We start from the raw sequence: 72,089 nt of genomic DNA, 5'->3' as shown, positions 1-72,089 counted from the left end.
TGGCATATTGGCAAGTTTACGCATCTCATCAGACGCTTTTAATTTAGATTTTACTGATCTTTTTTTTTTTTTTTTTTACATGCTATCTACTATGACATTGGGCATTGGCCTTGGCAGACGACGTTGATGGCATTTCATCGTGTCGGCCATGACTAGTGGCAGCAGCTTCAGCACGAGGTGGAAATGTATCTTAATCTTTCCCTATTTTACCCTCCACATTTTTGCTCATTTTGTAATTGTGGAATTATATGCCAGTACTATATCAATAGCAATGGCCTGCTGTACCATACTGCTATATATTATATACTGGTGGTCAGCAAAATTCTGCCCTGTCCTCCTACTATATATACTGCACACAACTAAAATGCACCACAGGTATGGATGGATAGTATACTTGACGACACAGAGATAGGTAGAGCAGTGGTCTACTGTACCGTACTGCTATATAATACTGGTGGACACTGGTCAGCAAAACTCTGCACTGTCCTCCTATACTACAATGCATCACAGATATGGAGCGTTTTTCAGGCAGAGAATGTAGATATTTTCAGTACACCGAGCACAGATATTTGTAGCACACTGAACACAGAAACTGAGAGGACGCTGCACGTCCTCTCCGTATCATCTCCAATGCACGAGTGAAAATGGCGGCGACGCGTGGCTCCTTTATATAGAATATGAATCTCACGAGAATCCGACAGCGGGATGATGACTTTCGGGCGTGCTCTGGTTAACCGAGCAAGGCGGGAGGATCCAAGTCTGCCTTGGAACCGTGTAAAATGGGTGAAGTTCGGGGGGGGTTCGGATTCTGAGAAACCGAACCCTCTCATCACTAGTTAGTAGTTACACAAGTGTTGTTACGGTCATTTTTTCAGCGTGTTGCTGTAAATTGTTCATGCCTGTTGGCATGTGTTATGTTGAATGCCATGTTGTGCAGCATGGTTAAGGTGTGAGCTGGTATGAATTTCACCGTTAAATTAAAAGTAAATCGTTTTCTCTAAATGTCTGTCTCCCTGGGCACAATTCCTATACTGAGGTCTGGAGGAGGGGCATAGACGGAGGAGCCAGTTCACACTCTGAAAAGTCTTAACGTGCCCATGGCTCCTGCGGAACAGTTTATACCCCATGGTACTGAAGTGGACCCCAGCATCCTTTACAGACTAGGAGAAAAATATTTACCGGTAGGTATTAAAATCCTGTTTTCGACTGCATCTGTGAGAGAAATCGAAGGATTGTATGCACGTTTAAGGTACCATGGGACGCACGGGCACGCTGGTGTAATCTCGCGTCTCATGATAGTAAGTGCTGCACTTAATATTTGCACCCACCCATCACGTGATGACCATGCGATCTATTGCATGGTAATCACTTTGTCAGTTCAGGTGTGATTTCGTCGCACCTGAACTGCTGGTGCGATGTTGCGGGGGATCGCATAACTTTATGGGCACCATTAGTCCTGGGCTGGTATGTAATTGGAATCCCTACTGCCGCACCGTATTACCACTCGTGGTGGTCCATGCCACCACCCAAGGGGGAATAAGAGTGTGGTTAGCGAAGCACGCCACTGTGCCTGATGCGTGGTGTGTGCAGCGATACCGCAAGGGGACTTGCTGCGTTCTCAGTTGGAATTCCGGCGTTGGTCTCCTGACCGCCAGTATTCTGGCACCAACCCTTTGTAACTGGTATACCAAGTAGTTTAATTGTTCCCTGAACCAAATTGCATTCAGGTTAAGTAAACCATGAAAGACCCCTTTCCCACTTCATCAGTAACCTTGTTTATTGCTTGATCTATCTGGCTTGTGGTTTGTTATGATACCCCTTTGTGTCTGCCACAAAAATCTGGGTTACTGCACATAAATCCACGTTGATGTGCAGTCTGAAAAGGGCCAGTTGAAATAATCATGGTTGATCGACATGGTATCTCAAGTCTGGTAGCTACCAGGGTTGAACACTAATTCAACCTGTCTTGCATTGAGGAGTGAACGGGTAAGCCAGGTGGGTGTGGTTCGTTTTATCGACAGTGCCTAGGTCGACAATGTTTAGGTCGACCACTATTGGTCGACAGTCACTAGGTCGACAGGGTTTCTAGGTCGACATGTGCTAGGTCGACAGTTCTAAAGGTCGACATGAGTTTTTTTTTGGGGGGGGGTTTGTGTCGTTTTCTTCGTAAAGTGACCGGGATCCCAAATTAGCGCACCGCGTCCCCTTGCATGGCTCGCTTCGCTCGCCATGCTTCGGGCATGGTGCCTTCGCTCCGCTGCCACTTCACTCGGCACACTTTACCGTTCCAATCGTAGTCGACATGGATCGTTAAGTATGAAAAAATGAAAAAACAATAAAAAAAACTCATGTCGACCTAGCACATGTCGACCTAGAAACCCTGTCGACCTTCCATCCATGTCGACCTAGTGACTGTCGACCAATAGTGGTCGACCCAGGCACTGTCGATCTTCATACCGGATCCCAAGCCAGGTCTATGCAACGTGTTACAATTTTACGCTATAAGAAGAGGTGGCACTTTGAGATCATCTCCAAGTGCCACCTACGCACGCGTCACTGTTGAAGTCACCACCCCGGCATATTGTTGTGTAAAAGGGTCAGTTAAAAATAACCCAACTCCAATGACCTGTGAATCCCAGCCTGTTATCAACCAGATTTGGACCTGGGGAAGTGTGCTGTGTAAGCGTCATGACCTGAGTTATGCTTTAAAAGATGCTGATTGTCTGTATATGCAGAGGACTGCCTCAAGGGAGTGTCCTAGTGACATGCAGGGCAGAAACGGGCTCGGTGTAAATGGGGCCAACCTGGGAATAACCTAGGTTCAGGGTGCAGGGTAAACGTTCTTGGGTCATGGTTGTAACAGTCTCTGAAAGCCCAGGTTGGACCTGGCTTTTTTGTGGGAAAAGTGTTATACGCGTTTGCTGTTTTTAAATGGCAGATTAGTATGCCAGGTAAGTAATTGTGAACCTTTAGCCATTTGCATTTGCTCATGTAAGTTGGTAAACTCTTGCATTTAGGTTAAATGTGGCAGGGATTGAAGTGTGTTCTGAAATCACTTTTACTGGTGCTACCCATGTTTTCTCTTGCAGGGTACACAGGTTGTCCACAGGATAAACAGTGGGATATGATGTAGCAACAGCGGATTGGCACCATTGATCAAAGTTTTCGGCCTCCCAGAATGCACCAGGCCAGTCCCCCTATATCCCCACCTCCTTTCTCAGGCAATTCAGTTTGTTTGGAGCGGCAGGAGGCAGACCATGGTCATTGGGCTACTGGTTTTATAGCAGCCCTAAGCTTTTTATTTTTATAGTATTTTTTTTTTTTTTCCTGGAGTGATCTTTCTAAAACGTCCTATGCGTACCATTTAGAGTCGCTCCAACAACTCTCTGCTGGGTCACAACAATGCTGTTTTTTGGTGGGCATCTGTGTAGGATATACTAGCAGGTACTGCAGACATTACCCGGCTATGGCCGGAGCACGGGGAGAAGGTAAGGCATGGGTTCCGCTTAGGAGGGAAAACACGAGACACAGCAGCACTGCTTTGGGATGGATAACTACCTCAGGGATCGTAGGCTCCAGGGTGATAGGCCCTACACACTGGCCGAACTGCCCGACGGCGGATACGGGTGACCGGGGGGCAGTGAAGTTTCTTCACTCCCCCCGTCACCCGGCTGCATTGAAGTGCAGGCAAATATGGACGAGATTGTCCTTATTGGCCTGCATGTACAGCGATGGGGCATCAGCGATGAACAAGCGCGTGGCCGTTCATCGCTGGTGCCTCCACACTGCACGATATGAACGTTATCTCGTTCATTAATGAACGAGATTGTAAATATTGTGCAGTCATGTTGGCCAGTGTGTAGGGCCCTTTAGTCTGAGACTGGGATTCCTGGTGTTGATGTCCGCAGTGGGGAGTAAGACGCTCTCCTGGTTGTCCCTCCCCGGTTCGCGACCAGTTTCCTCAGTTTCCATCTGTGAGGCTGTGTATCTGAAAAGACCCAGTCGCAGCATAGTCCGCTGTATGACTAGTGCGTCGGTGTACACTTGGGCATTTGTGTTCACTGTAGGTTCACATGGCCGTTGTGTACACTAATAGCGTCTGGATCCACTCCAGGGACGTGCGGTGAGCTAAATGGCGGAGGGGGCACTGGCTAGCACCAGAGACAGATTCACACAAAATACATGAGCCAAAGCGTACATCTGGGCATTATACACAGGTGCAGCAGTATACACTCCTGGAAATTTTGAGGATTTTCATAAGAGATGAGTGTAAAAGATAGGCAGGTGAGGCCACTCAGCGTTAATGTATTGATCGATCCTGGAAGCAGGTTAAGTCTCCCTGTATCCCACTCTCCTGAACTATAGTAGGTGATATAGCACTAAGGGGGTCGTTCTGAGTTGATCGTCGCTGTGCTAAATTTAGCACAGCTATGATCATGTTCCCAGACATGCAGGGGGACGCACAGCACAGGGCTTGCCCGCCCCACCCCCTCCCTCGCACAAGTCCAAAAGCATCTCACAGTGGCGATGCTTTTGTACTTGTTGAGAAACTCCCGGCCAGTGCAGCTCCTGCGGTTGAACGGGAGTTGCTCGTCGCTGCCCATGGTCACAGCTGCTACATGTTACGTCACGCAACCGCTGCGGCCCGCCACCTGCACGGTCCGGCCACGCCTCCAAAACGCAATTGTAGAATATACCTGTTGTATATGTGTTAATGCACTTTGTATTGGGTAGGGTTTGGCAATAGGATTAATTAAAAAATTTATATTTGAAATCTGGCACTTTGAATATTGATAAGGGTTTATCAACAGCTGCTATAGATGTGCCACAACCACATTCCCTTACCACCACTCGTTCCTAATGAGGGGTCCCATGTACTTCTGCTCTCATGGGCAGCGCCCAAATGAAACTGTATTTAGAGCAGTGTGCCTATTTGCTACAATAAAGATTTGCAGCACTACTATATTTTATTGTGTATACCTTGTTAGTCACCATATTAGTGAGAACACTTGCAGAGACTGAACGCAGAATATTTTATTTCCATTTCAGCACTACAGAGAGTGGTACCTCTATGAACAGTCTGCATTATGCTAGTGAGTGCTACGTCTACTACTCCCCTGATACTCACAAAAGTTTAGATGATGTTTAAAGCTGTCCATGTTAGGCAGTGGTTATGTTTGTCATTTAACGTAAGTAGGATTTATTGCTGATCTGTTCAGCACTTTTCAGTATAAGTGAAATGCCTTAAACATATAAAATGTTTCCAAAATTACAAAAATGTTATTCTATATTTAAATTTGTTTTTAAAATAAAAATTATTTATTGCAAATTTGTATTGTTTTTATTTTAATATATATTGATTTTTTAAATGCAATTTACTGTTCAGGTTCAAATACAGCAGAATAAAAACTGTTTTAATTTGGCATAATAGAGGAAATTTTGAAAGGAATGAATGGGGAAGACAAAAGCTGCACCCTAAGGATACTGAAATATATATTCTATAAAACATTGGTATACTTATAACCAACCATGGGGGTTATTCGGATCGGGTGGGAAATTTGCGGCGTCTGCATTGCGCACGTGCGACGTCACTGGACAACGATGCTGCCAACAAGAAATGTGATCGCACCAGCGATAGCAATAAGACGGTCAAGTGGGAGGCGTTACGGGGAGGATACTCACCGGTTTCCAGGCGTGGTAAGTCCAACACAGGTGTTTGGAGGGTGGATGTCTGACGTCAGGACTGGGACCTTCATCGATGGATCCGTCGCACAGGGTCTTGTTTTGATAGAAACATTTTTAGCATAGCAGTGCTGCACAAGTGTTCACAGCACTGCTATGCTATAATACAGTCCCCCATAGGCGACGTCAGGTTGATCGCACGAGCAGCAAAAAGTTGCTACATGCGATCAACTCGCAATGACACCCCCCCCCCCATCCCCCCATGTGCCTTGGTGTTCATGTCCACCATGCTGTGTGCATTACGGGCTTAATGAGTGTTCTGTGCCGACCAGCTAACATGCCCTGACCTCACCCGAGGTTCATTATCACTTAACAAGTTTAATTTTATTTTCATTTTGCCTATGTAATCATATAATTCTGAAACAAATGCCTGATAACATTTTTAGATCTAAACTGCAGTCATTGTACAATACCTAACTTAAATAACTCACTAATATGCCACACACGCCCGGTGAAAGCTTGTCCATCCATATTTCTCATACATATAGTATAGGCGCATTCTTTTGAGGACTCTGTTACTGCGATGGTTCAAGATACTTTACTTAGCCCATATTGGGTCAAACTAATAGAACATATATCCTAAACACAAGTTTTGCTCTGCCATCACCATCATATAGGGTATCCGGTTGATAGACAGTGTCTAGTTAGACAGTCAATAGATAGACACCATGGGGGGGAATTCAAATGTTTGAAAAATCGGTTGGTTGTCTTTTTCCACCCTATATATTAGATATGAAAAAACAGACACCCAACTGACTTTTCAAACATTATGAATTCTCCCCCATATGTGAGACAGTACAAAAGGTTGACATGAAAGTGGTCGACAAAAAAAAGATAGACAATTTTTTTTTTGTTTAATGTAACATGTATTTGGACTATTTCATACCTTCTCTATCCATGTTGGCATAGAGTTGGTTATAAACCTTGTGGCAAGTGAGGCGAGGGTAAGTCTACAATTGGAGTCCCAGTTGACAAAATTATCCACAAAAATGCAAAAAACAGGGTGTCTATTTTTTAGTGGTCAACCATTTTCATGTTGAAATTTTGACCATGTCGACGTAATGTCTGTCTAACATATGGTGTCTGGCTATTGACTGTCTAACTAGATACTGTCTATCAAACTGCAACCATCATATAGACCCTATCCCTATGTCGTCAACTAAATTTTAAAGGAAAAATGTATTAATGAACCTTGTAGATGAAAATAGTTTTACATTGTGGCTGATTATTATTCCAGTATTGGTGTTTCCTGAAACTTGAAAATTATTCCTAGTTTGGAATATTGGTCCTCAATTGTGAAGTCCACAGGCTTGTCAGATTATACTTTGTAAATTGAAAATGATAAAATACATCCATCATTTTGAATTATTTATGGACTGCTATTGTCCTAGGAAGATAACTAGCTTCAAGCAGAATATTTTTTCATGTGAAATAACATTATTTACGTAACGCACGTATTTTAAACAGACCTTAAATTATAAAAATTCACATCAGTCTCTGCCCCAGGGGAGTTTACAATATTTATACCCTCTCGTCTGTATACAAGTACTAGGACAGACTACAACTCTGTCCTCAGGTCCCCAAACCGTTCATGTTTTCACGTTCTAAACAAAGAAGAATATAATAATAGTTGGCTCCACCTGTTGATCTTTTAAAATGTCAGTGAGCGATGAGTATACCTAAGTTCATGATAGTTCATCTCTAAAATGTGCTCGGTTTGTGGTCCTGTGGACAGAGTCTGAAAACCATTAATAAATATCTATTATTAACTAACTTCAGAGTACATATGTAATTTGAAAAAATAAGATGACCAATATATCATAAAAAATATTTTTATTCATAGAAGCGGACCAATTAGAAGAAAGAAATAAAAGTAACAGCAAAGGGGAAATAAGCGCAACGGAATATGCTGCGCTATATAAGAAACTGTAAATAAATAGCTTGATTGTACTGCATAGGTATTCAACCTGTGGCCCTCCAGCTTTTGTGAAACTACACGTTTCAACATGCCTTAATATCAAAACTGTGGCATGGGGTGCTGGGATGTGTTGTTCCACAGCATCTGGAGGGGCACAGGTTGGAAATTTGGACTGATTGGGGACCCTCGGTGTATAGGGGGTCAAAGGTCATGACCTCTGGATGCTTCAGAACACTGGTCCAGGTTTTGGGGGGTCCTGATCCACTTTGGAGCTTAGACCCCAATGGGGCACAGGTAGCCCCAGTGATTCTTTACCCCAATACGAAGTTTCTAGTCTCTGGGGTCAAAAATGAGGGTGTTAGGCCCTGGGGGACACTACCCCCCCACCGCTTCTGGGCCATGCACCCCAAAATTTTGAAACTTGGTGGGTTGATAGAGAAGAGACTCTTCTGTATGCCTGCCAAATTTGGGGTCACTGGCAGCCCAGGAATGAAAGTTATAGCTCCAGAAGTGGACCCCACTTGACTTTTCCGCCTGCGGGAGAGCCCCGGGTAAGTCAATGGGAAAACACCGCTGGCTGGAAGTCATGGATCTCTGGTTCCCGTGGAGCTATTTAAACCCAATTTGAAACCCAATTTGTTACAGTAGTAGCAGAGTATCCCCTCTATATTTGGGCTAAATTTGGGGTCATTGGGTTAAACAGAACCGGAGATATAGACCGGTAAATCCTCCAACTTTTACCGGGGCTCTCCCGGGTAAGACAATAGCCAAGTACCGCTGTCTGGAAGTCATGGATCTCCGGTTCCTGTGGAGCCATTGACCCCAAATTTGGTACAGTAGTAGCTGCATATCACCTCTATATGTGGTCCAAACTTGGGGTCATTGGATCCAACAGAACATGAGATATTGTGACCCAAATTTGAAACTTTTGGCCCCGTTCAAAGAACCAGAGATGAGCTGCAACCAGCGCCGTTGTCATTAAAGTACTCTAAAAAAAAAAAGGGCTCCAGAAAGAAAAAAATATATGGCCCCCACTGGTGGAAGTGATGTTTTGGATCCAGGGTGTATGGAAGGGTTCCTGGGTTCAAAGAGGCCCTCCTGTCCTGGTGGGTGCCGTTTTGGTGAATTCCAGGTCTGGAACCAGAATATTTGTGGCCATAAGTCGGTGCTTTGGGAACTTGTACCGAAACAAGACTTAGTGCAATGAAATCAGCGCATCAACAACTTCCAGGCGGTGGATGGTGGGCTTTGAATCCGGGGAGGGGGGCCAGTCGGGGTGGGCTTAATAGTCCATATTTTTTTGGAGGGGGGCTGGTTCCCTTCCACCACTTATGGAGCTTGATCCTGGGAACATCACCAATTTTGGGCTGTTTTGGAGGTATGGAGCTAGGTCAACCGTCCAGTCACCCGTGATGACTTTACCCAGTCTGAGCCTGGGTAAGCAAGTGACCAAGTACCGGTGCCTGGAAGTCATGGATCTCCGGTTCCCGAAAAGCCAAATTTATGGGACTTGTTAGACTGTTAGCAGAGTATCCCCTCTATATCTGGGCCAAATTTGGGTTCATTGGGTCCAACAGAACCGGAGATATTGACCAACCAATCGTCAGAGCCTGGGTAAGCAAGTGACCAAGTACCGGTGGCTGGAAGTCATGGATCTCCAGTTCCAGAAAAGCCAAATTTATGAGATTTGGTACACTAGTATCCCCTCTATCACTGGGCCAAATTTGGGGTGATTCGGTCCAACAGAACCAGAGATATACCCCTTTAAACTTACCGCCACACTCTTTTTCCCATGGATTTCAGTTGGGGAAATTATTGTATGGATTGAGCTCAGTTTCTGGAATCAAACACCGGTTCCCGGGTAGGTAGAAACTTGGTTCCCTTACCGTTGGAAATCTGAATATCTGAATATCTCAGCTTTCAGGAGAACTTGAAACCAAGTTTATCGTTGCCCGGGATCCTAAGTTATGCCCGGTTGAGCAGTCAAAATACTGCCTCAATGGGAGCGTTTTGGCCGGGTTTGAGCAGGTATATCTCCGGTTCCAAGAACGGTATAAAAAAACAGATATAAGGAGGTGGAACGTGGCTTTCATGGGTCATGTTTGAATGGTGGTTCTCCGTCTTTGATCCAGAATAACTCTGGTTCTGGACGGGCTAGAAACTAGGTTTCAACGGTTCCTGAATCCTCAGGATCAACTCTTTCCAACGAGCGCATAATTTTGGGGTGCAAGGGGGAGCAACTTGGAAGTCAGGCTGAAAAAGTGTGGACTTTGGATGGGGGTTGACTTTGAACGGTCATATCTCCAGTTCCTGAGTAGATACATTAAAACTTCTGGTACCCCCTGATAGCTCCCCTTTAATTTATGAGAACCTAGCCGGGCATGTGAGTCTAAAGGCGGTTGAGATATCAGGGTTCAGGCAGAAATTAACGGGTCCCATTATAGTCTATAGGAATTTGGGTGAACTTTGGCCGGTTGTATCTCCGGTTCCCAGGGGTCAATAAACTATCTGAGATATATGTTTTGTAGGTCTGGATCTCCTCTCTGGGCAAGTACCAGCTCCATGAGAAAACAGAGCTACACAGGTTGAAAACCAGTGCCCCGATCTGCTGGACCGAATCACCCCAAATTTGGCACAAATATAGAGGGGATACTCATCTACTAGTGTACCAAATTTGGAATAAATAGCTCCACAGGAACCGGAGATCCATGACTACCAGCCACCGGTACTTGGTCTTTGGGCTTATCCGATGAGTGTCGGGTACATGTTTTTGAGTTTGACGGTCTATATCTAAATCTATGTATATATATCTTATAGAGGTTATATACCTCTACTAGTGTACCAAATTGGGTGTAAATAGCTCCACAGGAACCGGAGATCCATAACTTCCAGTCAGCGGTACTTCGCCATTTCTTTACCCGGGAGAGCCCAGGTAAAGATTTTTTTTACTTTGTCGGTCTATATCTCTGGTTCTCCAATACCGAATCACCCCATATTTGGGCCAAATATGCAGGTGATACCCCTCTACTAGTCTACCAAATTGGGTGTAAATAGTTCCACAGGAACAGGAGAACCATGAGTTCCAGTAAGCGGTACTTGGCCATTAGCTTACCCGGGAGTGCACGGGTACAGGTTCATGACTTTGCCGGTCTATATCTCCGGTTCCCCTGTACCGAATCACCCCAAAATTGGGACAAATATAGAGAAGATACTCATCTACTAGTGGGTGTAAATAGCTCCACAGGAACCGGAGACCCATTACTTCCAGCCAGCGGTGTTCTCCCACAAGAGATCACATGGGGTCCACTTATGGAGCTTTATCTTCTGTTGCTGGGGTGCCAGTGACCCCAAATTTGGCAGGCATACAGAAGAGTATCTTCTCTATCACCCCTCCAAGTTTCAAAATGTTGGGGTGCATGGTCCGGAAGAGGTGGGGGGGCAGTGTCCCCCGAAGCCCAGCACCCCCGTTTTTGACCCCAAAGACTAGAAATTTCGTATTGGGGTACAGAATCGCTGGGGCTACCTGTGCGCTATTGGGATCTAAGCTCCAAAGTGGATTGGGATCCCCCAAAACTAGGATCACAGTGTTTGGAAGTGCCCAGAGGTCAGGGGCCATGACCTTTGACCCCGACCCTTATGTAGAAAATGTAGCTCAGAATCTCCTCTCCAAAATGTATATCTCGGATTTTTGATGAAAAATCAGGGGGCCGTGAAATCGGACCCCAAATCTGACCCCCCTAAAAAAAAGTCATACAGATTAGCTAGCCCCCCAAGTATGCTAACATTTTTGGGATAGGCTCGTAGGAAAGAGAAGAGTCTCCTGAACAAAACATATATTTCGGAATTTGTATAGACCCCTTAGATCGGGAGATATCGGGGTTCGATTGAACCCCAACTCGCCCATTGACTTTGAATGGGGGCTAGGGGCCACCGGTTAAACGGTCAATATCTCCGGTTCATGTGAACCGATTGACCCCAAATTTTGACCACATGGACAGGGGTGTCTGGGCTATCGTTGGTGAATCGGTACACAGGAACCAGAGATATTCACCGGTGATTCCGAAACTCCCAACTGGGGCTTGGGGTCACCCGGTTGGGGCGACTATATCTCTGGTTCCGCTGGGCCCAAAGACCAGTTCCTGGGTTCATCCCAAAGACTGGCGTATAGCGGAAGTAGTGCCTATATTCAAAAAGGGAAGTAAAGCTGAACCAGGTAATTATAGACCAGTTAGTCTTACATCTATAGTGGGGAAAGTATTGGAAGGTATTCTAAGAGATAGTATTCAGAAGTTCCTTGAAGTCAATAAGGTCATTAAAAGGAATCAACATGGGTTTATGAAGGACAGATCCTGTCAAACCAACTTACTTGGCTTTTATGAAACAGTAAGCGCAAACCTAGATCAGGGTAAAGAGGTAGATGTAATCTTTTTAGATTTTGCCAAAGCATTCGACACTGTACCACACGTGAGACTTCTCTACAAGCTACAAGAATCAGGGCTAGGAAGCACAATATGCACTTGGGTCAAAAACTGGTTAGATAATAGGGAGCAGCGCGTTGTGGTTAATGGATCTTTTTCAGCTTGGACTGAAGTACTAAGTGGTGTGCCGCAAGGCTCAGTATTAGGACCGCTATTGTTCAATATTTTCATTAATGACCTAACAGAAGGTCTAGAGAACGGGTCCTCAAACTGGATCCTCAGGGTCCCACACAGTGCATGTTTTGCAGGTAACCCAGCAAGTGCACAGGTGTATTAATTACTCACAGACACATTTTAAAAGGTCCACAGGTGAAGCTAATTATTTCACTTGTGATTCTGTGTGGAGACCTGCAAAACATGCACTGTGTGCGTCCCTGAGGACCGAGTTTGAGAATCCCTGGTCTAGAGAACATGGTGTAAATTTTTGCAGATGATACCAAATTTTGTAAAGTTATAAATGCGGAGGGGTATGCTGAGTCGCTTCAGAATTACTTAGTTAAATTAGAAGGTTGGGCAGCGAAATTGAGAATGCGCTTCAATACAGACATGTGCAAAGTAATGCACTGTGGTAACAAGAACAAAAATAACACCTACCTTCTAAATGGGGTAAAATTAGGGGATTCTGTATTGGAAAAGGACTTAGGTGTCCTCATAGATAGCAAACTAAGCAGTAGTACCCAAAGTAGGACTGCAGCAAAGAAGGCTAATAAGATATTCGCACGCATAAAATGGGGAATTGATGCTAGGGACAAGAGTATTATACTCCCGTTATATAAATCACTTGTGAGGCCACACCTTGAATCCTGTGTACAATTCTGGGCACCTTACTACAAAAAGGATATCCTGAAGCTAGAAAAGGTTCAAAGGCGGGCGACCAAACTAATTAAGGGTATGGAGATGCTGGAATACGAGGAAAGGCTTGCAAGGCTAGGCATGTTTACACTGGAAAAGAGGAGATTAAGAGGGGACATGATCAACATTTACAAATATATAAGGGGACAATATACAGATCTTGCGCAGGACCTGTTTTTGGTTAGATCAACACAGAGAACTCGTGGACACTCACTCAGGTTAGAGGAGAGGAGATTCCGCACAATACGACGTAAAGGCTTTTTTACGGTAAGGACGATACGTGTTTGGAATTCCCTGCCTGAGGGAGTTGTAATGGCCGACTTAGTCAACACCTTTAAGAATGGGTTAGATAAATTCTTAATGGATAAGGATATCCAGGATTATGGGGCATAGTCACGCATTATGGTTATTATAAAAAAGAGGGGTAAAACGTAACGGCAGTCATCAACTTCAGTCAAAATTTTATACAAAATAATTGTGCATAGGAGACCACAAATAGGTTGAACTCGATGGACAATTGTCATTTTTCAACCTTAGATACTATGTTATTATGTTACCACCCAAAGACCTTCCGGAGGAATCCCGGTTGGGGGAGGACTCCTCAGTCTTGACAGTGACATGTCCTGCAGGATTACTGACGTTCCTGACTGAGGAGGAAGTTGACGTTGAGGGAGTTGGTGGTATAGCTTGCAGGAGCTTGGTTACAGGAGGAATGTTATGCACACCAGTGCCTGCAGGAAAGTACTGGTGTCAGGACTGTTATGCACTCCAGTGCCTGCAGGAATGTACTGGTGTTTGAACTGTTATGCAAAACAAATGGACTCACAGACAGACTGGGGAATATGACATAAAGTACACAGAAGGTGATAGGGTAACAAAATACACACAAAGTGAACAGAGAAGCCCAGAGGCTAAGGAACTGGGTATCTCCCTTGTATTAGAACTGCTCAGATGGGAAAAGCAAGATGTTGTGTTTTAATACGTAGAGAACCCGAAATGCTGTTGCTAAGGGCAACAGCAAAACCCTAAAGGGTTACCAACGGGTGTGGCAGTAAACTCCTTGGTCAGAGATGGAATGATAGACACAAGGAGAGTCTCCACAATCCTAATTCTCACTTGCAGTGCACAGGTTCAGCTTACTGCCACTAAACTGACCCCTGACACCTAGCACAGTGAGACAGGATTAGACAGGCAAGTTTTCGAATACAGACGCAAACTTGCTAAGTTCACAGAGTAGTAACAGAACCCCAGCAAGCTAAACGACTGACTCCAGTCTTACTGCTAGGTCTGGAGTGTAATACCAAATCCCCAGGCCTATTTGCAGTAAGCAACAAACAAATACAAAGCTACACAGTACTGGCTAACTTTCAGAAACTGACTAACCAACAAAGATTCAGCAGCATCTGCTTACCCTGAAAAGAGGCCTTATAAAGCAGGTGCTGTCCATGCCCCACTCAGACCTCACAGACTGTGAGCACAAAAACCAGCACCGGATCCCCTGCCATGCACAGAGCCTATAACCACTGCACAGCAAAAGACCCGAACCGGAGTATCAGCTGCGCTCAGGTTACTCCGCTAGCACTTGTCTCACGGTTGCCATGACGACGTGGCAGCACAGGGCAGGAGACCCTAACAAGGAAGAAGGGATTTAGGTGTCAGTGGACGGCTTACACTCTTAACCAAAGTTTCACAACTTGACACTAACTTCTGATGAATGCGCAGCAGGTGACGTATAAGGGAGGATGTTAGTAGGTGGTTAACATCCTTACCCCTACTTATTACGGATTGACAGAGGCAAGAGATGGCTTGACACCTGTTGTCCGGATTTGTGTAGAAATAATTCCACACCGAAGAGGTGGCTTTTTTGGTAGTTTGCCCAGGCATCACAATGGGCTTCTTCATCCCACGGACAACAGGTGTCTCCCCCGGTGCCTGACTTAAACAAACCAAATCACCATCAGAATCTTAATCGTCAACTTCCTCCTCAGCGCCAGCAACACACATATCCTCATCCTGGTGTAATTCAACAGTGACATCTTCAATTTGAATATCAGGTACTGGACTGTGGGTGCTCCTTCCAGCACTTGCAGGGGGCGTGCAAATGGTGGAAGGAGCCACCTCTTCCCATCCAGTGTTGGGAAGGTCAGACATCGCAACTGCCGACACACTTGGACTCTCCTTGGGGATTTGTGATACCATCTCAAAACGCACAGTTCTTTTCTGTGCTCTTTCCAGCTTAACTCTAAATTTTTCTAGCGGGAGGATGAGGGCTTCCATCGTCATGTGAAGCTGAACCACTAGCCATGAACATAGGCCAGAGCCTTAGCCGTTCCTTGCCACTCCGTGTCGTAAATGGAATATTGGCAAGTTTACGTTTCTCCTCAGACGATTACATTTTTTTTTTGTTTATTTTTACTGAACTTTGGCTTTTTGGATTTTACATGCCCTCTACTATCACATTGGGCATCGGACTTGGCAGACAACGTTGATGGCATTTAATTGTCTATGTCATGGCTAGTGGCAGCAGCTTCAGCACTAGGAGGAAGTTGTTCTTTTTGATCTTTCACTATTTTATCCTCTAAATTTTTGTTCTCCATTATTTTTTGGGAGTTATGAGACAATATGCGGCATAGGAATGACGGGAATAACTGATGAACAGGACACTACCTCTGGTCTGATGCAGCACAACACAATAACACTGTAAGGGACTTGTGGTTGTTGTTATTATTATTATATGGCAGCAGTGTACATATAGCAGCAGCGTACATCGTCACTGGAATGACTAATGAACAGGACACTACCACTGGTCTGATGCAGCACAACACAACAAAACTTTATAGAGCTACACTGGAGTTATGGAAGCAGAGAACACCAACACTGTGACTGGCTGGGCTGATGCAGCACAATACACTGACTACACTGGACTGGACTGAGCAGCACAACACAGCACAAGACTCGCCACCCCACTTTATATATATAAATAAATAAATAAATAAATAGCTGATTTTAGGATTATCTGGCTATTTTCTCTTCGCCGTAAGGACATAACCATGATAGGGCTAATAATGGTCCTTTCGGATAAGAACGTGACCATAATGTCCTTATGGCGAAGAGAAAATAGCTGATTTTAGGATTATCTGGCTATTTTCTCTTCGCCGTAAGGACATAACCATGATAGGGCTAATAATGGTCCTTTCGGATAAGAACGTGACCATAATGTCCTTATGGCGAAGAGAAAATAGCTGATTTTAGGATTATCTGGCTATTTTCTCTTCGCCGTAAGGACATAACCATGATAGGGCTAATAATGGTCCTTTCGGATAAGAACGTGACCATAATGTCCTTATGGCGAAGAGAAAATAGCTGATTTTAGCATATTCTGGCTATTTTCTCTTCGCCGTAAGGACATAACCATGAGAGGGCTAATAAGGTCCTTTCTGATAAGAACGTGACCATAATGTCCTTATGGCGAAGAGAAAATAGCTGATTTTAGGATTATCTGGCTATTTTCTCTTCGCCGTAAGGACATAACCATGATAGGGCTAATAATGGTCCTTTCGGATAAGAACGTGACCATAATGTCCTTATGGCGAAGAGAAAATAGCTGATTTTAGCATATTCTGGCTATTTTCTCTTCGCCGTAAGGACATAACCATGATAGGGCTAATAATGGTCCTTTCGGATAAGAACGTGACCATAATGTCCTTATGGCGAAGAGAAAATAGCTGATTTTAGGATTATCTGGCTATTTTCTCTTCGCCGTAAGGACATAACCATGATAGGGCTAATAAGGTCCTTTCGGATAAGAACGTGACCATAATGTCCTTATGGCGAAGAGAAAATAGCTGATTTTAGGATTATCTGGCTATTTTCTCTTCGCCGTAAGGACATAACCATGATAGGGCTAATAAGGTCCTTTCTGATAAGAACGTGACCATAATGTCCTTATGGCGAAGAGAAAATAGCTGATTTTAGGATTATCTGGCTATTTTCTCTTCGCCGTAAGGACATAACCATGATAGGGCTAATAATGGTCCTTTCGGATAAGAACGTGACCATAATGTCCTTATGGCGAAGAGAAAATAGCTGATTTTAGGATTATCTGGCTATTTTCTCTTCGCCGTAAGGACATAACCATGATAGGGCTAATAATGGTCCTTTCGGATAAGAACGTGACCATAATGTCCTTATGGCGAAGAGAAAATAGCTGATTTTAGGATTATCTGGCTATTTTCTCTTCGCCGTAAGGACATAACCATGATAGGGCTAATAATGGTCCTTTCGGATAAGAACGTGACCATAATGTCCTTATGGCGAAGAGAAAATAGCTGATTTTAGCATATTCTGGCTATTTTCTCTTCGCCGTAAGGACATAACCATGATAGGGCTAATAAGGTCCTTTCTGATAAGAACGTGACCATAATGTCCTTATGGCGAAGAGAAAATAGCTGATTTTAGGATTATCTGGCTATTTTCTCTTCGCCGTAAGGACATAACCATGATAGGGCTAATAATGGTCCTTTCGGATAAGAACGTGACCATAATGTCCTTATGGCGAAGAGAAAATAGCTGATTTTAGCATATTCTGGCTATTTTCTCTTCGCCGTAAGGACATAACCATGAGAGGGCTAATAATGGTCCTTTCGGATAAGAACGTGACCATAATGTCCTTATGGCGAAGAGAAAATAGCTGATTTTAGGATTATCTGGCTATTTTCTCTTCGCCGTAAGGACATAACCATGATAGGGCTAATAATGGTCCTTTCGGATAAGAACGTGACCATAATGTCCTTATGGCGAAGAGAAAATAGCTGATTTTAGCATATTCTGGCTATTTTCTCTTCGCCGTAAGGACATAACCATGATAGGGCTAATAATGGTCCTTTCGGATAAGAACGTGACCATAATGTCCTTATGGCGAAGAGAAAATAGCTGATTTTAGGATTATCTGGCTATTTTCTCTTCGCCGTAAGGACATAACCATGATAGGGCTAATAAGGTCCTTTCGGATAAGAACGTGACCATAATGTCCTTATGGCGAAGAGAAAATAGCTGATTTTAGGATTATCTGGCTTTTTTCTCTTCGCCGTAAGGACATAACCATGAGAGGGCTAATAAGGTCCTTTCGGATAAGAACGTGACCATAATGTCCTTATGGCGAAGAGAAAATAGCTGATTTTAGGATTATCTGGCTATTTTCTCTTCGCCGTAAGGACAAAACCATGATAGGGCTAATAAGGTCCTTTTGGATAAGAACGTGACCATAATGTCCTTATGGCGAAGAGAATATAGCTGATTTTAGCATATTCTGGCTATTTTCTCTTCGCCGTAAGGACATAACCATGATAGGGCTAATAATGGTCCTTTCAGATAAGAACGTGACCATAATGTCCTTATGGCGAAGAGAAAATAGCTGATTTTAGCATATTCTGGCTATTTTCTCTTCGCCGTAAGGACATAACCATGATAGGGCTAATAATGGTCCTTTCGGATAAGAACGTGACCATAATGTCCTTATGGCGAAGAGGAAATAGCTGATTTTAGGATTATCTGGCTATTTTCTCTTCGCCGTAAGGACATAACCATGATAGGGCTAATAATGGTCCTTTCGGATAAGAACGTGACCATAATGTCCTTATGGCGAAGAGAAAATAGCTGATTTTAGGATTATCTGGCTATTTTCTCTTCGCCGTAAGGACATAACCATGATAGGGCTAATAATGGTCCTTTCGGATAAGAACGTGACCATAATGTCCTTATGGCGAAGAGAAAATAGCTGATTTTAGCATATTCTGGCTATTTTCTCTTCGCCGTAAGGACATAACCATGATAGGGCTAATAATGGTCCTTTCGGATAAGAACGTGACCATAATGTCCTTATGGCGAAGAGAAAATAGCTGATTTTAGGATTATCTGGCTATTTTCTCTTCGCCGTAAGGACATAACCATGATAGGGCTAATAAGGTCCTTTCGGATAAGAACGTGACCATAATGTCCTTATGGCGAAGAGAAAATAGCTGATTTTAGGATTATCTGGCTTTTTTCTCTTCGCCGTAAGGACATAACCATGAGAGGGCTAATAAGGTCCTTTCGGATAAGAACGTGACCATAATGTCCTTATGGCGAAGAGAAAATAGCTGATTTTAGGATTATCTGGCTATTTTCTCTTCGCCGTAAGGACATAACCATGAGAGGGATAATAAGGTCCTTTCGGATAAGAACGTGACCATAATGTCCTTATGGCGAAGAGAAAATAGCTGATTTTAGCATATTCTGGCTATTTTCTCTTCGCCGTAAGGACATAACCATGAGAGGGATAATAAGGTCCTTTCGGATAAGAACGTGACCATAATGTCCTTATGGCGAAGAGAAAATAGCTGATTTTAGGATTATCTGGCTATTTTCTCTTCGCCGTAAGGACATAACCATGAGAGGGATAATAAGGTCCTTTCGGATAAGAACGTGACCATAATGTCCTTATGGCGAAGAGAAAATAGCTGATTTTAGGATTATCTGGCTATTTTCTCTTCGCCGTAAGGACATAACCATGATAGGGCTAATAATGGTCCTTTCGGATAAGAAAGTGACCATAATGTCCTTATGGCGAAGAGAAAATAGCTGATTTTAGGATTATCTGGCTATTTTCTCTTCGCCGTAAGGACATAACCATAAGAGGGCTAATAAGGTCCTTTCGGATAAGAACGTGACCATAATGTCCTTATGGCGAAGAGAAAATAGCTGATTTTAGGATTATCTGGCTATTTTCTCTTCGCCGTAAGGACAAAACCATGATAGGGCTAATAAGGTCCTTTTGGATAAGAAAGTGACCATAATGTCCTTATGGCGAAGAGAAAATAGCTGATTTTAGGATTATCTGGCTATTTTCTCCTCGCCGTAAGGACATAACCATGAGAGGGCTAATAAGGTCCTTTCGGATAAGAACGTGACCATAATGTCCTTATGGCGAAGAGAATATAGCTGATTTTAGCATATTCTGGCTATTTTCTCTTCGCCGTAAGGACATAACCATGATAGGGCTAATAATGGTCCTTTCGGATAAGAACGTGACCATAATGTCCTTATGGCGAAGAGGAAATAGCTGATTTTAGGATTATCTGGCTATTTTCTCCTCGCCGTAAGGACATAACCATGAGAGGGCTAATAAGGTCCTTTCTGATAAGAACGTGACCATAATGTCCTTATGGCGAAGAGAAAATAGCTGATTTTAGGATTATCTGGCTATTTTCTCTTCGCCGTAAGGACATAACCATGATAGGGCTAATAATGGTCCTTTCGGATAAGAACGTGACCATAATGTCCTTATGGCGAAGAGAAAATAGCTGATTTTAGGATTATCTGGCTATTTTCTCTTCGCCGTAAGGACATAACCATGATAGGGCTAATAATGGTCCTTTCGGATAAGAACGTGACCATAATGTCCTTATGGCGAAGAGAAAATAGCTGATTTTAGGATTATCTGGCTATTTTCTCTTCGCCGTAAGGACATAACCATGATAGGGCTAATAATGGTCCTTTCGGATAAGAACGTGACCATAATGTCCTTATGGCGAAGAGAAAATAGCTGATTTTAGCATATTCTGGCTATTTTCTCTTCGCCGTAAGGACATAACCATGATAGGGCTAATAATGGTCCTTTCGGATAAGAACGTGACCATAATGTCCTTATGGCGAAGAGAAAATAGCTGATTTTAGGATTATCTGGCTATTTTCTCTTCGCCGTAAGGACATAACCATGATAGGGCTAATAAGGTCCTTTCGGATAAGAACGTGACCATAATGTCCTTATGGCGAAGAGAAAATAGCTGATTTTAGGATTATCTGGCTTTTTTCTCTTCGCCGTAAGGACATAACCATGAGAGGGCTAATAAGGTCCTTTCGGATAAGAACGTGACCATAATGTCCTTATGGCGAAGAGAAAATAGCTGATTTTAGGATTATCTGGCTATTTTCTCTTCGCCGTAAGGACAAAACCATGATAGGGCTAATAAGGTCCTTTTGGATAAGAAAGTGACCATAATGTCCTTATGGCGAAGAGAAAATAGCTGATTTTAGGATTATCTGGCTATTTTCTCCTCGCCGTAAGGAAATAACCATGAGAGGGCTAATAAGGTCCTTTCGGATAAGAACGTGACCATAATGTCCTTATGGCGAAGAGAATATAGCTGATTTTAGCATATTCTGGCTATTTTCTCTTCGCCGTAAGGACATAACCATGAGAGGGATAATAAGGTCCTTTCGGATAAGAACGTGACCATAATGTCCTTATGGCGAAGAGAAAATAGCTGATTTTAGGATTATCTGGCTATTTTCTCTTCGCCGTAAGGACATAACCATGAGAGGGATAATAATGGTCCTTTCGGATAAGAACGTGACCATAATGTCCTTATGGCGAAGAGAATATAGCTGATTTTAGCATATTCTGGCTATTTTCTCTTCGCCGTAAGGACATAACCATGAGAGGGCTAATAAGGTCCTTTCGGATAAGAACGTGACCATAATGTCCTTATGGCGAAGAGAAAATAGCTGATTTTAGGATTATCTGGCTATTTTCTCCTCGCCGTAAGGACATAACCATGAGAGGGATAATAAGGTCCTTTCGGATAAGAACGTGACCATAATGTCCTTATGGCGAAGAGAAAATAGCTGATTTTAGCATATTCTGGCTATTTTCTCTTCGCCGTAAGGACATAACCATGATAGGGCTAATAATGGTCCTTTCAGATAAGAACGTGACCATAATGTCCTTATGGCGAAGAGAAAATAGCTGATTTTAGCATATTCTGGCTATTTTCTCTTCGCCGTAAGGACATAACCATGATAGGGCTAATAATGGTCCTTTCGGATAAGAACGTGACCATAATGTCCTTATGGCGAAGAGGAAATAGCTGATTTTAGGATTATCTGGCTATTTTCTCTTCGCCGTAAGGACATAACCATGATAGGGCTAATAATGGTCCTTTCGGATAAGAAAGTGACCATAATGTCCTTATGGCGAAGAGAAAATAGCTGATTTTAGGATTATCTGGCTATTTTCTCTTCGCCGTAAGGACATAACCATAAGAGGGCTAATAAGGTCCTTTCGGATAAGAACGTGACCATAATGTCCTTATGGCGAAGAGAAAATAGCTGATTTTAGGATTATCTGGCTATTTTCTCTTCGCCGTAAGGACAAAACCATGATAGGGCTAATAAGGTCCTTTTGGATAAGAAAGTGACCATAATGTCCTTATGGCGAAGAGAAAATAGCTGATTTTAGGATTATCTGGCTATTTTCTCCTCGCCGTAAGGACATAACCATGAGAGGGCTAATAAGGTCCTTTCGGATAAGAACGTGACCATAATGTCCTTATGGCGAAGAGAATATAGCTGATTTTAGCATATTCTGGCTATTTTCTCTTCGCCGTAAGGACATAACCATGATAGGGCTAATAATGGTCCTTTCGGATAAGAACGTGACCATAATGTCCTTATGGCGAAGAGGAAATAGCTGATTTTAGGATTATCTGGCTATTTTCTCCTCGCCGTAAGGACATAACCATGAGAGGGCTAATAAGGTCCTTTCTGATAAGAACGTGACCATAATGTCCTTATGGCGAAGAGAAAATAGCTGATTTTAGGATTATCTGGCTATTTTCTCTTCGCCGTAAGGACATAACCATGATAGGGCTAATAATGGTCCTTTCGGATAAGAACGTGACCATAATGTCCTTATGGCGAAGAGAAAATAGCTGATTTTAGGATTATCTGGCTATTTTCTCTTCGCCGTAAGGACATAACCATGATAGGGCTAATAATGGTCCTTTCGGATAAGAACGTGACCATAATGTCCTTATGGCGAAGAGAAAATAGCTGATTTTAGGATTATCTGGCTATTTTCTCTTCGCCGTAAGGACATAACCATGATAGGGCTAATAATGGTCCTTTCGGATAAGAACGTGACCATAATGTCCTTATGGCGAAGAGAAAATAGCTGATTTTAGGATTATCTGGCTATTTTCTCTTCGCCGTAAGGACATAACCATGAGAGGGATAATAAGGTCCTTTCGGATAAGAACGTGACCATAATGTCCTTATGGCGAAGAGAAAATAGCTGATTTTAGCATATTCTGGCTATTTTCTCTTCGCCGTAAGGACATAACCATGATAGGGCTAATAATGGTCCTTTCGGATAAGAACGTGACCATAATGTCCTTATGGCGAAGAGAAAATAGCTGATTTTAGGATTATCTGGCTATTTTCTCTTCGCCGTAAGGACATAACCATGATAGGGCTAATAAGGTCCTTTCGGATAAGAACGTGACCATAATGTCCTTATGGCGAAGAGAAAATAGCTGATTTTAGGATTATCTGGCTTTTTTCTCTTCGCCGTAAGGACATAACCATGAGAGGGCTAATAAGGTCCTTTCGGATAAGAACGTGACCATAATGTCCTTATGGCGAAGAGAAAATAGCTGATTTTAGGATTATCTGGCTATTATCTCTTCGCCGTAAGGACAAAACCATGATAGGGCTAATAAGGTCCTTTTGGATAAGAAAGTGACCATAATGTCCTTATGGCGAAGAGAAAATAGCTGATTTTAGGATTATCTGGCTATTTTCTCCTCGCCGTAAGGACATAACCATGATAGGGCTAATAATGGTCCTTTCGGATAAGAACGTGACCATAATGTCCTTATGGCGAAGAGAAAATAGCTGATTTTAGCATATTCTGGCTATTTTCTCTTCGCCGTAAGGACATAACCATGAGAGGGATAATAAGGTCCTTTCGGATAAGAACGTGACCATAATGTCCTTATGGCGAAGAGAATATAGCTGATTTTAGCATATTCTGGCTATTTTCTCTTCGCCGTAAGGACATAACCATGAGAGGGATAATAAGGTCCTTTCGGATAAGAACGTGACCATAATGTCCTTATGGCGAAGAGAAAATAGCTGATTTTAGGATTATCTGGCTATTTTCTCTTCGCCGTAAGGACATAACCATGAGAGGGATAATAAGGTCCTTTCGCATAAGAACGTGACCATAATGTCCTTATGGCGAAGAGAAAATAGCTGATTTTAGCATATTCTGGCTATTTTCTCTTCGCCGTAAGGACATAACCATGATAGGGCTAATAATGGTCCTTTCAGATAAGAACGTGACCATAATGTCCTTATGGCGAAGAGAAAATAGCTGATTTTAGCATATTCTGGCTATTTTCTCTTCGCCGTAAGGACATAACCATGATAGGGCTAATAATGGTCCTTTCGGATAAGAACGTGACCATAATGTCCTTATGGCGAAGAGGAAATAGCTGATTTTAGGATTATCTGGCTATTTTCTCTTCGCCGTAAGGACATAACCATGATAGGGCTAATAATGGTCCTTTCGGATAAGAACGTGACCATAATGTCCTTATGGCGAAGAGAAAATAGCTGATTTTAGGATTATCTGGCTATTTTCTCTTCGCCGTAAGGACATAACCATGATAGGGCTAATAATGGTCCTTTCGGATAAGAAAGTGACCATAATGTCCTTATGGCGAAGAGAAAATAGCTGATTTTAGGATTATCTGGCTATTTTCTCTTCGCCGTAAGGACATAACCATAAGAGGGCTAATAAGGTCCTTTCGGATAAGAACGTGACCATAATGTCCTTATGGCGAAGATAAAATAGCTGATTTTAGCATATTCTGGCTATTTTCTCTTCGCCGTAAGGACATAACCATGAGAGGGCTAATAAGGTCCTTTCTGATAAGAACGTGACCATAATGTCCTTATGGCGAAGAGAAAATAGCTGATTTTAGGATTATCTGGCTATTTTCTCTTCGCCGTAAGGACATAACAATGATAGGGCTAATAATGGTCCTTTCGGATAAGAACGTGACCATAATGTCCTTATGGCGAAGATAAAATAGCTGATTTTAGCATATTATGGCTATTTTCTCTTCGCCGTAAGGACATAACCATGATAGGGCTAATAATGGTCCTTTCGGATAAGAACGTGACCATAATGTCCTTATGGCGAAGAGAAAATAGCTGATTTTAGGATTATCTGGCTATTTTCTCTTCGCCGTAAGGACATAACCATGATAGGGCTAATAATGGTCCTTTCGGATAAGAACGTGACCATAATGTCCTTATGGCGAAGAGAAAATAGCTGATTTTAGCATATTCTGGCTATTTTCTCTTCGCCGTAAGGACATAACCATGATAGGGCTAATAATGGTCCTTTCAGATAAGAACGTGACCATAATGTCCTTATGGCGAAGAGAAAATAGCTAATTTTAGGATTATCTGGCTATTTTCTCTTCGCCGTAAGGACATAACCATGAGAGGGCTAATAAGGTCCTTTCGGATAAGAACGTGACCATAATGTCCTTATGGCGAAGAGAAAATAGCTGATTTTAGGATTATCTGGCTATTTTCTCTTCGCCGTAAGGACATAACCATGAGAGGGCTAATAAGGTCCTTTCGGATAAGAACGTGACCATAATGTCCTTATGGCGAAGAGAAAATAGCTGATTTTAGCATATTCTGGCTATTTTCTCTTCGCCGTAAGGACATAACCATGAGAGGGATAATAAGGTCCTTTCGGATAAGAACGTGACCATAATGTCCTTATGGCGAAGAGAAAATAGCTGATTTTAGGATTATCTGGCTATTTTCTCTTCGCCGTAAGGACATAACCATGATAGGGCTAATAAGGTCCTTTCGGATAAGAACGTGACCATAATGTCCTTATGGCGAAGAGAAAATAGCTGATTTTAGGATTATCTGGCTATTTTCTCTTCGCCGTAAGGACATAACCATGATAGGGCTAATAATGTCCTTTACATGAAGAGAAAATAGCCAAGTGTTGGTAGAAGTGGTTGATTTACTTTCATGTGCAGGACCTGACCACTAGGTGGCAAAAAGGTCCTTATGGCGAAGGTAAAGTATACTGCTCTGCATAGATTGAGATAATTTCTCTTCATCAGAAGGACCACGTCCTTACGGCGAAGAGAAAATATACTCAACCATTACCTGATCTCCACGGACACTGCGAGGCTGCAGCAGTCGATGAAAACTCACTTCCTGTATGTGGAACGCACAGTCCGGAAGTAAGGTGGAACGCACAGGCAGGAAGTAGGGCATGATTGGCACAGGCTGCTTCCTGGTTACTGGCCCCTCCCCTCCGTCATCCTGCCCTCTCTTATTACGATTGCCATACATGTCCTCAGTGCAGGAGGCCGGCGGCCATTTTCTTGTAGACCAGTCCGGCAGCAGCAATAGGTTCCCTGGCCGTGTAGTGACGTCAGGAGCGGCGGCCATTTTCCCCTGGTCTGAGTTCCGCCTTCCTTCTATCATTCCCACAAGGCAGCAGGAGCAGAGAGCAGCCATTGCTGTGTCTGGCAGCAGGTAATGATATTATTATTATTATTCTATAGGCTGAGCAGCTCTGGTGTCAGGTTCTGTACTACAGGGGGAGCAGCCTCTGGTGCCTTGTTATAGTGCAGCTGGAGCAGCCTCTGGTGCTGCATTATCTCTGTACAGGTGGCTGACACTCTAGTGTCCTATTACCGTAATACAGGTGGCGCAGACCCCGCCGCTACCGTAATACAGGTGGAGCAGACCCCGCCGTTACCGTAATACAGAGGGCGCACATCCCGCCATTACCGTAATACAGGTGGCGCAGACCCTGCCGTTACCGTAATACAGGTGGCGCAGACCCCGCCGTTACCGTAATAAAGGTGGCGCAGACCCCGCCGTTACCGTAATACAGGTGGCGCAGACCCCGCCGTTACTGTAATACAGGTGGCGCAGACCCCACCGTTACTGTAATACATGTCGCGCAGACCCCGCCGTTACCGTAATACAGATGGTGCAGACCCCGCCGTTACCGTAATACAGGTGGCACAGACCCCGCCGTTACCGTTATTCTATACATATAATGGCATTGTATTATACAGAGGAGCGCTATGTGTTGTCCTACTCTACAGGGGGAGCGACCTGTGTTGCCCTTTTATACAGGTGGAGGTGCCTGTGATGTCTTGTTACTATTATTATATAGGGGTGTAGTATGGTATGCCGGCGCTCGCTACGTGCCCCACACTATTTTATTCTCCCTCCAGGGAGAATAGTTGTCGTTATGCCGGGTGTCGGGATTCCGGCGCTGGTATACTGTGCGCCCGGATCCCGACATTCGGCATACAAAAGACCACCTATTATATAGGGTAAGCGGCATGTATAGTCTTTCTATACAGAAGGAGTGGCCTGCGTTGTCATAATATACAGGGGTAGCATTCCGTGCCGTCATAGTATACAGGGGAGTGGCATGTGTTGTTATAATATACAGGCGGAGGGGCCTGTGGTGTCTTGTTACTATTATTATATAGGGTGAGCGGCATGTATTGTCTTTCTATACAGAAGGAGTGGCCTGTGTTGTCATAATATACAGGGGTAGCATCCTGTGCTGTCATAGTATACAGGGGGAGCGGGCTGTGTTGTAATAATATACAGGGTAGCATCCTGTGCTGTCATAGTATACAGGAGGAGTGGCCTGTGTTGTCATCCTGTGCTGTCATGGTATACAGGGGGAGCGGGCTGTGTTGTCATAATATACAGGGGTAGCATCCTGTGCTGTCATAGTATACAGGGGGAGCGCGCTGTGTTGTAATAATATACAGGGGTAGCATCCTATGCTGTCATAGTATACAGGGGGAGTGGCCTGTGTTGTCGTCCTGTGCTATCATAGTATACAGGGGGAGCGGGCTGTGTTGTCATAATATACAGGGGTAGCATCCTGTGCTGTCATAGTATACAGGGGGAGCGCGCTGTGTTGTAATAATATACAGGGGTAGCATCCTATGCTGTCATAGTATACAGGGGGAGTGGCCTGTGTTGTCATAATATACAGGGGTAGCTTCCTGTGCTGTCATAGTATACAGGGGTAGCTTCCTGTGTTGTCATAATATACAGGGGCAGCGGCCTGTCTTGTCATAATATACAGGGGTAGTAGCTTCCTGTACTGTCATAGTATACAGGGGCAGCGGCCCGTATTGTCATAATATACAGCGGTAGCTTCATGTGCTGTCATAGTATACAGGGGGAGCGGCCTGTGTTGTATTTATTAGCAGTTTCTTATATAGCACAGCATATTCTGTTGCGCTTTACAATTAGAACAGCAGTAATAGAACAAAACTGGGTAAAAACAGACAGACATAGAGGTAGGAAGGTCCTGCTCGCATGCTTACAATCTATGGGGGAATAGGCATTGATGCACAAGGATAGATGCTACCTGTTCATAATGGTCCACCAGCTTGCTAGGTTCTTAATGGGTTGTACGATATGATCACCCAGCGATGAGATGAGGTATAGATTGAGAACAGCAGAGGACCCAAGACTGAGCCTTGCGGTACTCCAACTGATAGAGGTAGAGAAGAAGAGGTAGAATCAGAGAAGTGAACACTGAAAGAGTGATTAGATAGGTAGGATGAGAACCAGGAGAGAACCGTGTCCTGAAGACCTAGGGATTGTAGTGTTTGTATGAGAAGAGAGTGGTCAACAGTGTCAAAAGCAGCAGAGAGGGGGGGGGGGGGGGTGGCTAGCTGTCGAGCTGACTGGTTGTGTCTCAGGGGAGCTCGTGCTGCTGTGTCCATTATAATCCTTTTATTGGCAACCCACCCGAAGTATCCAACCACCCAGAGGCTCATCAATCTTACACTGCGCCTTTTATATTGTAGGGGAAAAGCTGCGGAGCCGGGGAGCAGGTTTAACCTGCTCTTGCAGGTTGCAGCCTACCTCTAAATCTGAAGCCGGGACCTAGATTTGGTCGCCCCCCGGCCGGACATCCGGAGCCTCCGGGAGCCGTGTGGACACGAACGGCCCCCGCTCCCACTTACATCCCCTGCACGCCGCTGACGGGAGCCGAACGGCAGTGGCCGTGTTCTTGAGACCGGGCGCTGGGAGCCGAGTAAGACCGCGGAGGCACCCGCGAGTGTCCGGTGCCGGCGGCCATCTTGGTAGGGGCAACGACGGGCGCACAGACGCAGCGCTGCTGCGGGAGGCCACTTCGCCCACAAACGGCGTTAAGAAGACTGTGGTGTGGCTTGGGGGGTCAATAACGTCCCCCAGAGGTGGGGACCCCTGAGTTAACTCCACATATACCAGGAGCTCAATAGCGGCGGCGATATTGGAGGTGGAAGAGGAGAGCTGGCTACATAGAGCTGCTGCTGCTGCTGCTACTTACACCTCTTGTACACCAGCTGAGTTACTCCACAGTGTCTCCCCAGCTGTTTGAAAACCCATACACTGCAGACCCTGGCTGCTGGCTGGTCCAGGCTGGGAACTTTTCAGGTGCGGAGCTGGGGAGGGAGCATATGACCCGTGCCCCAGCTTTGTTCTCTCGTACATATAATCTGATTCTCCAAAATCACGCAGTCTTGCACCAATTGCTAACAACTACAGTACATATGGTGCGACTACACCGTGAGGATATGTCCTTCTAACATCATGTCTACCTCACTGTCGCTTCCTGCCGGAATAACCATTTGCTACGGTCATCCTCTCTTTACCTGTATAATCTACTAATCCACCTTTGGGACATCTCGACATGCCTCCAAAGAAGTGGAAGGGGTCTAAATCTGCTCCGCAAGTGAATTTCTTCGGGTCCTCCTCCTCCGGTAACAAGCCCCGCACATCCCTTTCCTCGCCGACTCTGGCTCAATCATCTCAAACAACCTTATTAAAGCTATGCAACCCGGCTAACGCAGCACAAGCTGATATGGATTCTCTAGATGGTCCGGTCACGCTACGTTCTATCCATTCCTTGTTAGCCTCTTTCAAGTCTGACATTTCGACCGAGCTTAGATCTAACATACAAGCTCTTCGCTCCGATAGCTCTGAAATTGGTGACAGGACGGACCACATTGAGCATAAGATGGAGGAGCTGGTCGCATCACACAATGATCTGATCACCGCACACGACTCTCTCCTAGAGGAAGTCTCCTACATCCGCAACAAAACTACGGATTTGGAGGACTGATCACGTAGGAATAATATCAAAATAAGAGGCATCCCAGACGATGCTTCTAATGCAGATTTATATGGCTACGCCACCGATCTTTTCCATAAATTAATACCTGATGCCCTGCTACCTGATCTTTTGATCGACAGGATCCATAGACTCCCAAAATCTAGGCAAGCACCTGCTCAGGCCTCCCGGGACACACTTCTCAGGGTTCACTACTTCCACATTAAGGAAAAGATCTTGCGTGCAGCAATGCCCTCTTCACCTACGGCGACTTGTCTGGATTCTCTTTAACTTTTCTAGGACCTGTCCCCAGCGACTATGGCTAAAAGGCGTTCGTTCTCCGCTATTACGTCAGCCTTACGGAAAGCTACTGTCCAATATAAGTGGGGATTTCCTACTAAGCTAATGGTGCTACGTAATGGTATTACCACTGTCATCAACACCCCCGAGGATGGGCCTAAAATCCTGAAAAAATGGGACATCCTTCTCGACATACCACCTGTCCCCCCCGCTACATCACCAAAACGAATTGCCCAAGACTGGACATTGGCTCCGGGCTGAGACCTACCTGGGTTTAACCATAAGATAACTAGTATTTAATCTTCTTTCTTTACAGGTTTATCTGTGTTTATTATACTATAGGCTATGTTATTCGCCTGATGTTCCAGTGTCTTCGTTAATCCTAGGTTGAGGTAGAACTGTTCTAGTTTTGATTAGATAGCGAATGTCCATTTATTCTTATTTTAGGATGACCTTGCTTATCTTGTTTTATTTCTGCAATTGATAATTACCTGCTACTTATGCTCTGGTTTGGAAGCGACGGTGGGTATATTTGGCCGACACGCCACCCACCCGTATCTACCCGTCATGGTACCCATGTGACGGGACCTCTAGATCCTTTATGGATGCTATTTCTGTTTTACTCCCCTGTTTTATTTTTTGTTTTGTTTTCTCTTTCTATTTTCTTTTCTCTATGAATGCCGACTTTGCTTCTTTTCTCTTAGAGGGCTATGCTGATATGTATTACAATTTGACCCGATTCTTACTGATGCTTTTCGCTGTGCTATGTATCACTCTGTCTGATTCTAGTGGGGAAACTGCGGAATAGATATGTTACTCTGGTTTCCCTCTATGCCCCTAATTCCAACCAACCCCGGTTTCTGAGATCCTTTTTTCAAAAGTTGTATAATGTTAGGAAAGGTGCGACTTTTCTTATGGGTGACTTTAATTTGGCTCCGGACCCTAATCTAGACAAATCCTCGAACTTGATAAACAATCTTCCAACGCGGCTAAATCCCTAGCCTCCTCCTTCTCACAATTACTAACTGAATTCGATCTATATGACGCTTGGAGGGTCAGGAATATTGGTGCCAGAGACTATACATTTTATTCGGCAGTACACAGATCCTATTCTAGGATCGATTTGCTTCTGACGGATAAATGGACATTACAATCGGTCCCTACCGTTAAAATTTTGCCGATTTCATGGTCAGACCATGCACCTCTAATTTGGTCTTGGTCATACAAACCGTCTAGCCCCCCTCCACGCTCTTGGAGGTTGCGGGATTACATCTTGAAAGATGAGGACGGAGTCTCTATATTACGAGAGGCCTTGTCTTCTTATCTGGCCACTAATAACCCCGCTGATACCTCTATTTCTAATCACTGGTGTGCCCTTAAGGCAGTCCTGAGAGGTGCAGCTATCCATGCTTCAGCTCATATAGCGCGCCGGGACCGGGAAGTTCAGTTGGCCTATGAGTTAGAGGTGACGACGTTAGAAACTAAACATAAACAATCCCCTGCCGACGATCTCACTCTCGCGTCTCTGACTGAAGCGAAGAGAAAACTGAACAATCTGTACCTTTTGCACGTACAAAGAGCAGTCTCCAACCTAAACCAAAAATATTAAGAGCAGTCTCCAACCTAAACCAAAAATATTATACATTAGGCAATAGGGCTGGTAAACTATTGGCTCGGAAACTCAGAGGGAAAAATCTTATCAATAGAATTAAATATTTGACTAACCCAGACGGATCGCAGTCCCTGAACCCTAAAGATATTGCAAACCAATTTGCTTCTTACTATAGGAAACTGTACAACCTCAAACATGACTCCCTCACCCCACAACCTTCCTTGCAGCTTATACGGTCTTTCCTAGATTCCATTAATCTGCCTTCCATTTCCCCCAAGGATGCTTCCACACTCTGCACGCCCTGGACTGAGAGAAATCCAGACCGCTCTGAAAGCCCTCAAAAAGGACAAGGCCCCCGGCCCAGATGGGTTTATTAATCTCTTTTACATTACCTTTCAAGATTCACTCTCCCCACTTCTTCTCGATTTGTACATTGACGCCTCCTCTAACCCTTTTCCTGGAGAAATGTTGGAGGCACAGGTGATAACGATTCTCAAACCTGGCAAGAACCCGTCTCTCTCTGCGCAAATTATAGACCCATAGCACTTTTGAATACAGATATTAAGTTGTATGCCAAACTGCTTGCAAATAGATTGAATCCTTTGATCCCCACTTTGATACATCAAGATCAAGTGGGTTTCACTATCGGTCGCCAAGCCCCTGATAACACCCGGAGAGTCTTCTCCCTTCTAGAAGCTCACTCCACACTTCGGGAGCCCTTACTACTGCTCTCTCTTGACACAGAGAAAGCTTTCCATAGGATTCATTGGTTATACATGTCCGAAGTTCTTGCCAGATTTGGGTTTGGGGGACAATTCTTACAAAATGTCCTACGCCTATACACACATCCGTCAGCGCGCGTTTTTAGTAACGGGTTTTTATCCGATCCTTTCCCCATCACCAACGGCACTCGCCAGGGATGCCCGCTGTCACCATTAATTTTCATCCTAGCAATAGAACCTCTGGCAGAGAAAGTTAGGTTGTCTACCCTTGTTAGCGGAGTTCATATAGGTCCCACAGAACACAAGATCTGCCTGTTTGCAGATGACGTCCTGTTATTTGTAACTAAACCTGAATCCTCTCTCCCAGCTATCCAAGATATACTTCAGGCTTACTCCAACGTCTCCTACTATAAATTGAATACAGCTAAAACAGAGGCATTAGCTTTTGACATCGAACCGATCCCACTCCAATCCCTACAATCTACATATTCCTACACCTGGCAAGACTCTTCCCTTCAATACCTTGGGATCAGGATCCCCTCCAGATCCCATTCCGCGGTGGACTGTAACTACCTCCCTCTCTTAGACCATTTCAAAACCCTCACTAAACAGTGGACGAATTACAAAATTTCTTGGTTAGGACGACTTTTATCAATTAAAATGATGCTCCTCCCTAAAATTCTTTACCTGTTTAGAGCCATACCTTACTTAGTCTTGCTTGCTCTCCTTAATAAATTCTATACTGTTATGTCTACTTTTATTTGGAAGGGTAAAAAACCTAGGATAGCTAGAACCCGTTTGTTTAGATCCAAAGGTAGCGGAGGTCTTGCTTTCCCTAACCTTGAACTTTACCAGCATGCATGTCTCCTGGATCAGATGAGGGACTGGCTCCGGACAGAGTCCGTAAAAAACCTTGGGTAGATATTGAAAGACATATGTGCTCTGATTTTCCTATTTCAGACCTAATCTGGGTCAAACCTTCGCATAGACCCCCTTCTACTAAACTTATGAGAAGTGTAACTAGTTCTCTTAAAGTTTGGGACAGACTAGTTACTAATCTGGGTGACTGCCCGCTGCCCTCCTCACACCTATCCATTTTAGCGATTTCTAAACTGCTCCCAGACCTTCCTTTGCGGAACTGGCGGGAGCTTGGCATTCGGCTGGTCAGGGATTTATACGATGACGCAGGGCTTAAAACTTTCCAGCAGTTACAATCCCAACATTCGATACCGTCAAAGGACTTTTATAAGTATCTACGGATACGACATTGGATAATGGCGAATATATCTAATCCTCTCTCCTCCCCTACTCCCCCTCCACATATCTTGAGTAACCTCTCCTCCATACATCACAAAGGCAGTATATCTCAGTGGTATGTTACTCTCCTCTCTCCGTACAACGATATGAAATTACATATTCAGGAGCGATGGGAGACAGAATTTAATATCCCTCTGACAGAACAGGAATGGGAAAATATTTTCATGAATATTTTTAAAATGTCTCGGTGCATCAACCACACTGAAATGATGTTTAAACTAATCCATGGCCTTTATCACACACCAGATAAACTCCATAGGATTTGGCCAGATTCCTCTAAATTCTGTTGGAGACATTGTGGGATAGAGGGTACTTTAATACATGTATTCTGGTCATGCCCGGTTACTAGGCCGCTTTGGACGGAGGTTTTTGGACTAATTGAAAAGGTCACAAAGGTAATCCTCCCCCACCGTCCTGAGATTGTTCTTTTGCATTATTTCCCTCCCTACGTACCTTCTGAACACTCTTATGTTATAGGCCATATTTTCATAGCCACTAGAGCCGCCATTGCACAATATTGGAAAAGAACAGATCCACCGCGCTTGTCCAAAATTATAGCGTCCATACAGCGCAATTTTGAAATGGAAACTATGAGCGTTAAATATTCCTTAGCTCCACAATCCCCTTTACTGAAATGGTTGCCTTGGTTTGATTATTATTCCTCCTGTGTTGCCCCCCGAATTGACGTGTCCCGTAATATGTAACTGTTTAACTTCTCTGTTGTTAAGAACGAGTGAAATGCTGAGACCGAGCCCTCCTGACATATCCCGAGTAGGGCTAACGGTCGAAGGATAGACTATACACATGAGCCTTGTACGTTTTCCCTAAGTATCTGCCTACTATTTAGTTCAGAATGTACATGTTTATGCGCAGGTTCTCTACATTTTCCCTGGAATACTGACGGTCAGCATCTCCCCTATTTTGTGTTTCTTTCTTTCTCTATCTTCTCTTTTCCTCCTTTCCTTTACTCTCTTTTTGTTTCTGATTTTCACGTTTTTTAGTATTATTACTTTACTTCCCTGTATTATGGTTTACAGACGTACTACCACTGTGCTCTTGGCTTTATTTGTATTCAAAGCGTTGTGTATGATCTGTATTGAAAATCTTCTCTAATAAAATTTCTTCAGTTAAAAAAAAAAAAAGAATTTATTCAATCTCCTGAGAACAAATAATGGGGCAGATGTATTAACCTGGAGATGGCATAAGGAAGTGGTAAACCAGTGAAAAATTAAAGGTGATACACGCAAAGCCAATCACCTCTTAACTGTTAATTTACATATTGGAACTGATTGGTTGGTGTGTTTATCACCTTGCATTTATCACTGGTTTATCACTTCAACCACATTGTTTCTTGCCGCCTCCCCCCTGTCTGTCTCCTGTAGCCTTTCCCCTGCCTGTCTCCTGCTGCCTCCCCCCTGCCTGTCTCCAGCCACCTTTCCCCTGCCTGTCTCCTGCAGCCTTTCCCCTGCCTGTCTCCTGCAGCCTTTCCCCTGCCTGTCTCCTGCAGCCTTTCCCCTGCCTGTCTCCTGCCACCTTTCCCCAGCCTGTCTCCAGCCACCTTTCCCCAGCCTGTCTCCTGCCGCCTTTACCCTGCCTGTCTCCTGCCGCCTTACCCCTGCCTGTCTCCTGCCACCTTTACCCTGTCTGTCTCCTGCAGCCTTTCCCATGCCTGTCTCCTGCCGCCTTTCCCATGCCTGTCTCCTGCCGCCTTTCCCCTGCCTGTCTCCTGCCACCTTTCCCCAGCCTGTCTCCAGCCACCTTTCCCCAGCCTGTCTCCTGCCGCCTTTACCCTGCCTGTCTCCTGCAGCCTGTCTCCTGCCGCCTTTCCCCTGCCTGTCTCCGGCCACCTTTCACCTGCCTGTCTCCAGCCACCTTTCCCCAGCCTGTCTCCTGCTGCCTTTCCCCTGCCTGTCTCCTGCCGCCTTTCCCCTGCCTGTCTCCTGCCGCCTGTCTCCTGCCGCCTTTCCCCTGCCTGTCTCCGGCCACCTTTCACCTGCCTGTCTCCAGCCACCTTTCCCCAGCCTGTCTCCAGCCACCTTTCCCCAGCCTGTCTCCTGCCTGTCTCCTGCCGCCTTTCCCCTGCCTGTCTCCTGCCGCCTTTCCCCTGCCTGTCTCCTGCAGCCTTTCCCCTGCCTGTCTCCTGCCGCCTTTCCCCTGCCTGTCTCCTGCCGCCTTTCCCCTGCCTGTCTCCTTCCGCCTTTCCAATGCCTGTCTCCTGCCACCTTTGCTACACCATCGGCTGGATGTGTGAAACCTGAGGTCACGGAGACTGTACGCCGCAGCTCCATGAATGAGGCCATGAAATTTCCATCAGGAGACCCTGTCCCTTCACAACCAATTCTCACCCTTACACCACTTCATGGCTGCAGCCATACTCGTCTGACAACTCAGGACACCTAGAGCACATGCTCCGTACGGGTCGTGCACATGAGCGGTGTACCGAACATCAGCTCATTGTGACTCCACCCACAATAGCGCTACTATCGAGATCAGGCCCACTATGCAGTACAGCCTTATGGTGCTGGGTCACGGGAACCTCGGAGACAATGACCAGGACTCTATGGCTGTGGGGAAATAGGAGACTTAATGACCACTCTATTCTACATTTACTATGTTACATGTGCAGTATGTTTTATGTATTCTATTTATTCCAGGAACTCCAGCTGTGGGGAACGGAGTCTTTATTACACATCACACGTTCTGTATTCTCTCTGATTCACCGAGGATGGACAAAGACATGAGTCACAGGACTGAGAGGATAATAAATATCGCCCAGGAAATCATCTACCTGCTGACTGGGGAGGTGAGTGGATCTGGGAGCGTCACAGTGACCTTATATCTATAGTAACAATACAGGAACATGACTGGGGAGGTGAGGGGATCTGGGAGCGTCACAGTGACCTTATATCTATAGTAATCAAGAGTTTATCTGGGAGTGTCACAGTGACCTCACTAATATCTACAGTAATAATACAGGGATATGACTGGGGAGGTGAGGGGATCTGGGAGTGTCACAGGGACCTTATATCTATAGTAATAATACAGGGACATAACTGGGGAGATGAGAGGATCTGGGAGCATCACAGTGACCTTATATCTATACTAATAAAACGGACATGACTGGGGAGGTGAGGGGATCTGGGAGCGTAACAGTGACCTTATATCTATAGTAATAATACAGGGACATGACTGGGGATGTGAGAAGATTCAGGAGTGTCACAGTGACATCACTTATATCTATAGTAATAATACAGGGACATGACTGGGGAGGTGATAGGATCTGGGAGCATCACTGTGACCATATATCTATAGTAATAATACAGGGACATGACTGGGGAGGTGAGGGAATCTGGGAGTGTCACTGTAGACCTCACTTTTATCTATAGTAATAAAACAGGGATATGACTGGAGAGGCGAGGTGAACTGGAAGCATCACTGTGGCATCACTTTTATCTAAATTAATAAGACAAGGACATGACTGGGGAGGTGGGGCAGATCTGGGAGCGTCACAGTAATGTCACTTATATCTATGGTAATAATACAGGGACATGACTAATGAGGTGTGTGGCTCTTGGAGCTATACAGTGAAATTACTTTTATCTATAGTAATAATACAAGGACATGACTGGGGAGGGGAGGGGATCTGGGAGAGTCACAGTGGCCTCACTAATATCTATAGTAATAATACAGGGACATGACTGGGGAGGTGAGGGAATCTGGAAGCGGCACAGTGACGTCACTTATATCTATATCAATAATACAGGGACGTGACTGGGGAATTGAAGGGGTCTGGGAGAGTCACAGTGACATCACTTATATCTATAGTAATAATACAGTGACATGACTGGGGATTTTGGGGTATCTGGGAGCGTCACAGAAAAATTACTTATATCTATAGTAATAATACAGGGACATGACTGAGGAGGTGAGGGGATCTGGGAGTGTCACAGTGACATCACATATCTATAGTAATAATGCAGGGACATGACTGGGGAGGTGAGGGGATCTGGGAGTGTATATATTGATATTTGATGTCTCCACCATTATACAGGTTTACACAATAGTGAAGAAGACATCCAATGAGTATGAGACACCCAGCAGCCATCCCCCTGTATCAGGAGGATTGAGTAGAACCCAGAGCCCCATCACGGTGCCTCCACCTCACTCACTGACACATGAGAGACACAATGATCAGAAGATCCTGGAACTCACCAAGAAGATTATTCAGTTGCTGACTGGAGAGGTGACTGCCGGGAATGGGGCATTATACAGTAACACCGGGGAACGTGTCTGGGTGATGACTGGAGAGGTGACTTCTGGAAATGGGGTATTATACACTAACACCGGGGAACGTGTCTGTGTGATGACTGGAGAGGTGACCGCTTGGGAATGGGGCAATATACAGTAACACCAGGGGTTGTGTCTGGGTGATGACTGGAGAGGTGACTGCTGGGAATGGGGCATTATATAGTAACACCAGGGAACGTGTCTACAGCTGTGTGTGTCATTATATTTGTATTGTTTAATCTATTACTGAAATCAACAATTATTACAGTCTTCTTTTATTGATGGTTTATATAGGCTGAAGCCCAATTAAATAATATTAAAGTCAAAGATACAGAGGGAGAAGAAGAGACGTATGTGACTGATATGAAGGCAGAAGATATAGAGGGAGAAGAAGAGACTTATGTGACTGATATGAAAGCAGAAGATATAGAGGGAGAAGAAGAGACGTATGTGACTGATATGAAGGCAGAAGATATAGAGGGAGAAGAAGAGATGTATGTGACTGATATAAAGGCAGAAGATATAGAGGGAGAAGAAGAGACGTATGTCACTGATATGAAGGCAGAAGATATAGAGGGAGAAGAAGAGACTTATGTGACTGATATGAAGGCAGAAGATATAGAGGAAGAAGAAGAGACGTATGTGACTGATATGAAGGCAGAAGCTATAGAGGGAGAAGAAGAGACGTATGTGACTGATATAAAGGCAGAAGATATAGAGGGAGAAGAAGAGACGTATGTGAGGGGTTATCAGCAGTGTAAGGAGGAGGAAATCCCTACAGATACCAGCACAGGTGAGTAATAAACACTTATTACAGAAAAGAGTCATATATTCTCCTTGCTCAGTCACTACAGCAATCTCTTATCCTTCACCCTCCTCTATCAGTACAAATTAGGGAACTGTATTTGCCCAGTAGAGGAGTCAGGAGCCATCAGCCCCTATTATACTCCTGCTCTCCCCCTCACATCATGTCACTGTGTTACCAGCCCAGATATCTGACCACTCTCTGGTGTATTTCATACATCAGGAGCCATCAGTCCCTATTATACTCCTGCTCTCCCCTCACATCATGTCACTGTGTGTTACCAGCCCAGAGATCTGACCAGTCTCCTCCCCACACTCTCTCTGGTGTATCTCATACATCAGGAGCCATCAGCCCCTATTCTACTCCTGCTCTCCCCTCACATCATGTCACTCTGTGTTACCAGCCCAGAGATATGACCAGTCTCCTCCCCACACTCTCTGGTGTATCTCATACATCAGGAGCCATCAGCCCCTATTATAATCCTGCTCTCCTCCTCACATCATGTCACTGTGTGTTACCAGCCCAGAGATCTTACCAGTCACCTCCCCACACTCTCTGGTGTATCTCATACATATCACAGGAAATAAAGATAAAAATAAAAAGTCTCGGTGGAGTGGAGTGGGCAAAAGCCAGATTGTAGTGGATCAAGGATGGAGTTGTCAGAGAGGTAGCTTGTGAGATGGCTGTAGACCAGTCGTTCAAGTAGTTTGGAGGCGAATGGGAGAAGAGAGATGGGGCGGTAGCTAGTGAGTGATGAATGGTTCAGGTTGTTTTTTTCGAGACTAGAGGACACCAGAGCATGTTTGAATGGTGAGGGAAAGATGCCGGTAGAGAGCGATAGGTTAAAGAGGTGAGCAATGTGGGAGCAGGCAGTGGGGAGAGGGAGCGGAGAAGACGGGAGGGGAGGGGTTCCAAGGGGCAGGTTGAGGGGGGATAAGATGAGGGAGTGGACTTCCTTGTCTGAGGTGGGACGGAAGCAGGACAGGGTGGGATAGATGGAGGGGAGGGATGATGGGGGCAGCAGAGGGTTGACGGGAGTAGATGTCAATTTGGATAGCCACAATTTTGGAGATGAAGATGGAGGCAAAGTCAGTGACAGTGAGGCAGGAGGAGGGGGTCGAAGGAGAATTTTTAAAGTTTTAAAGAGTCGGTGTGGACTGGAGGACTGAGAAGCGATGAGTGTTTGGAAAAAGGATTGCTTGTCGAGAGAAAGAGCAGAGCGGCAGGAGGAGAGAATAAACTTGAAATGGAGGAAGTCCGCCAAGAGTGAGATCTCCTCCAGGAGCGTTCTGCGGAGCGTGAACATTTTTGTAGGAATCATGTTAGTTTGGTGTGCCAGGGTTGGGACAGAAGGTGGCTACCTGGTTGGGACAGGTCATGGTGGAAAGAGGAGAGAGGAAAGTCTCGAGGGAGGACATGGTAGCGGGGTTGAAAGCCCCGAGATTGCGTCTGGTGATGTTGGGTCTGGGCGTGGAGAGGAGAGGGGATGATGAGAGGGTGAAAGTAGATAGTGGTCAGAGAGAATGAAGGAAGAGTTAGGGAAATCAGAGATCAGATCGGTGGGTGAAGACATGGTCAAGGGAGTTGCCGAGATTGTGAGTAGGGGTGGAGGACCATTGAGAAAATCCAAAGGTGGTGGAAAGTGCAAGAAGATTAGTGGAAGCTGCATTAGTGATGTTGATAGGGATGTTAAAGTCAACAAGGATGATAGAGGGGAGGTCGGAGGAGAGAAAGTGGGGAAGCCAGGCAGCAAAGTTGTCAAGGAAAGGTGAACAGCAGCCAGGGGGGCGGTAGATCACTGCCACATGGAGGTGAATGGGGTAAAAGAGGCAGATAGTGTGGACCTCAAAGGTGGAGAAGGTGAGGGAGGGCTCAGGTGGGATGACACAAAAGGTGCAGTTTGGGGAGAGAAGGATGCCCACGCCTCCACCCTAGCGGCCATCAGGTCTGACCGTGTGGGTGAAGGAGAGGCCTCCGTAGGAGAGTGCAGCAGGGGAGGGGGTGTCAGAGGAGGAGAGCCAGGTTTCAGTGATGGCGAGAAGGTTAAAAGAGTGGGAGATGAAGAGGTCGTGGATAGTTATGGCCATAAGTAACGGCTTGCCCACCGCATCCAGGTGACCTCATTAGTCGGGCAAGTCCCTAACATTTTGGGGGGTACAAATCTAGGGTGCGGGACCCCCCAAAATGAAGCAGCTGAGTGACCCCAGGGCAACACAAAAGTGAAAAAAATATATAGTGAAAAAGTGAAAATAGGTTAGTGAGAGAGGCTGCTGAAAACAGCAGGGGTAAATTAGTGAGAGGTAATGAAGGGGGAGATAAAGTAGTGAGAGGTAAAGTAGTGAAAAGTGAAGGTAGGAAATGAATTACATTGAAACAAAACACACGATAGGGATGAAAGTAAATATGAAAATAAGTGTTAACCGTAGATAGGCCTGGTGAGGCGGCCAGATCGGAATGTGAAGGTACGCATCCTTGATATCCAGGGATACTAGGAATTCCCCCTCCTCCAGACCTGAGATTACCGCTCTCAGAGACTCCATCTTGAATTGGAAAACCCTCAAGTAGGGGTTCAACGCCTTCAGGTTCAATATAGGCCTTACCGAACCGCCCGGTTTTGGTACCACAAACAGGATTGAGTAATAACCCTTGGTTTTTGGGTGAGGTGAAACTGGAACAATGACATATGTTCGTACCAATTTTTGAACGGCTTCCTGTAGGATAGCACTTTCTGTCAAAGAAGCTGGTAAGCCTGATTTGAAGACTCTGTGAGGTGGGAGTTCCTGAAACTCCAGTCTGTACCCCTGGGTATCAATATCCGTCACCCAGGGGTTAGGCATGATGACGCCCAGACGTGACTGAAAGCTTTTAGTCTCACTTCCACCTGTCTGATCTCCAGGCTGAGAGGTCCACCATCATGCTGAATATTTAGAGGAAGCAGAACCTGATTTCTGTTCCTGGGAACCTGTTGGTGCAGGTTTTTTGGATCTTCCCCGACCTCCTCTAAAGAAGGTGGGAGGGGGTTTGGATTTTTTTTTATTTTGCGGTCCAAAAGGAATGCAGTGTAGGTGTAGGATAAGATTTCCTAGCTGGGGCTGCTGCAGAGGGAAGAAATGTCGACTTACCCGCAGTCGCCGTGGAAATCCACGCATCCAATGCGTCCCCAAATAGTGGCTGACCTGTGAATGGCAGGTTCTCCACACTTTTCTTGGACTTTGCATCCGCAGTCCATTGGCGTATCCAGAGTCCTCTGCGTGCTGAGACAGCCATGGAAGTAGCAGGCCAATGTCCTTCATGGCCTCCACCATGAAACCTGAAGAAACCTGTATGTGACGCAAAAACAAGTCAATGTTACTCCTATCCATAGTATATAAGTCCTCTAGTAAGGTGCCTGACCACTTTTCTATGGCTTTAGAGATCCACGCACAAGCAATAGTGGGCCTTAAAGCCACGCCTGTAGCAGTGTATAGTGATTTGAGCATAGGTGGTCATTCCGAGTTGTTAGCTCAGTATTTTCTTCTCGCAACGGAGCGATTAGTCGCTAATGCGCATGCGCAATGTCCGCAGTGCGACTGCGCCAAGTAAATTTGCTATGCAGTTAGGTATTTTACTCATGGCATTACAAGGTTTTTTCTTCGTTCTGGTGATCGTAATGTGATTGACAGGAAGTGGGTGTTTCTGGGCGGAAACTGGCCGTTTTATGGGTGTGTGCAAAAAAACACTACGGTTTCTGGAAAAAACACGGGAGTGGCTGAAGAAATGGAGGAGTGTCTGGGCGAACGCTGGGTGTGTTTGTGACGTCAAACCAGGAACGACAAGCACTGAACTGATCGCAGATGCCGAGTAAGTGTGGAGCTACTCAGAAACTGCTAAGAATTGTCTTCGCAATTTTGCTAATCTTTCGTTCGCAATTTTGATAAGCTAAGATTCACTCCCAGTAGGCTTCGGCTTAGCGTGTGCAAAGCTGCTAAAAGCAGCTTGCAAGCGAACAAATCGAAATGACCACCATAGTCTCAATCTTGCGGTCAGCCAGCTCCTTTATGGCGGTTGAACCAGGGACAGGTAAAACCACCTTTTTAGACAGCCTAGATACAGAAGCGTCTACTATAGGTGGGTTTTCCCACTTCTTCCTATCCTCTTCAGGGAAAGGGAAAGCAATGAGATTTCTTTTAGGGATCTGGAATTTTTTCTCTGGGGTTTCCCAGGATTTTTCAAACAAGGAGTTTTACTCCTTAGAAGCAGGGAAGGTGAGGGAGGATTTCTTATTTACTGTAATATAAGATTCCTCTTCTTGTTCTGGAACCTTCACAGAAATATGCAAAACATCCCTAATGGCTTCTATCATTCGCTGCACCCCTTTAGCAAGGGATGAAGCCCCCCCCCCCCCTGCATATCCCCATCACCGTCCCCTGTATCAGAGTCGGTATCAGTGTCAGCTTTCATTATCTGGGCAAGTGTATGTTTTTTGGGTATGTAGGTGGGGTTTTAGATGAAGTAGTGGGAGCTGAATACTTCAAACCCACCACAGATTGTCTCAAAACCTGCGTCTCTTTCTCAGTATGTGACATCCTTGTTGAAATCTGGGATATCATTCCTCTTAAAGAATCCACCCATGGGGGTTTGGATTCAGAAGGCTGAGACAGCACATTGCAGTCCTGAGTACATGGAATAGACTCCTCAGGAGAAGATACACACTCTGCAGCACAGGACACAGAGTCCTTAGACTTGGTAATATGGATATTCACACTTACACACACACACACACACACACACACTTACACACACACACAGGAAAATGTCAGACACAGTTTCCCCCAGAGTACCTTCAGAGAGTCACAGAGTATAAGGAGCCAGCCACACAGCGCCCCTGTAGGCAGTTATTATGATAAAAGCCCGGTGCTGACTGACTTTAATAGGGAGGGCAGCGCTCCCTGTCAGTGTCCTAGTTCCTATGATCTGCAGAGAGAAAATGGCGCTGGTGAGTGCTGAATCCGCTCTGAGAGGAAGCCCCGCCCCTTGTAATAGCATGCGGCTTCCCGCACTAATTGTTTATACTGGCCTGAGGATTTTAGTGATAACAGGAGGATTAGCCCCTGTTATCTGCGTGACCAGTGTAGGTTTATCCGCGCTGGCTCAGGACGCCCTCAAAGCGCCTACACTGTGTGTTGCTGAGCCTTCCTGGAGCGCAGCCTGTCAGAGCTGCGCTCCCACCCTTGTGCCGCCATACCCTGCCGCTAACCGAGACGCTGGCGCTGTACTCACCACTTTTCTTTCTTCAGGCTTTGTTAGGGGGTGGCGGCTGTGCTGCAGAAGTGAGCAGTCACCTCGTGGGCTTGTGATCAGCACCCTCAGGAGCTCAGTGTCCTGTCAGTGGAGTAGAGAACCATTAACTCTTCAGGAGGTTGGTTCATATTCCTGATTCCCCTCCCCCCCCCCCCCCCCCAAGTCCCACAAAGCAGGGAGGCTTCTTGTAACCTAACTCTATATAAAATAAAAACAACTAAAAAAACTCCTAGGAGCTCCCCTAGCTGTGACCGGCTCCTCCGTGCACATTTTCTAAACTGAGTCTGGTAGGAGGGGCATAGAGGGAGAAGCCAGCCCACACTATTAAACTCTTAAAGTGCCAGTGGTTTCCAAAGGACCTGTCTATACCCCATGGTACTAAATGGACCCCAGCATCCTCTAGGACGTAAGAGAATGTAGATTATAACCTAGCAGATGATGATGATTACAGGGTATTATATGGTGTATTGCATGTAAAGTACCTTGTTCCACACCTACTCTGCTGTAGCAATATACGTTATATAAGGGTGAGTAACACTTGTACAGGCTTACCAGCGTATGAGCACACACATAAAGGAATGCTACCTTACCAATGTTTCCAGGAGTAACGTTAGGAGACATTTCTCTGATCCATCAGCTCATATGACTGATGTTATTATTAATCTAGAATCTCCAATTCATACGATATGTTCCCCATCCATTGTTTTACATTGGTGCTGACATAGGACTTGGCGAGTGACTACATCTCCATTTATACTTCATGGTTAGTTACCAGGGTAAGAGAGAGATATATCTAAGTCTTATTATAATATTACATTTGTTATTGTGAGTGTTCTCAGGAGGGTGGACACAATGATAGTCTGAGACACAATATTATAAAGGCTTCACATTTACAATTAAGTGTCCCAGAAAGTCGTCTTCTCCTATTGTTTACAAGATTAATATTGTTACAGAAAATGTCTAATTTCATAATGTGTTTTATTTCCAGCAGATGGACACACAAGCAGGAATATCTCAGAAGGACATCTAATGTTATCCCTGGATTGTGACATAAAAGATAATGACAGTAGACAGGATTCTCCAGGAGATAATCCCATTACCCCAATTATACATCCAGCTCTATCAGCTGATCCCTCTGATCCTGGGAAATGTTCTCCTGATCACTCTGATATTGGTGCATCTGTTACAGCTCTGACAGTAGATACAGTGTTTCCCTGTTCTATAGATGCCAAATGTTTTACACAGAACACAAAGCCTATTAACGCACACACAGGTAAGGCAGGTGAGAGGCCACTGATATGTTCAGAGTGCGGGAAATGTTTTACACAAAAATCACAACTTGTTACACATCAGCAAAGTCACACAGGTGAGAAGCCATTTCCATGTTCTGAGTGTGGGAAATGTTTTGCACGGAAATTAAATCTTGTTAGACATCGCAGAAGTCACACAGGTGAGAAACCATTTTCTTGCTCTGAGTGTAGGAAATGTTTTACACGGAAATCAGTTCTTGTTATACATCACAGAAGTCACACAGGTGAGAAACCATTTTCTTGCTCTGAGTGTAGGAAATGTTTTACACGGAAATCAGATCTTGTTATACATCACAGAAGTCACACAGGTGAGAAGGCATTTCCATGTTCTGAGTGTGGGAAATGTTTTGCACGGAAATTAGATCTTGTTAAACATCACAGAAGTCACACAGGTGAGAAGCCATTTCCATGTTCTGAGTGTGGGAAATGTTTTGCACACAAATCAGATCTTGTTATACATCACAGAAGTCACACAGGTGAGAAGCCATTTTCTTGCTCTGAGTGTTGGAAATGTTTTACAAAGAAATCACATCTTCTTACACATCAGAGAAGTCACACAGGTGCGAAGCCATTTTCTTGCTCTGAGTGCGGGAAATGTTTTACACGGAAATCCCAACTTGTTACACATCAGCAAAGTCACACAGGTGAGAAGGCATTTCCGTGTTCTGAGTGTGAGAAATGTTTTACACGGAAATCACATCTTGTTAGACATCAGAGAACTCACACAGGTGAGAGGCCATTTCTATATTCTGAGAAATAAATCATCTCTTGTTGCACACAATAAACATCACTCAGGTGAGGAACCATTTTAATCTTCTGGAGTATACTTATCATTGCCATGTGTTGTTCTTATCCTGTCTCCTATGCTTTTTGCAATATACATGTTACCACTGGGTGAAATAATCAGATGTCATGTCCTCATCTACCACTGCTACGCCGATGACCTGTCTTTGCTCCAGGTACTGAGTACCCAGTACCAATCCTGAATGGTTGTCTAGCTGAGCTCCAGGTGTGGGTGTTGCCAGTTGGCTGTGACTCAATCCTGGTGAAACAGGTCCTTATGATAGAAGCTCACCAACAAAGGACAGGGCTACAGCTCAGCTTTGCAAACCAACCAACCGCTTGGGGGTTCAGAGATACAGAATTCAGATCCTGTGCGGAATCTTGGTGTCCTGGATGGTGGAGTGACACTTAGACATCAGGTATCAGCCACAATCAGATCCTCATCTGAAGAACATAGCCAGACTCCAGCACTTTATTTCCCTCAGAAGATCTACCTACAGTCATACATGTACTTGTATCATCACACATAGACTACAGCAATGTCCTCTACCTGGGTCTCCCAGCAAAAGAATTGCACCACTTGTGGCTTGTACAGAATGCAGCAGCCATGCTGTTACCTAACCAGCCCGTTCCTGCCACATAACACCCATTCTCTGCTCCATTCACCGGCTGCCTGTAAGATGGTGACTATTACATAATCTTACTGACTCTCCCAGCCCTACATGACCAGGGTCCGTGGTACCAGAAGCAGCTTCTGCCTCCTTACTGCCCTGCTTTCTTCCACCTGCAGATGAAGGACTGTTACCAGCAGTACAAAGAATCCCCAAGCAATGCTGAGAGGTCAGGGGGAAGACAGGGTGGTGGCACTAGTGCTGTAGCGGGGGCTGCCGGAGGCAGTGTCTATAGGTAATATTGTCCCCAAGCAGCGCTAAGGTGTCAGAGTGGAGACAGGGCAATGGAAGTAGTGGGGGGAGGCGGGTGGGTGGCAGTAGCTGGAGGGGAAGGTGGCATTTGGGGAGACAGGGCGGTGGCAGTAGGGGGAAATGAGGCGGTGACAGTGATAGGAGACAGGGTGGTAGTAGTGGGGGGAGATGGGGTGGTGGCAGTAGTGGGGAGGAGTCAGGGTGGGTGGCAGTAGTGGGGGGAGACAGGGCGGTGGCAGTAGTGCTGTAGCGGGGGCTGCCGGAGGCACTGTCTGTGGGTAATATTGTCCCCACGCAGCGCTAAGGTGTCAGGGAGACAGGGCAATGGCAGTAGTGGGGAGGAGTCAGGGTGGGTGGCAGTAGTGATGGGAGACAGGGCGATGGCAGTAGTGGAAGGAGACGGTGGTAGTGGGGGAGACGGGCCGGGTGGCAGTTATGTGGGGAGATGGGGTGGTGGCAGTAGTGGAAGGAGACAGGGCAGGTGGCAGTAGTGGAGGGAGACAGGGTTGGAGGTAGTAGAGGGAGACAGGGCGGGTGGCAGTAGTGGGGGGAGACAGGGTGGGTGGCAGTAGTGGAAGGAGACAGGGCGGTGGCAGTAGTGGGGGAAAGAAGTTGGGGGGACAGGGTGGGAGGCAGTAGTGGGGGGAGACTGGGCGGATGGCCGCAGTACAGTACCAGGGGCTGCTGGAGGCAGTAACGAGGTGTATGGGTCCTGCACAGAACCAGTTGATAATTAGACTTGATTATTATGCTTCCTTATTTCTAATTAATCCCTTGTATGTGTCACTGTTATTTGCTGTGTCAGCCTTTATGTGTGTTCTGTGTAATAATCCTGAAAGTAGTGCTGCTACCGATCTCGTATCATTTGTAGTAACTTGGAAAAGATGAGATATGAGGTGCACTCTGGAAGCTTATAGGGGGTTAATCAGAGATGAATGCATATGTGACATCACGCAACCCCTTGGAAAATGGTCCTGGCCCGCCCGCGTTCACGTCGCAGGGATGCGGCCACAATGAGTGTGTCTGCGCAGCCGCTGCGCATGTGCATATTGCCACCATCAGCAAACTGCTGCGGGCAGCTATTGCGGCTGGGTCTGAATGGCCCCCATAGGGTTTTGGCTCTCATGATATGATTCTGTTTTACTTACCTGCAATACTATAATGTAACTTGAATTGTTTCTGTGCTTTAAAGGATATTTATCCATGTTGTGCAGAGTAAAGTATACTGCTCCAAAAAAATAAAGGGAACACTAAAAAAACAACAACATCCTAGCTCTGAATGAATGAAATATTCTTATTAAATACTTTGTTCTTTACATAGTTGAATGTGCTGACAACAAAATCACACAAAAATGATCAATGGAAATCAAATTAATTAACCCATGGAGGTCTGGATTTGGAGTCACACTCAAAATTAAAGTGGAAAAACACACTACAGGATGATCCAACTTTGATGTAATGTCCTTAAAACAAGTCAAAATGAGGCTCAGTAGTGTGTGTGGCCTCCACGTGCCTCTATGCCCCTCCTACCAGACTCAGTTTAGAAAATGAGCCCAGAGGAGCCGGTCACAGCTAGGGGAGCTCTACAGAGCTCTTTTAGTAAAATCTAGTGGGAGGAGCCAGCCCACAGTGTTAAACTCTTAAAGTGCCAATGGTTCCTGGTGGACCTGTCTATACCCCATGGTACTAATATGGACCCCAGCATCCTCTACGGACTACGAGACAAGTATTTACCGGTAGGTATATAAAATCATCTAAGAAAAAATGGTCTATAACAATTAGGGGTAATCCTTATTATTCACTATTGTAAAATATTCCAACGTTTTGGAACGCACAGCCGTATTCCTTTGAGCCGGTGGAACGCATATTAAGGAGATGCGAATCACAGGCGATCCCATTTTGATGTTTGAAACGTAAAAACGTAACATACGGGCAATAGTGGAACGCATGGGAAGGGAAGTGCGTCACCTGGTGGGCCGAATCTCATTGGCTTAGTTATTTAATTGAAAGCACGTCCCATTTAGATATCTTTGGAGCGGACACATTGGCCCTGGTCATAGGCTTAAATCCTCTGACATTCATTGGCCAGTGGTTATGGTTGCCATGACAACCCGAAAAAACAGAAGTAAACATCATTAATGCCATGGAAATTGTACAATGTGACTGTTTATTACATATCAAATGGTGACTGTACCAAGCTTCAATGGTCAAAATGTACATTTAGTTTATGGATTATCCTCATTTTCCAAAGTAATATATGTATTTGCCTAATTGAATTAGGAGTGGGCGGGACTATAAAGAGTTTAAATAGATGGCTCTGGGATCTGACACACACCATCACCCTGAGAAAGACTAAAGCAGTCGAAACGCGTTGGTGGGGTGGTTGTTTGGACACCCAGACCTGTACTTGTGGCATCCAGCAGAGTGGTGAGAATAGATGGGCCCTTTTTGTTATTTATCCGCTCAGCTGTGATTTTGTTTCCATTGACCCAAGTCAGGCCATTTTGGTGTGCCTGTGTGTTTTATATATTTGTACCCATTAAATACCGTTTTTATCACTATATGGTTGTTTTTTTGGGAGCTACGTTACCTGTGTGGAAAAGAAACCGCTACGGGAATTTACAACATGGGTTTCAAGTAAGCTTATGTGTAAGCCTGGCTAGTTACCTTATCAGCCTATAAAGAACTAATCTTTTGTAAAGCCTGAGAGATATGGCTGTATAAACTTGAGAGTGAGCATTTATAGAATGATATCCTTTGCACACCTCGGGTGGTCCTGTTACACTCACTGTGTGCTCATGGAGTGGGGGTTCTGTCTCACCTGCACCCACATTTTATACTATATTTTATAAAGAAATATTACACATTGGTATTTTTTATTTGTTTTTATTAAATTCATCGACGTTGACCTGTGGGAATATCCTTGACCGTGTGGGGGAGATAAAGAAACAGCTACATGACCATATACAACTTGTCTCAAGTAAGCACACGTGTAAGCGTGATATTCTCCTGATCTTTTAAGTGTGAAAGATTTTGAATATATGAAGCAACGATACCTTTATAAGCATGGAATTTGCTGTCTGATGTAAGCTTAAGAGTGAGCATCAATCTTCTCTGACCGTCTCACGTTTCTGGTGGTCCCGTAATATCCATTTCATGTTCACAAAGTAAAAGATTTCTGCTGGATTTATCTCCATTCCCCATTATTAATTTGACACATTGGATTTTCTTTCTATGTTTTCTATTCACATATGGTCATCCATTGGGAAGAGACTGTATATTCGTGAATTATAAAGAAATAAGAAACGGAAACCGTGAACATCATACAAGGACATTTCGTATTATAAGTATCTGGTACCCTTCTTTGTTTGGCGCATGAAAGTATCCCCCTCTTTTGCATTGTATTCCCTGTTGTTTCCAGTCTTCATAACACTGGAAGAGATTCTTGATTGCTGCCTTCATTGTCCAGCGCAGGTGTAAACTATTCCCTTCTTTTGAATGGGCTTTACACCCCGAGTTCTTCCACACTCTGGTAGACAAGTGGGAGTTACTGAAGATAGATCTCATGCCATGCCGTCCCGTCAGAACAACAAAGTTCACGCGTACGGGTCAAGAACAAAGGATCCCAGGACAACCTTTGTGGATGCCCTGTCAGTGAGATGGGAATTTCATCTGGCCTATGTGTTTCCACTGATCGCCCTGTTTCCCAGGGTGATGTAAAACAGGGAAAGGGCGCCGTGATACTAATAGCTCCGGCTTGGCACAGAAGACATTGGTACACAGATCTGCTGAGGATATCGATGGATGCTCCATTTCTACTTCCTCAACATCCAGATCTACTGTCTCAGGGTCCTTGCTATTACAAGCACCTGGATCAACTGTCTTTGACGGCGTGGCTCTTGAGACTTCCATTCTGAAAGCAAGAGGATTCTCACAACTGCTAATTCAAACAATGCTTAAAGCAAGGAAACCATCCTCCACTCGCATTTATCACCGAATATGGCAAGCCTATATTCAATGGTGCAGTGACCGGAAATTTGACCCTAGGTCTTTCAGAGTTTCCAGAGTCCTAACATTCCTTTAGGCAGGAATGGATAAAGGTCTACGGGTGGCTTCCTTGAGAGTTCAGGTGTCAGCATTGTCTGTATGGTTCCAAAAGAAAATTGCTAACCTACAGGATGTGTGCACTTTCTTCCAGGAAACGCTTCACATCCAACCACCCTGCAGTGCCTTGGGATATAAGTTTAGTCCTAAAGGCACTTCAAGTTGCTCCATTTGAACCACTAAAGCAGGTGGATCATAAATGGTGGACAGCTAAAGCTCTCTTTCTACTGGTTGTTGCTTCAGCTAGAAGAGTGTCAGATTGAGGGGCATTATTATGTCGCTCCTTTTCTGATTTTTCATCCAGATAAGCGGTTCTTAGAACCAAATCTTGTTATCTTCCTAAGGTAGAGTCTAAATTCCACCTTAACGAAGAAATTGTTGTCCCGGCCTTCCAAGGGCCGGACCTTTCTGTGGAAGATGTATCATTGGACATAGTTCGTGCCTATATGATTTACGTGGATCATATCAGTGCCATCAGAAAGACAGACACTCTCTGTTCTCTATGGATTTTACAAGAGAGGATGGACTGCTTACAAGCAGACACTGGCGAGGTGGCTTCAGATGACGATTTCAGAAGCATATTCTCAAGCTGAACTCCCTATTCCGGCTAATATCTCTGTTCACCCTACACGTAAGGTAGGTACATCATGGGCAGCACAACGTAGTGCTTCAGCTAAACAGATATGTAAGGCAGCCACATGGTCTTCCATTAACACATTCATTATACATTATGCCTTTGATACCTCAGAACGCTGAATTCAGGCGAAGGATTCTCCTGTCCAATCAGGAGCCTCCCCACCACTAAATTTGCTTTAGGATATCCCAATGTTATCCTGTGGATAACCTGTGGACACTGCATGAGAAATAATAGTTATGGTAGACTTACCGTTGATAACTCTATTTCTCCTTAGTCCACAGTATCCACAGGGATCCCACCCTGATGCACCTGATTTGAGGATCCTTTCACCTACTAACATCTTCCTTCTTGTACAGAAGGGTGTGCATGTGTGTTCTTCTCACCTGATTTGGGCTTTCTATGATGCTCCTGCCTTGAGCTTTGGAAAAGAACTGAATTGCCTGAGCCAGGAGGCGGGGATTTAGGGGACTGGCCCATTGCATTCTGGAAGTACGAAAGCCTTTGATCGTTGGTACCAATGCACTGATGCTACCTCATATCCCAAATGTATATCCTGTGGATACTGTGGACTTAGGAGAATTAGAATTGTCGACGGTAAGTCTGCCATAACTACATATATTTCTGGCATGGTGTGGCTGCTTGCTGGGGCACAGGCTTGAGGCTCCTCATGCCACGTGACACAATGCTTAGGATATATCTGGTGCAGACCCTGTCATGTATCCACATGCTCCTTGTACAGCTGGCCTCAGGGAATTGGCTAATGACCGGCTCCTGTTACTGAGTTGGCAGCATCTGAGTCTTGCTACCGTCGTCTTAGGTATATAATACATTTATTGAGCTTGTGTATGGGAACCAGCATTCAGAATCCTGCACCTTCCCTGCTGATTACCTTTCCCCTGGCACTTGGATGACGGCCTTCTCTGGCTTCTGATCCATGGCCTTAAGGGCACACCAATGATTCGTAATGGAAGTATCTTCAGGAGCGTTCACATCTAAGGAGGAGGACAGGGCCTCTTGCAAAATTCTGGTGCCTTCAGCATCCATTAATATATAATCCTGCAATCTCCACGGTGGTAAAGGAGGAGTAGTGGGAAAAGGCGACCAGGACCCTATCAGAGGGGTGTGATCAGACCATGAAATTACTGTCGGTAGAATAATTCAAGCGACCAGGTTCTGGGACACAATGTGATAAATATGGAGACTGACACAGGACATTTCATAAAGGATAAGCATTTATTTCTCTAAGTTACAACAATGAGAACCTGCAAATAACAAGTTATACTCAGTTACAGTAATAGCAAGAACAAATTATCACACACACCTGGATGTCTAATTCTCCAAGACTTCATCATAGAGGTCATATTCAGCTAATAAAGGGAGCATGAGGAAGCTGAGGAACGTGCGGCATTAATGGTCTGTTCATCAGTAGTGGAGGATCTATCAAGATGAGGACAGGAGCAAGAGTAACATCTCCCATAAGGAGAAGTGCAATTTCTTGTAGCTTTTGAAAAAAAAATATGTAAGAAATCGGGGCTGTCTGGGATGAGGGGCATAGAGAGAAGTGAGGGTGACATATTTATAATGGATTTTCCCAACTAGAATCCAATATCTACCATTGCAATCCACCGACTTGCTGTCCAGGTGAAAGGGGCAGGATCTATGGGAAAGGATGGCTACACCACAGGAGATATAGCATGCTGGGTAGTTATTGGTAAACTGAGGGGGAGAGTGCAATGGAACATGTGAGTCCTGAATGGCTACCACCGCCGCCTTCTGGTCAGCGAAATATTTTAGTGAAAGACGTCTCTTATGAGGTGAATTAAGACCTCTTACATTAAGACTTAAAAACTTCACCATGATAGAGAGAGATCAGATCATGGAATGAAACATCTAAGATCATCTGTGTAAAGTCCAGTAGAGTGTAGGGCGTGTGCATACTTAAAATCTATCAGACAGAAAATATAAAATAGGGAACAAAAATGGGAGACAAAAAGAAATAGCGTTCATAAAGGAGCTAGAGATTCCGTCACCAGGCTACCGTGACAGAAAAGTAGAAAAAGGTGGCGGTCGGGCCTGAAAGGGAAACCCACAGACTACCCCAAGTAGCCATACGAGAGGCAAAATCTAGTAATCATAGTAACAATTGTACAAAGAAATACCAAATCTCAATGTAACCAATGTATCCAAAGGAGGTAAAGGCCAAGAACATGGCCTGATATCCAATGTAGGTTCTACCAACACCGTTATAAGGGCAACAGGATGTTAGATGAATCAGTCATGCTTTGCCTGAACACCCAAACATTCTAAAAAGGTATTATGAAACGTAACAGTGGAAAGATTATCAGACCATATACTATATAGCAATTAAATAGCACAGGAAATTAAGATAACGAGATTTATGGTAAGAACTTACCTTTGTTAAATCTCTTTCTGCGAGATACAATGGGCTCCACAAGGATAGACATTGGGGTGTAGAGTAGGATCTTGATCCAAGGCACCAACAGGCTCAAAAGTTTTGATTGTTTCCAGAATGCATAGCGCCGCCTCCTCTATAACCCCACCTCCCTGCACAGGAGCTCAGTTTTTAGTTAACCAGCCCAATGCAGTAGCAGGTAAAAGAGATGACAACAGTTAGTAGCCACATACACCACACTCTCACGACAGGAGAAAGTGTCAGCGGCTAATGCCATACCAACCCAAAAAAAGCTAGGTGCGTCAGGGTGGGCGCCTTGTTGAGCCCAATGTACCTCGCAGAAAGAGATTTAATAAAGGTAAGTTCTTACCATAAATCTCATTTTCTGCTGCGGGGTACACTGGGCTCCACAAGGATAGACATTGGGGATGTCCTAAAGCAGTTCCTTATGGGAGGGGACACACTGTAGAACCCGGCTTTCAAAGGAAGCATCCTGGGAAGCGGCAGTATTGAAGGCATAGAAACTTATGAACATGTTCACTGAGGACCACGTAGCCGCCTTGCTCAACTGTTCAAGGGTCGCACCACGGCGGGTCGCCCAATAAGGTCCAACAAGCCGAGTAGAATGGGCCTTAATGTTAGCAGGAGCCGGAATGCCAGCCCGAACATAAGCATGTGCAATCACCATTCTAATCCAACAGGCCAGGGTCTGCTTGTGAGCAGGCCAGCCATGTTTGTGAAAACCAAACGGAACAAAGAGGGAATCAGACTTCCTTATGGAAGCTGTCCTCTTCACATAGATACGGAGAGCCTGTACCACATCCAAAGACCGCTCTTTGGAAGACAAATCAGGATAGGCAAAGGCCGGAACCACGATCTCCTGATTAAGGTGGAACGATGAGACCACCTTATGTAAATACCCGGGACAAGTCCTAAGAACCGCCCGGTCATGGTGAAAAATCAGATTGGGGAACTACAAGACAAGGCACCCAAATGCGACACTCGTCTAGAAGAGGCAATAGCCAGTAGAAACAAGACCTTAAGAGAAAGCCACTTAAAGTGCACCAATTCAAGTGGTTCAAAGGGAGACTCTTGTAATGCCTCCAAAACCACCGACAAATCCTAAGGAGCCACAGGCGGGACATAGGGAGGTTGAATCCGCAAAACACCCTGAGTGAAGGTATGTACATCAGGTAAGGTTGCAATTTTTCTCTGGAACCAAACCAACAAGGCAGAAATATGAACCTTGATGGAAGCCAGATGCAGGCCTAAGTCTAGGCCCTGCTGAAGGAAAGCCAAAAGCTTGGCTGTACTAAACTTGGAAGCGTCATGATTGTTAGATGCGCACCAAACAAAGTAAGAATGTCAGACCCTATGGTAAATCCAAGCAGAAGCCGGTTTCCGGGCCCACAACATAGTCTGAATGACCGCCTCAGAAAATCCTTTAGCCCTCAAGACAGAAGCTTCAAGAGCCATGCCGCCAAGCCCTAGTAGACACAGGGGCCCTAAACAAGGAGATCTGGTCGTTGTGGAAGTAGAATGGGATGCTCTAGCGAGAGGCCCTGGAGGTCTGAGAACCAGTGCCGTCTGGGCCATGCTGGAGCTATGAGAAGCAGGCTTCCTCCTTCCTGCTTGAACTTCCGGATTACCCTGGGCAGAAGTAACACCGGAGGGAACACGTACGGCAGCCAAAAGGTCCATGGAACCACCAGCGCATCCATGAATGCTGCTTGAGTACTTGGCAGACAGGCTGTTTTAGCAGATGCCAAATCAGCCACTCTCTTATTAAGGTCCTCTCCGAAAAGGATATCTCCCATAAAAGGTAGTACCTCCAGGGTTTTCTTAGAGACCAGATCCACAGACCAGGACCGCAGCCATAAAATCCGGCAGGACAGAACGGACGTAGTAGAAGCCTTGGCTGCCAGGATACCGGTATCAGAAGCCGCCTCCTTAATATAGTGAGAAGCTGTGACTATATACTATAAGCATTGCCGAGCATGGTCAGAAGAGATTTCAGCTTCCAACTCCTGGGCCCACGCTTCAATAGCTTCTGCAGCCCATGTTGCTGCAATAGTGGGCCTATGCGCAGCACCCACTAGAGTGTAAATCGCCTTTAGACAATGACTACCCTCCACACACTTATCCGTAGGCTCTTTTAGAGACGTGACGGTAGTGCTGATGAGACCACTATCCTTGCCGCATGTGAATCCACTGGCGGAGGCGTTTCTCAATTTTTACTCAGCTACGGCGTGAGGGGATAGTGAGCAAGCAGCTTCTTGTGAGGCTTGAACGTCTTTCCTGGATTTTCCCAGGATTCCTGATGTTTATCAACAAGATGATCAGAAGGAGGTAAAACTTGTTTAGCCACCTTCTGACGCTTAAACCTGTCCGGTTTCTTAGGAGGAACGGACGGCTCCGGGTCATCCGTAATTTGAAGAATGATCTTGATAGCCTCCAATAAATCAGGAACATCCACTTGTGAAACACCATCCCCATCAGGAGCATCCAGATCGGTATCTGTGGGATCAGTATAAACGCTATCTTCATCAGACGAGCTGTCAGGGACAGCAGTGGATTGTGAGGAAGTAATGACCCGCTTGGATGACCTCTTGGTCTTATGCGGCCGAGGGTTAGACTTCTTAGTAGTCAGGGAATGGCTCAATTGCTATAACTGAGTGGACAATTGATCTGCCCACGACGGATTAACCGCGGGGACCATGAACTGTTGCTCCGACACAGGAGGTCCCATAGGGGGCGTTAGTCTGGTAACTTGCATAGTCAGTAGCGTGGAGAAGGTAGTCCACAGTGGGTCATTCTGAACCCCCGTTGCTACCGTCCCACTGGGGGGCAAGGAACCCCCAGAACCCTCAGCTACTACGTTTTCCTCAAATGTGTCTGCAGCTTCATCACCACTCCCGGTGGGATCAGCCACAGAACCTGTCAAAGTCAGAAAAATATCACTATGCACACTGCCATATTTGCACCTCATACATGTCTGCGCTGCGCATGCGTGCGCTCTCCCGTGCGTGCGCATACCTGCTGTTACGTGCACCCGCAGGCGCACTGTATGCGCATTTACGGTAGAGTTTCTGTGTGCCCAGCGTGCGACTGAATCGTTACATAATTTAACCATATAATGTATTTTATAAGTTAATATTCCCCTGAGTCCAGCAGGTATCAGTGGGTCTCAAATGGCTCTTTGACCTTAGAGATTCCCCAAACAATAGTTTGCATGTTGGGAGGGCTTCACATCTTCATATGCATAGTTAAGCACAGGAATAGTAATTGAAGATTAATTGTATTCCGAATCAGTGTCTTTCCCGCAGACGGAGTACAATAGCCTTTAATTACACTGAGCTTTGAGACTCAATGAGGAGGGCCAACACCTGTGTTTACAAAATGGGGCTGGATTTGTCTCCAGAAGAATGATTGCTGAGATGTCATTGTCTCAACTGAAAGTGGACATCATGAATATCGAACAAAACCCAAAGACAGGGTTTTGTTTTGTATTCGCCAAACAATAGCTTCCCACAAGACAGGAATGTGTTAGTCATCACCCATTGTTTTGCATAACCAAGGCCACTGATACAAGACAGCCCACATACTGTGAAAGACACACTTCCTGTGGTTGACACACCCCCACAGCTGGAATGCAGGTATGATATTATCCACTGGAAATCACAGGGCTCACTCACTCACACAGCTACCTGGCACCCAGCAGCATGGCTGCTTCATCCCTAGGGCTGACCTCCAAGCGGAAGGCTAAGTATAGAATTCACATGGCTAGATAAGGAAATATAGACAGATTGCTTTAAGGTCAATTGGGCTGGTTTAAATAGGATATTGTAACTTGTTTGTGTGATAGATCTGGGAATCTGTGATGGTAGCTGGGACATTAGACAACCTGTAGCATAGCATTTGTGGTATTTGTTTGCCTATGGTGATTTAAAATAGATTGTGCTGGTTTGTTATAATATATCTTGTTAATCATGAATACCACCATGCAGTTACTTTTGAATATGTGCTTGTAGCAATGGCAGGCTGATACTTGTGGGTACCTGGTGGTCTGGTCTTGTGATAGCTCATATGCTCTGGTTATTGAGATACTGTGTTTGCTTGAAATTGTGAAAGGTGATTTAGATGGTTTGGAATTGTAAAATCAGAACATATGCATTGTTTTGAGGCTTGGACATTTTGGAATAAAATTGAGTCTTGTGTCTTCTGCTATGTGATTGTGGTGTAACAGAGAGTGCCATGTGTTTGGACCTGCAAATCTAAAATGGCTGCTAGCATCCCCCTTTCAACCATGTGGTGCAGTCTTTGGAATCATGGGAGGTTATTCCCAAAATGGAGTCTAGCTTCTGCCCCATGTGGCATTGTAGGGACAATTGTGTTGCTGGGTGTTGTGTATATAGGGACAGGCAGCCTGGGTAAGCTCAAGTATTTTCTCCACAAAGATTCTCAGCATTGACTAACTGCGCAGCGATTGTTCCTCACATGTGTAAGTTTCTCTGCAGCCATATAATCATATTGTCTTTATTGTTATTGTGAGCCATATCTCTCTCTCTCTCTCTCTTCTCCCCTTTTCTCTCTCTTTTCCTCTTAAAGTATTATTGTACCATTATTGTATTTCATGTGTAGTTATCTGGTTAGTTAGTCTATGTTATATTGGTAGTGTATAGCTTGTATTGTATTATTCTTTTTGAACGTTCATTCTCTTACTAAAGGCGTTAGAACCTTAGACCGGTATTTGATTGGTTATTATAAATGCATAAAGGTTTCTCAGAGCGTCATAGTCGCACATACAGCTTTTGAGCTAACAAGGTTACACTGCATTACATCTACACATTGTCACTGCACAAATGTTTACAGTATAAGTACATTCCTTAAGGTATAGTTAAGGGAGTACCCTTGCGGTACTTTTTGCGCCAATGGCGTACTGTGTTCTTTAACCTTTAACGTGTTTTTAATAGGACAAATATTATAGACATTGTCAAACCGTTACCCTCAGTAGCGGACATGTTATAAATCGCAATATAAGGTAACACAGTATAATATCAGCAGCACAATACCTGAACCGTGCAGTGTATTCAGCACAAACAGGAATTCAGGAGAGATATGGTGACTAAAATCACAGAGAAAAATACACACTAAGTATATCTTGTGAACAACCTATATTAATAATAAACCTAACGCACCTAGCCCCCACAGGTTATAGAATATAGGGATAGCAAGCTGAGTGAGAAACACAAAATGGAGGTCACACAGCAGCCAGATGCACACACATATAGTCACAGTTGTACAATGAAGAAGTTATGACAGGCAATAATACGGCACTGGACTAGCCATACAATGAGATATAGCTATACAGATAATAGATATATCAATGCACAGTAAAGACTGGATGTATATCACAGGGTACTTGTACTAAATAACCCTGACTAAATGCACTTTTTCTTAACTAACACTGTCAGCAGACATGTAGAATACTTAAGTGTCCTGTAAAAAACACAGCGCTGACATGCAGGCGGCTTTACAGAGGAGGATTTGCCCAAACAGTCCCAGGAACAGTGTTGCTGTGTGTAATGGCGTCCAAATACTGACTGGGAGTGAGAGAGAGAGAGAGAGAGATGCAGCTCCAGGGCGGGAACATTTACTCTAAGTGGCGCCCTGGGGGAGGGGCTACAGGTCCAAGCCTTATCCCTCTGCTGGACTTCACCACTGGTACTGTGGGCTGCATAAAAATGTTTTTTTGAGAGAAACTGACCTGTGCCCTTGCCCTGGTGGTCTAGTGGGGTCCCTGTACTGCCACAGTGTCCATGCCAGCATGCGCGGCCCGCCTCCCACTGGCAGCGCCGGATCATGATAAAGTGTGGGTCCCGCGAGCAGTACCCACTTACCTCCTCCCAAAGTGCGGCCACACGATCCAGGAGAGTTTCGTCCATTTGTGACTGACCAGAAGAAAACGGGATCCTCCGCTGTAGGTACTCGGCAACCAGGGCGTGGGAGTGTACAGCGCCACTGGGGGAGAGATGAAGCTGCAGCAGGAAATGTCTCCTGACATCTAACCTCTGCTGCAGCCCTTGTAGACTTCTTTTTTCAGCAAAAAAGCTTTTTTCTTAGGGCTGCTGGAGCAGCCCCCCTGTAACGTGCCTGCTATTGCAAGCACCGACTACAAAACTGAGCTCCTGTGCAGGGAGGCGGGGTTATAGAGGAGGCGGCGCTATGCATTCTGGGAACAGTCAAAGCTTTTGAGCCTGTTGGTGCCTCGGATCAAGATCTTTCTCTACACCCCAATGTCTATCCTTGTGGAGTCCAGTGTACCCCGCAGCAGAAAAAAAAGTTACGTTTTATACCCATAACAAGAGCAAATAAATCTGGCCCAAAAATAGATCCATGCCCAGTAACTTAGTCCCAGTTGGCACATGTTAAAGTAGGAAACAAACTCTGAGTGTCTGCAGCAGTCTTACTCCTTTAGCATATTACTTCGAGACGGAAGACAACTCCTCCGGGATTGGTTTAGGTAAAGTGTCATGAAGGGCTTTCAACAGGAGTGTCCCACTTTTTCAGAATATCACTGTGAAGGCTCCGTTTTGCATTACAATAAGCTTAGTAGGAAAGCCCCATTTGTATTGCACATTTCCTTGGGTGGAATAGACGTCTTTTGGACAGCATCACAGGAGAAATATCCAGAAATAGCTGCAGATTATCCAGGCACTCAGTTGAGGATGAGAAAGACAAAGCAGGCCATAGAATTCGTTCTTTAATATGAAAAAAGTGGACCCTGAGCAGAGTGTCCCTCGGTGCTTGGATAGGGGCCTGTTTGGACTTTGGGAGTCTATGGATCCTATCAATAAGAAGGTCCGCGGAAGAAGCCTTCAGTGAAAGTTTCTGAAAAGAAGACCGTGGCATAATCATAAAGCTCAGCATTTGTAGAAGAATCCGGAACGTCCATTATTCTGATATTATTTCTCCGAGACCTGTTTTCTAAATCAATGACTTTATCACGAATAGAGACCGTGTCTTCCTGAAGGGTGTCATGTGCTGAAATCAGATCTTTGTGAGATGCAACAATCTCTTTCATCTTAGTCTGTACGAGTGCCAATCTCACTGATATTAGCCCTCAAAGCTTGAATATTAAAGTTAAGTTCTGAGGTATTTCAGTCCTTAAATGTAGATAACATAGAATATATAGAGCGTAGAGTAACAGGACCATCTAGAGTATCCTAAGACGTCTTCAGCCATTACAGCTGGGCTGTGCATCTGACAAGAAGCAGATGATGTAGTGGTCTCAGAAGGACCACCTGAATTCGAGGTACCAAAGAGATGGGCAGGTGGGGCCGATTTGATACCTTTTAACCTTTTTTGGAGGCATGGTAAGCCGGCTACAAAGAGACTCACCTCTCAGAGATAGGAAAATACAAACAATCTATAAATAAAAGGAGCAGTAGCACGCTGTCAGGAGGTTACATCAAGATGACTCCGTTCAAAATGACATTCTAATCCGAGCCAAAATTTCAAGTAAACATGATGTAATGCAACTCAAATAACACAGTAATGACCGAGAAATTCCAATAGAGGTCAGCGTGATCACAGACGTGAAGTACTCAGCACAGAGAGACACAAATGGCAAAATATGTGCTGAATTGAACATATATGTTTCTTTGTGCCCTTGAGAATGATCCCACTGTTATACACTATAGGTAGTAACACTGTCTTAACGTGTGATACGCTATGGGTAGTAACAAAGTGGTCATTGTAAGACATAGTGGTTACCAGAAAAGGCCACTTAGGTTGTATGCAGTAGTAACGCTCTGCAGGGAGCACTTACAGTAGGTTGTAAGCAGTAGTAACGCTCTGCAGGGAGCACTTAGGTTGTATGCAGTAGTAACGCTCTGCAGGGGGAACTTAGGTTGGAAGAAAAAAAGGCATTTGGTTTCCCCCAGCACCCTGAATGATAACAGTAACCAGATATAAATCCCACATAATAGAATTCAGAGATCTTCGTTACACATATTTGCACAAATGTGTGGTTAAGCCCCAAAGCCGCATCAAGGCGTCTCTGTATATTTGGGGTCCCTAGCGCTATATCTAGGTGCAGGGTGTGGCACCCCAAAACACCAGAATGAGCAAGAAAGCCCAGCGTAGCATACCAGTGAAAAAATTATAGTGTTAATAAATTAGTATTTAGGAAGCCGAAGCTATAGAGAGGGTGATACAAACATGAAATGTAATAGAGAAATAGTGTTAAAAAATTAATAAGTGAAAAGTGTTAATAGAATGTAAAGGTATGCCACACTAAGGCCATCCAGCTCAGCCAGTCCAGAGGCACCACACCTCACACCTCCATTACCCCAATCTGGGTCTAATATTAACCAGCAAGGAGCCACATGATAATGGCTCCTTACTACAATATGTCTAAGCTAAGAGCTACCTACCTTGGAGCAACCCCATAATGCTCCATGTGGCATGTCAGGGCCTGCACCTCCTCCTAATGCAGGAACCTCTCTGCCTCTCACAACAGACATATATAATGGTAGATGCTCAATTAGCTTAGTGATATCATTCAGGTGCTCCCTTTCGAACACCTGAATGATATCACTTAGCTAATTGAGCATCTACCAATATATATGTCTGGAACTTAGGTTGTATGCAGTAGTAACGCTCTGCAGGGAGCACTTAGATTGTATGCAGTAGTAACGCTCTGCAGGGAGCACTTAGGTTGTATGCAGTAGTAACGCTCTGCAGGGAGCACTTAGATTGTATGCAGTAGTAATGCTCTGCAGGGAGCACTTAGGTTGTATGCAGTAGTAACGCTCTGCAGGGAGCACTTAGATTGTATGCAGTAGTAACGCTCTGCAGGGAGCACTTAGGTTGTATGCAGTAGTAACGCTCTGCAGGGAGCAGCTGTAAACCGGTTTTTTTTTCTGAGATCACAATCCCGTTGTGAAAGGATCTCATAAATTTGATAAATAAAACGTGTTTAAATCCATTTTATATTTCACTTGCTTATATCAGTTATTACTCTACCCATATACCCATACATAGGTAGTGCTGGTATATAAATTTTCTCATACGTCCTAGAGGATGCTGGGGTCACCATTAGAACCATGGGGTATAGACGGGATCTGCAGGAGACATGTGCACTTTAAGACTTTCAAAGGGTGTGAACTGGCTCCTCCCTCTATGCCCCTCCTGCAGACTCCAGTTTTAGAATTGTGCCCAGGCAGACTGGATGCACTACAGGGGAGCTCTACTGAGTTTCTCTGAAAAGACTTTTGTTAGGTTTTTTATTTTCAGGGAGATCTGCTGGTAACAGTCTCCCTGCTTCATGGGACTTAGGGGAAAGTAGGAACCACTTCTAGTGAGTTCCAGGGCTCTGCTTCTGGCTACAGGACACCATTAGCTCCTGAGGGTGCTGATAGCTGGGTACGCCTAGATGCTCACTCCCTCAGCCGGCCGTCACCCCCCTTACAGAGCCAGAAGACAGGTGAGTAGCAGAAAATCAGAAGACTTCTACAGTGATGGCTTTCTGAGGTACCACGCAGCAAACGGAACGCTGCGCGCCATGCTCCCACACATAACAGGCACTGCAGGGTGCAGGGTGCAGGGCATAAAATCCTCCTTTAACACTGGCACATAAGGGCATATAGGTGGTCATTCCGAGTTGTTCGCTCTGTATTTTTCTTTGCATCGCAGCGATTTTCCGCTAACTGCGCATGCGCAATGTTCGCACTGCGACTGCACCAAGTAAATTTGCTATGCAGTTAGGTATTTTATTTACGGCATTACGAGGTTTTTTCTTTGTTCTGGTGATCGTAATGTGATTGACAGGAAGTGGGTGTTACTGGGCAGAAACGGCCGTTTTATGGGCATGTGGGAAAAAACGCTACCGTTTCTGGGAAAAACGCAGGAGTGGCCGGAGAAACGGGGGAGTGTCTGGGCGAACGCTGGGTGTGTTTGTGACGTCAAACCAGGGACGACAAGCACTGAACTGATCGCAGATGCCGAGTAAGTCTGGAGCTACTCAGAAACTGCTAAGAGAGGTCTAATCGCAATATTGCGAATCCGTCGGTCGCAATTTTGATAAGCTAAGATTCACTCCCAGTAGGCGGCGGCTTAGCGTGTGCAAAGCTGCTAAAAGCAGCTTGCGAGCGAACAACTCGGAATGAGGGCAATAGTGCGGTGGCACTGTCCTAACCCCCGCCAGTATAAAAATGTAGTAACCCACACTGAGGAGAAGCGCGCCATTGCGAGGACGGGACTTCTTCCTCAGTCAGCCAGCACACTACTCAGCGCCATTTTTCCCTCCTTCCATGCAAGGACGCTGATCCTTCCTTCACCACTGTATCAGGGTGCAACATTAAATTAGTGCTGTGTATATTTCTGTATATACTGTTATATGAATAAAAGGGTGCTGCAGGCAGGGGCGGATTGGGACCGGAAACCAGCCTGGGAAATTTATGGAAGCAGCCCTAATAGGGGTGGTGTCTGTTGAGGGGATGTAGTCTGTCAAGTGGGCGGAATTACTGCTCAAAGGGCCTGATAAAGCGCTGGGACAGAAAGTGCGCGGCGCAAAATTTTACGGGTGTGGCTTCGTGGGGAAGGGGCGTGGCCACATAATCGTGCCAATTCATGATTTCACTGAACTCAAATCTCACTTGAAAATCCTGAGGCTTCAACCAAATCCAGAATCTGATCCTCCATTCATCCCTAATGATCCCCGTCTCTTCTACAGCACGACATGCCAGTGATGCTGTATCACATGACCCTGCTCGTATCATCATCATCATCATCAGCATGTATGTAGCCTGTCAGCCTGCGTGTGTCACTATCATGCAGCAGCAGCGTGCCCATATCATACACATGAGCATGGCAGCACTAGCATCCCCCGGCGGGCAGCACCGGTGCCCAATGTCACCACACAGCACATAGTGGCACCATCCTGTATACAGTATAGTTATATAATATGTCTGTGACTGACAATTGTACTGTGAATGGAGCTGGATACACTCACTTCACTCCTGACCTTTATAAAGTGCTGGAATCACTGTTGCTGGCTCCAGTGTGTTGGTTTGACGCAGAAGTATTGCTGTAGCCAGGGCCGGTTCTAGACCGTTCGGCGCCCCGGGTGGAAAGTGGGGGCGTGGCTTCATACAGGGGGCATGGTCAGTTACGCCCCCTGTACAGTGGAGTAGCGCCGCTGAAAAAAACCCCCAAATACTTACTATCCCCGTTTCCGACCGCTGCAGATCTCCGACGGCGCCGCTCCTTTCCTCGGATGATAGACACTAGAGGTCAATTATGACCCCTAGCGTCTGTCACTCCCACAATGCTGTGCGGTGCGCGATGACGTCATCGCGCACTGCACAGCAAAGGTTCTCTACATGAAGGGAGACTAGACGCGTAGCATCTAGTTTCCCTTCACAGCGGGGGACAGCGGGACCAGCGGGGGACACATCGGGCAGCGGGGGGCACAGAGTAGCGGATCTTGCCATGGTGTGGCGCCCTCCAAATGGTGCCGGCGCCCCCTGGAAGGCGGCGCCCCGGGCAAAAGTCCTGCTTGCCCGTGGCAAGATCCGCTACTGGCTGTAGCAGCAGGGTGCCTGACATATCATGTACATTTGCTACAACATGATGCCACAGAGCAATCGGAAGATGGGTTATAGGTGGTCGGGAAGTGGGGGGTTAAGCAGCCAGCAATGACTGGGGTATGAGGAGGAGAGAGGGAGGCAGGGAGGGGCAGAGTGAGCAGGGAGAGGGGAGTGTAAGACTGGGACTAGAGGAGTGAGGGAGGACCTGTCCTGCAGTCTGGGACATACTGTACAAGCTGACAGCCAGACAGGAGACTCACTGTAACTACAGAGAGGTGTGACACCACACAAGAGGGATAGCAGGATTACACCACAGCGCCCGCACTACTGCCATCTGCTGCTCATTACCTACATTCAGCTGCTGGCTCCAGAGCCGAATTGTCCCTGGGGTCTCGTAGCCTCCGAACGGGCCGATTCCAGTGCTGGAAGGCGGGCTCCGCTAGCACCACGGCTGCCCCGGGTTTGCTGTTATAGTACTGTCAGAACCGCCCAGGTTGGCCCCGCCCCCCTCCTCTGGGAGCACAGAAAGCTGCCGGTGAAGGGCGGAGCTCCGAAAGGCATCACTAATCAAATGGGCGGGATTTAGCAGCTAACTCTCCCACCCACTGCCCTCTCTCCTGAGCCGCAGCAGACAGTCATCCACAAGTCCGCGGCCCTTGGTGTGCAGGTAGCGCCGGGCCTGGCTGCCGCGAGCGGAGCTAAGCTCCGATCACGGCAGCCGGCCAGCATGGGGGATGACGGCAGCCACGGAGGGGACATACGGACCAACCAAACGGAATCTGGTCCAGTGTCTCGGCGTGCCAATCCGCCGCTGGCTGCAGGTCTCTTTGTTGTACAGTTCTCTGCTACTAACGCAGGGTTGTGAGCTGACAAAATCCTCTCTGTGTCCCTTGACAGAGTTTACATGATGAGAGTTCACACGGCTGTGCGACATGTGCAGTCCCTCTGTTACCACTCGGCACATTACTCCTCTGATTAATGGATCTGTCCCGTATAAGCCCCGGAGTGTCTGTGGGGTGTTTGCACATGTATGTAGCATGTCTGACAGGGTGGTCTTCCCCTGAGGAAATTTTAGTAGGGACACAGATAGATAGATATATATATATATATATATATATATATATGTGTGTAAATGTGTGTATATGTATAATGTGGTGGACCGTCCGACACCACTAAAAACGTGTATGGGTGAAAACATTGAGTGATAATATGTCTGAGTCTCAGGCACATCCTGGAGACAGTCTGTGGAAGAGGTGTTTTTCCAAAGTTTTCTTTTTCATCCACACCAGACCCCTCGGGGTCTCCTAACATTGTCTCTGTAATGCACACTGATACCGACACAGACTCTGAATCCTGTGTCGACACTAGTTTTCCAGAATGATTCCGACATTAACTAGAAATATTCAGTACATGATTGTAGCTATAAGACAATACGGAGTACCCTCCTGTACCAACAGAAGAAGGTTTACCTATATAAAGAAAGAAAAGGAAACCTTTTCCTTCCTCTCGTGCTTCACAAGGGAATTCAGGTTAGCCATTCCCAGCGGTAGACAGGGGGAGTCACCCCCCATTTTAAGAAGGGTCCTCTCACGGTTAATAAGAAAGTGACTCTGCCTGTAACTGGGACATCTGTCCTTAACGAGCCGACAGACCGCACGTTGGTGTATACATTAATATTTACTTATACAACCCATGAGACTTTACTCAGGACTACATTGCATGTGCGTGAATGAGTAGGGCTATTGCAAAGTGCTCTGATAATTTTATCATCCAGTATTGACGCTAGCTATGGTTGAGATTCTCCTAACGTTAGATCATATATAGTATGCTACGACATCCATGCGTGGAGCCATGACAGAGAATTCCCCAGTGGAAGGCGCTTCCTGCTTCCAAAATAGATTATGGAGTCTCTCCCGTACTCGAGGGGAGACCTTGTTTGGTAGCGTCCTGGATGATTTGGTGGGCAGCTGCCACAGGGGAGTTGTTTTTTCTGCCCTTTGTCCCTCCACAAAATAAAAAAAATACAAAATCAGCCCATGTGGTACGAAAGAAGTAAAAAGTTTCCCTTTCTTTGCATATAGAGGTAGGGGAAGAGGAAGAGGTCCACCTCTTCAGGATCACAGGAGCAGAAATCATCTCCTGCTTCTGCCAAATCTACTGCATGACGCTGGGACTCCTTTGCGAGGGTCCGCCCCAGTGGGGGAGTGCCTGACATTTTTCAGTCAGTTCTGGGTTCATTCTGGCCTGGACCCGTGGGTTTTACAAATAGTGTCCCACAGATGCGAACTGGAGTTCAAGGCGTTTCTCCACACCGATTTTAAATCGGCCTTACCAGTTTCTCTCCCTGACAGGGAGGTAGTAAGCGCAGCCATTCAAAATTGAGTCAGGATCAGGTCATTACCCTGATTCCCTTGTTCCAACAGGGGGGTAAATTTACTAAGGTGAGAGATTTTTAGAACTGGTGATGTTGCCCATAGCAACCAATCAGATTGTATCTATTATCTTCTAGAAACAGCTTGACAAATGTTAAGTAGAATCTGATTGGTTGCCATGGACAACATCACCAGTTCTAAAAAAACTCCCACCTTAGTAAATTTACCCCTGGGAGTGGTTTTTTTTATTCAAGCCTCTTTGTGGCTCCAAACCTGGACGCCTCAGTCAGACCGATCCTAAATCGAAAATGTTTCATTTTCTACCTGAAGTAATTCAAATTCAGGATGGAATCTCTGTAGGCAGTAATCTCTAGTCTGGATAGACATAATGGATGCCTACTTACATGTTCACATTTATCCTCTAAGGATTGCCTGAGATTTGCAATTCAGGATTGTCATTACCAATTTCAGAAGTTGCCGTTTGGTCTATCCACGGCTCCGAGAATTCTCACCAAGGTAATGGTGAAAATGATGGTTCTCCTTCGCAAGCAATTGTCACGAACCGGGTATCTGGACGCCATTACTTGCCTTTTAGATGTCTCCTGAAGCTGGCTCAGCGTTCCAGGGCCGGATTTCATCTGTAATACTGAGGCCCACATTCTGCATCCCTCTCTTGTCACCCTGAGACGCTGTCACAGCGGTGCCATGTTTACTTTCTGAATGGCGTCTCCCGTCCTCCGCGCCCTCCGCCGCCGTTCCTGTGTTCCAGTATACAGGTTATCAGAGTGGCGCCTCATGCCTGCCGCAGCCTCCGCTGTCGTCCGCGTGGTTCTGGTGGGCAGTCATCAGTCTGGCGTCTCCTGTCCTCTGCGGCCGGCGCCGCCATTGCTGCTAAGTTTCCACATGGATTACCAAACCAACTTTCCCTCCAAGTACCAACATGGGCGCAGCCATGTTGGATTCCTTCACATGTTCAGTTTCCACCAATTCGCTGCTCCACTGAAATCTGCATAATTGCCTAGCCAATTCCTTCCTTGCTGCAGGTATAAGTATCCTGTGCCTGAGCAAGGAAGGCGTCAGTGCTTTGGTTGTCAAACCTAGTTCCAGTCTGTCTCCTGTGGTTGTTTTCCAGGTTCCATTTCCTGTCTACAAGCTTCCACTAAAGAGACCCGCTCCAGTCTACCACCTGCGGTGCAGCCTGACTCTCCAGTCCTCTGTGACTCCTCCATTTCCAGTTACAGATTCACCTGCTTCCAGCACTCAAGCTTCCAGCAGAGATCAGCTTCCCTTAAAGCACCGGTATTATTATTTCATCGCTCTCAAGCTTCATATTTCATTTGTATTTCATCGCTCTCAAGCTTCATATATCATTTGGCTGGTTCCATCCAGCACTCACTCCGTGTCTACATCTGACTGGTTCCAACCAGTACCCACAGCAGCCACTTCATCTTCAGCAGTCCAGCTTCCCGAAGAACATCAGCTGGTACGATCCTGGGTTATTCCCACTACTACAGTCGGGCCTGGTAAGGACTTTCCATCTAGAGGACAATAAGAACTGTACCCATACTACCAGAGCCCTGTGGCCATTGCCACCCTGTAGTACCCAGGAACTGTGATATGTTATTGCTGATCTTACGTATTTCTTTTATTACTGCTGTGTTGCATGGAGTTTGTTAATAAACATCATTGACTTTTATCTTGGTTGTCGTGGTCACGCCTTCGGGCAGTTATTCTACATGTTACTTACATGTCTAGGGGTCTGATACAACCTCCCAGGTTCCGTTACATCTCAGCCCCTACAACTGAGGCTGCCTCCCGTCAGCTCAGGCCCTCAGTTGTGACAGTAAGCGCTGACCATATGAATCCAGCCGGAGATCAGGATCAAGCGACCAGGCCGATGCAAGAACTGGCAGCCAGACCCGAACATCAGGAGGCTGCACAAGGCCATATTATCCACTGTCTCCAGGATCTCTCTACTCGGCTGGATGGGATCCAAACGACCCTTCGTGGATCTGGCGCATCCGGTGCGTCCACCACAGCGACACCAGTTGTAACCCCACCCACCTTACCCATTTCTACTCCACAACTTCATCTTCCAACGCCAGCAAAATTTGACGGATCTCCAAGATTCTGCAGGGGATTTCTCAACCAGTGTGAAATTCACTTTGTGCTACAACCCGGCAGTTTCCCCAGTGATCGTACTAAAATTGTCTATATTATTTCCCTTCTCAGTGGCTCAGCCCTTGACTGGGCATCACCTTTATGGGAGAAGTCCGATACCCTGCTGTCCTCCTATACTGACTTTGTAACAACATTCAGGTGCATCTTCGACGAGCCAGGCCGGGTAACTTCAGCTTCTTCTGAGATTCTCCATTTACACCAGGGAACACGTACTGTGGGACAGTATCTTATACAGTTCAAGATCCTGGCATCCGAACTGGCATGGAACGACGAGGCCCTGTATGCTGCATTCTGGCATGGCTTACCAGAATGCATCAAGGATGAATTAGCTACCAGAGACTTGCCCTCTAAGTTGGATGAGCTAATCTCTCTATGCACTAAAGTTGATCTGCGGTTCAGAGAAAGAGCAACTGAGCGAGGAAGATTATCTGCTCCAAAATCTTCTGCTCCTCCTCCTCGTCAACCGTCTCCATCCAAAGATGAGCCCATGCAAATTGGTCGTTCCCGTCTATCTCCCGCTGAGCGCCGAAGACGTCTTTCTGAGTCTCTCTGTCTCTACTGTGCAGCTCCGTCTCACACCATCAATACCTGTCCCAAACGTCCGGGAAACTTCAAATCCTAGCTCGCCAAGGAGAGGGCCGGCTAGGAGTAATGATCTCCTCTCCATCTCCTCATGATTGTAATCTCCCAGTCTCGCTTCAAATTGCTCAAAGTTATAGGAACGTTATTACCCTCCTAGATTCCGGAGCAGCTGGGAATTTCATAACGGAAGCATTTGTTAAACGGCGGTCCCTACCCACCGAGAGACTTTCCTCGTCCATTTCCTTGACTGCCGTGGATGGTAGCAAGATTTTTGACGCAGTTATTTCTCTAAGGACTCTACCAGTTCATCTGAGAGTAGGAGTTCTTCATTCAGAATTTATTTATTTTCTAGTGATTCCAAGAGCCACACATCCAGTGGTTTTGGGCCTTCCATGGCTCCGTCTCCACAATCCATCGATTGACTGGACAACTACGCAAATACTGGCATGGGGTCTCTCCTGTGCTGAGACCTGTTTGTCCAAAGTACTTCCTGTTTGTTCTTCCTCCTCCAGGTCGTCTGATGTTCCACCTCCTCCATATCAAGACTACACGGACGTATTCAGTAAAGCTTCTGCTGATATCCTTCCTCCTCCTAGGGAATGGGACTGTCCAATTGATCTCATCCCAGGGAAGGTTCCACCTCGAGGCCGAATTAATCCATTGTCCTTACCAGAGACGCATTCCATGGAGGAGTACATCAAAGAGAATCTGGCGAAGGGTTTTATTCGACCTTCTTCTTCTCCAGCTGGCGCAGGCTTCTTTTTTGTAAAGAAGAAAGACGGTGACCTGCGGCCGTGCATCAACTACAGAGGTTTGAATGACATTACCGTCAAGAACCGATATCTTTTACCCTTGATTACAGA

At 45.5% G+C, this 72,089-nt stretch overlaps 1 protein-coding gene across 1 annotated transcript; it reads left to right on the top strand.

Moving 5' to 3' along the window:
- Positions 1 to 26,325: 26,325 nt before the first annotated feature.
- Positions 26,326 to 46,449, top strand: LOC134994877 (oocyte zinc finger protein XlCOF7.1-like). Its single transcript, XM_063951017.1, has 5 exons — positions 26,326 to 26,391; positions 36,610 to 36,758; positions 38,007 to 38,198; positions 38,537 to 39,035; positions 45,319 to 46,449. Exons 2-5 carry the CDS (start codon positions 36,681 to 36,683, stop codon positions 46,395 to 46,397), a joined length of 1,848 nt encoding a protein of 615 aa, XP_063807087.1. The 5' UTR covers positions 26,326 to 26,391; positions 36,610 to 36,680; the 3' UTR covers positions 46,398 to 46,449.
- Positions 46,450 to 72,089: the final 25,640 nt, after the last annotated feature.

The sequence above is a fragment of the Pseudophryne corroboree genome, unplaced genomic scaffold (genome assembly GCF_028390025.1).
Source record: "Pseudophryne corroboree isolate aPseCor3 unplaced genomic scaffold, aPseCor3.hap2 scaffold_1334, whole genome shotgun sequence".
NCBI classification, from domain to species: Eukaryota; Metazoa; Chordata; class Amphibia; order Anura; family Myobatrachidae; genus Pseudophryne; species Pseudophryne corroboree.
The sequence above is the reverse complement of the archived record's forward strand: the minus strand, read 5'-3'. Positions and strand labels throughout refer to the sequence as shown.

Coding starts and splice junctions, on each gene's coding strand:
- LOC134994877 (XM_063951017.1), top strand. CDS start 36,681: ATGGACAAAGACATGAGTCACAGGACTGAGAGGATAATAAATATCGCC. Junction 36,759..38,006: donor TCTACCTGCTGACTGGGGAG/GTGAGTGGATCT, acceptor ACCATTATACAG/GTTTACACAATAGTGAAGAA. Junction 38,199..38,536: donor TTCAGTTGCTGACTGGAGAG/GTGACTGCCGGG, acceptor TGGTTTATATAG/GCTGAAGCCCAATTAAATAA.